General features: G+C 49.6%; 2 protein-coding genes across 2 annotated transcripts; both read left to right on the plus strand.

The window, feature by feature from the left end:
• Positions 1-3,611: 3,611 nt before the first annotated feature.
• On the plus strand, positions 3,612-40,633 carry EOGT (EGF domain specific O-linked N-acetylglucosamine transferase). The gene is made up of 15 exons (XM_081106374.1): positions 3,612-3,836; positions 5,247-5,347; positions 6,547-6,655; positions 10,077-10,171; positions 11,751-11,855; positions 15,490-15,596; positions 18,562-18,665; positions 24,592-24,684; positions 25,032-25,103; positions 25,235-25,321; positions 25,973-26,041; positions 32,283-32,344; positions 35,376-35,495; positions 39,490-39,592; positions 40,151-40,633. The coding sequence occupies exons 1-15, from the start codon at positions 3,621-3,623 to the stop codon at positions 40,295-40,297; spliced, it is 1,590 nt and encodes a 529-aa protein (XP_080962500.1). The 5' UTR covers positions 3,612-3,620; the 3' UTR covers positions 40,298-40,633.
• Positions 40,634-57,206: 16,573 nt separating this feature from the next.
• Positions 57,207-59,087, plus strand: LOC308530102 (PRAME family member 12-like; the record flags this gene model as incomplete). Its single annotated transcript, XM_081106577.1, has 2 exons — positions 57,207-57,897; positions 58,513-59,087. The coding sequence occupies 2 exons, from the start codon at positions 57,207-57,209 to the stop codon at positions 59,085-59,087; spliced, it is 1,266 nt and encodes a 421-aa protein (XP_080962703.1).
• Between the last annotated feature and the right edge of the window lie 11,950 nt (positions 59,088-71,037).

The raw sequence follows: 71,037 nt of genomic DNA on the forward strand, positions 1-71,037 counted from the left end.
CCCCTACTGGGGATCAAGCCTGCAACCTGGGCATATGCCCTGATGTAGAATCGAACCCACAACCTTTAGGTGCACAGGGCATGCCTAACTAACTGAGCCACACTGCACACTGGCCAGGGAGAATTTATACTTTTAAATTTTATAAAATTGTAATCAACTCCCTGTTTGATAAAAGTCCTAACCAAGAAGATTAATTCAGATCACCCTTAAAACAGATAACAATATACTCTAGCTCCACCCAAAAGAAAATTGGAGTTTACCACTCTTCTTGGTGTCCCCCCTGTCTCTCCTTGGTGTCCCCCCTGTCCAGAGGTGACCTGCTGGCCTTGGAAGTTGGGGCTAATGGGGCACAGCAGTCTGCTTCTGAAAGCCCCCGCTTTATCGCCCACAGTGAACGAACTGATTTTGAAAGTTGAGTTTTCCAGTGTGCCCTGGTGACAGCAGACCTAGCTGGGAGCAGCTAAGGTGTATACAGCTTGATCACCTTGTGGAAAGAGCACTTTTTTTTTAAATAGAGAAAAGATACCACTAAAGTGAACCAGAAAGATTATTGTCTATGATATGTTGTCTATGATACTGATTATTGTCTACTAGAGGTGCAGTGCATGAATTTGTGCATGGGTGGGGGCCGCAGGCGGTAGGGGGATCTGGGAACCGATTGGCCCTCTGGGCGGGCGGAGGGATGGTCTTACTGGCCTGGGATCCAATCCATCCCTCTGACATTTGCACTGGTTGTCAGGAGCCACCTGGCATCCGCTTTTATATTGTTTCTTCCTTGTGGAGCATCTAGGGAGGGGAAGTGGCGTGGTGCCTGAGGCAGACTTCCAGGAGGCTGGCAGCACTGTCAGGATCGTGCCGGCAGCGCTGGTTCATCAGTGCCTGGCCCGTTCTCCAGAGATTGGAACTGTAGGACTACTGAGGGAGTGAGTGGCTGCTGCCGGGCTGGTGGACCATGGGAGGGGTCTGTCAGCTGAGCGGTGCTCCCGCTGTGAGAGCACACTGAGCACCAGGGGGAAGCTCCTGTGTTGAACATCTGCCCCCCCGGTGGTCAGTGCATGTCATAGTGACCGGTCATTTTGGTTGTTCCGGTCGTTCCGTCGTTAGGTCACTTAGGCTTTTATATATACCAGTATACTAGAGGCCTGGTGCATGAAAATCATGCACTGGGGTGGGGGTTCCCTCAGCCCAGCCTGTGCCCTCTCACAGTCCAGGAGCCCCATGATCAATTGCCCCAAAGAGGTGGGCCCTGCCCACCCATCCAGGGCTCCACGATGGATTGCCCCCCAGCAGAGGGAGGCCCTGCCTACCCGCCACAGCCCACCATTCGGTGGCCTGGGCCTCCCTCTTTGGGGCGATCGTGGAGCCCCCCCGACTGATCGATTGCTCCGCTGGCCTGTGGCCTGGGCACTCATGGGGCAATGGCCGGGCCCCCAACCAATCACATCTCACCTGCCTTGGCTGGCCTGGTGCCAGTGGGTATCATAGTGTGGTCATCTGGAAGGTCGTCCAGAAGGTAGTTTGGCTGTCTGGTCTAATTAGCATATTATGCTTTTATTATTATAGATAGATGATAAATAGGGAAATCTGGTCCAAGAGATGTAGATGGGGAGAGTTAGAAAGGCACTGAGGTCTGTAGCCATTATCTCTTCGCAATTCTAAAGCAGGACAGGGAGAGCCTCAGGGTCTGTCTCGGAGGCAGACTGCCTGGATTTCACTCCTGCAGTTTTCCAAGTCTTAGCTCTTACTGCCACCATCGATTGTCATACACGCACGAGCATGTTAGCTTCACAAGGGCAGGGAGTCAGTTCCTGAGTGTGTGCTTGTTGCTGCACCTCAGTACCGAGACCCTGGCGCGTGGTACTTGCTCATGCTGGTTGTATTGTTATCTCACTCAGCAGACACGCTGGCTCTGAGCCATGGCACTTCTTTTCCTCTGTCTCTCTGGCATGTGTCCCTGCTCCTCATCATTCAGGTCTCAGCTCAGATGTCAGTGAGCACCCTGCACCCCATCCAACATGGTTTTAAACATTTGTTTTATTATTTTTAAAATATCTTTTTATTGATTTCAGAGAGAAAGAGAAACATCAATGATGAGAGAGAATCATTGATTGGCTGCCTCCTGCATGCCCCACACTGGGGATCAGGGATTGGGGATTGAGACCCCAACCCTAGGCATGTGCTCTGAGTGAGCATTGAATTATGACCTCCTGGTTCATAGGTCGAGACTCAACCACTGAGCCATGCCAGCTGGGCTAAACATTTATTTAATAAACATACAACATTTAACACACCAGGTACATCTAAACACTTTACCAATATTTAATGCACAGCCCTATGAGGAAGGCTTATTATAATTTCCATATTATAGATGGAAAAGCTGAGGTACAGAAAAGTTAAATAACTTGCTAAGGTCATACAGCTTAGGAATCTGCATCTGGATTCAAACCTAGTTGGTACAGTTTTAAAGTCCAAGTTCTTAACTACATTATACTATGTTGTCTGTCATATTACTTTTATTTCAGGCAGCAGCAAACTGGGTCATATTAAGGACTTCCTCCCATTTTGGTAAATATAATTAGAACAGCCATACCCCCTCCTTCAGCTGCTTTCCTGACAAAGGCACCGTGGAGTAGTTGTCACAGAGACTGTACAGCCTGCAAATGCGAAGTAGAATTGGCCCTTTGCAGAAAAGGTCATCGGCCCCTGGGTTACTTGAGTCACAGCCCTTGTCATCTTCTGAAGTTGTGTGTTTATTTTATGTCTCTTGCACTAGGTTACAAGCTCCAGGAGAGCGGGGGTTTTCTTGCTTTGTTCTCCCCTGTATTCTTAGCTCTGATAAGAAAAAAAATATTCTGAAATGTTCTCAAATTACAGCAGCTGGAGAGCGAGAGAAAGAGAGCTGTTAGTCTGAGAATGGCTATGGGCCTGCTAGCAAAAAACTAGTCACATTCTTGTTTTACCTGTTGGGATTTCGGATTAATTTCCAGGTGGATATTCTGCAGATTATTTTAGCCAGCCACCATCTAATCCCAGGAACCCGTGCTTCTCCCAGCAGCCCATGGGAGCTGGCGTTCTCCTGCAGACGCTGCTGGCTCTTGCAGGGGCGTGGCCGCCCCCACTGCTTTGCCTGTAGCTCCTGTAAATTCTTCCCGACCACTTCCTTCTCTCCCTGCCCCGACTGGATGTATAAAGATGCTTGCAAAACTCCAGGATGACAGACATGCTTTATCTTCTTGCCATGCTGCGGGGGGTTTAGACTCCGTGCCCCAAGACTCATCTTCATTTTGGCTAGCATCTTTGGCTCAATAAAACCTTACTTTTAAAAAGACTTGTAAAAAAAGAGGACATCTGTAATACTTTCAACAATAAAGATAAATTTTTTAAAAAGTAAAAAGATTTTCAGCCATGGAAATTAAAAAGTTTTAGTGTAACAGCTTCTAACACAGTGCCTGGCACATAACAGGTGCACAGTAAACGTTGTATTTATGGACTAAAGGCACGTTATGCCCTGATGTAGCAAAGTTCATTGTAATTATGCTTAGCGCTGGCTCCCTTAGATTGTTGAAGGATATGTCTTGAGGAACGTGTTTGCAATTTGATCTCTAGGTTTGGAGGCTGCGATGATAATGCTGCTTGTCTTTGGAGTGTTGCTTCATGACCTCCCACTGAGTTGCCCCCATGAGGCTTCGCCCCAGGTGGGGGCCGAGGGCACCCAGGGCGGGCCTGGGTTTGACTACGCCAGTATCCGCCTGCCCGAGGAGCACCTCCCCTTCTTTTTGCACAACAATGGGCATATTGCCAGCCTCTGTAAGAAAGACCCACACTGCCCTTATAAGGTAGGTTACTTCTCTTGTTTATTAAAAGCATGCAGTTTAGACTAGCTTACAAACTCTGCTTTATAACTTGAACTTGAAGGTAGCATTTTATCTTTTGGTTGTAAGGTGAGTTGATCATTGTATTTCATATAAGGCTTCTAACGACCAAACTTTGTTTAAAGCTCTGTCCCACTCATAGCAGTGAGATTTAAAATCTAAATCACTAGTACTACAGTAAATAGGAACCCAGTACTATTTGTATACTCCATAAGTGAATCAAATTAGATTTTATACACAAAAGAGTATCTATTTTAAAATCACTAAAGAATTTGACACCTCTTCCTCCTTCAGCTGCACTGAGGGTCTGTCCCTTAGCACTTCATTTCGATAATAACACCTCTGGCCCTGTCTCCACATAATTAAGGTTGATACTGAGGCTGTCCTTCTGGTGTAGAGCTGTTGGAAAGGCCTCAAATTGGAGCCCGTTAAGGCAGCTTGTGAGGCCCTGAGATCAAAGCTGGGCCTGTGGAACACTTCCTTTCCCACGGTGCTGGCACAGGAGCCCGCTGACGGAGGCCTGGGAACCGGTAAGAGCCTGCGGGGCTCTCTGGCACCAGCAGCTGCTGTGGCCCACGGGCTGCATAGCTTTCCATGTCTGTGGGATCTCTGCTGATCTGGATGCATGAGTAAAGTTGCTGATCCTTTTAATTTAGCTGATTGTTTTGGTGACAAATTCCATTTTAGGTGACTTTTAGGATCTGGTTTTAGAGTCAGTTTGCTCTCTGAGAAAGGAAGGCTGTTTCAGGAGGCTGCTTCCAGAAGTTTCAATGCAAGTCGTCTCTGGTTGTCCAGGCAAAGCCTAGGCTTTTGGTCAGGGGACAAACATGGGGAGGGGCTGGTAATTAAAGATAGATGTTGTTAAGAACCTGAAGACTCCTAGTCTTAGAATTTACTCTTGTAATTTTTACTGCATGAGTATGTATCGTAACATATAAAAGTGAAAGTCCTATAATGCTTTGTTTCTTCATGGAAAAATCTAAGAGTCCTCTCTAAATGTCAGAAGAAGGGAGCCTCATCTACATGCACATTGGTAGGGTCACCAAAGGAGGAACGCACGAGGCCAAAGAATTATGATTTATTAGGTCATCCTGAAAACCAGATGGGCTGAGCCCCCAAATGGTTCCAGCACCAGGGACTGGGAGCCTGAGGTTTTAAAGGAATCCAGGCTGGCTTTTTCTGGTCAGAGAACTCTCTGGGCAGATCTGGATCCTGGAAAGGTCCAGAGGGGAAGGAGAATGGTCTTAGCAAGTGGAAGGTGGTCTAAGCGAAAGGGAATGTCAGTAGTGAAGTGGCCTGAAGGTCAGTCTCCCAGAGAAGGGGGTATTGACTCAATCATTTGATCAGACCCAACACACATGACTTATGTTCTAGAAACACTTAGAAAACCTGGAGTACTGCTGGGGCTACGAGGAATCCTGCCGACCCGAGTTCCGGTTCAGCTACCCTGTCTGCACCTACGTGGACATGGGATGGTAAGTCATGCCTCCCCTTTAAGCTGTCCTTCACGGCCGGGGATGCTGACCCCCCGTTTGCAGCGAGGCGCTCTGGTTTTAGATAGTAACTCCTTTAGATATCAGTTTGCTCACATGGTCATGGATTCAACTTGACTGCCCCCAGGAATAGCTGTCATTTCCTCTGTCAGGGGGAGAAACGGTATAGATCACAGAAAATATTGCCCCCGGCAGACGCTAGGAAGATAAACTGATGTTTTCCTCATGATTCTGGAGGGAAAGTCAAGTGTAATTGAAACTGGAAAAGCCGGTGTTTGTGGGGCTGGTCACCACCAGAACCAGTAAGCAGAGGTGAGGATTGAGGCTTTACGGGTGCTTTATCCAGATGGCCTGCGATCTGAGAAGACTGCGGGTTGTGTACCCCAAAAAGACTGTCTTACCTGTCATCTCCAGCCAGCCCTTTAAAAGGAGAAGAAAGGTGTAGGTAAAGGGTTTGGAATTCAGGAGCAAGGAGGTCAGGGGTTCGGAATTCAGTGGGAAAGGTTAGCCAGGCCAAAGCTGCGTCCGTGATTTCCCAGCATCCTCTCACCTGCTGATGGGTGTCTGCGGGGCGGTGGGCGTTCCCTCCCGGGAGCACAGTGGCTCGGGCTCGGCCACTCGCAGTGCTCCTGGGCCACGGGGTCGGGTTGCTGGCTGGTCTCCTTCGGTCAACGCGGGTCATGCATTCCAGTCCCCGGAACAGTAGCCTTCCACATGCATCGATGACCAAGCCTAGTAACTGTGTCTAAAGCTAAACATGTTAACACCTGGAGTCCCCACCACAGTTACTACAATCAGTACATTCACGGTGCGGGAGGAGTGTGGGTGGATGTGGAAGAGGCAGAGAGGGGATAAATGGCAATGGAAAAATGAAATACATAAAAATCATGCCAGGTTAATGGAGTAAGTAAAATACAGTAATTAGCAGTCCATTCTCTTTAGTTCCGGATGACCCTAATCTAACACATTTATGTGTGCATTTGTATTATAAGTGAGTATGTCTGTAAATAATGTATTTTGGTAACTTATTCATGTAGCCAGGGATCGTTTTAAGAAAATTATGATAGTTTACTTAAAAAAATTAATGAAAAACTTACAGCAATGTAACCTTTCGAAAGAAGACTCAAGTCTCAGAAAAAAGAAAAAGAAAAAAAGTGACGAAAGTCTTTGTTTGCAAATAGGACGGATACCCTGGAATCAGCCCGGGACACGTTCTGGCAGCAAGCGGACTTTGGCTACGCGGGCGCACGGAGGCGGGAGCTGCGAGAGCTCTGCCGGCCCCAGCAGACGGTGGGCTGGCGGTCAGCGGTGGGCTGGCGGTGGGTTGGCGGTCAGCGGTGGGCTGGCGGTCAGCGGTGGGCTGGCGGTGGGCTGGCAGTCAGCGGTGGCTGGTGGTGGGCTGGCTGTGGGCTGGCAGTCAGCAGTGGGCTGGCGGTGGGCTGGCAGTCAGCGGTGGCTGGTGGTGGGCTGGCTGTGGGCTGGCAGTCAGCAGTGGGCTGGCGGTGGGCTGGCAGTCAGCGGTGGCTGGTGGTGGGCTGGCTGTGGGCTGGCAGTCAGCAGTGGGCTGGCGGTGGGCTGGCAGTCAGCGGTGGCTGGCTGTGGGCTGGCGGTCAGCGGTGGGCTGGCGGTCAGCGGTGGGCTGGCGGTCAGCGGTGGGCTGGCGGTCACCCGTGGGCCGGTGGTCAGCGGTGGGCTGGTGGTCAGCAGTGGGCTGGCGGTGGGCTGGCGGTCAGTGGTGGGCTGGCGGTCAGCGGTGGGCTGGTGGGGGCTGGCGGTGGGTTGGCGGTCAGCGGTGGGCTGGCAGTCAGCGGTGGGCTGGCGGTCAGCGGTGGACTGGCGGTGGGTTGGCGGTCAGCGGTGGGCTGGCGGTCAGCGGTGGGCTGGCGGTGGGTTGGCGGTCAGCGGTGGGCTGGCGGTCAGCGGTGGGCTGGCGGTGGGTTGGCGGTCAGCGGTGGACTGGCGGTCAGCGGTGGGCTGGTGGTGGGCTGGCGGTCAGGGGTGGACTGGCGGTGGGCTGGCGGTCAGGGGTGGACTGGCGGTGGGCTGGCGGTCAGCGGTGGGCTGGCGGTGGGTTGGCGGTCAGCGGTGGACTGGCGGTCAGCGGTGGGCTGGCGGTCAACGGTGGGCTGGCGGTCAGCAGTGGACTGGCGGTGGGCCGGCGGTCAGTGGTGGGCTGGCTGTGGGCCGGCGGTCAGTGGTGGGCTGGCGGTGGGCTGGCGTCAGCGGTGGGCCGCTGGTCAGCGGTGGGCTGGCGGTGGGCCGGCGGTCAGTGGTGGGCTGGCTGTGGGCCGCTGGTCAGCAGTGGACTGGCTGTGGGCCGGCGGTCAGCGGTGGGCTGGCGGTCAGCGGTGGGCTGGCGGTCAGCGGTGGGCTGGCTGTGGGCCGGCGGTCAGCGGTGGGCTGGCGGTTGGCGGGTGGTTTATTTAATATGCTCTTGTGTTTAGATCATGATGTGGAAACACGGTGGACGGCCTTGAGAAAGGACTCCTTGCTCCTGTGTGTTTATTGGCTTAGACTCTTTTTTAACTTCTGAAAACAAGTTGTTCCGTGTCCTTTGGAAACCGTGTCCTAGTTTCACACATACATCAGGTGGCCATATTGTGACGCAGTTAAAATGTCACTAGGATTAGCATTTTCCTTAAGCATGTGCTAAAGAAGATAAATTGATAAAATGCATCTTTGCCCGGCCGGCGTGGCTCAGTGGTTGAGGGTCGACCTATGAACCAGGAGGTCACGGTTCGATTCCCGGTCAAGGGCACATGCCCAGGTTGCGGGCTCCATCCCCAATGTGGGGTGCGCAGGAGGCAGCCGGTCCATGATTCTCTCTCATCATGGATGTTTCTCTCTCTCTCTCCCTCTCCCTTCCTCTCTGAAATCAATAAGAATAAATTTATTTAAAAAAATGCATCTTTACACATTTGCTTGCAAGTACTTTGGGACAGGATACACTCACCATGCTGCTCATGTTTGCTTAGGACCTCACAGTGTGCCAACAGCTGTTCTGAATATGTGAGCTGGCTGGGTTCTTGCAGGCACAGCAGAAGGAGGGCATAAAGGCCCTGGGTCCTCAGCGACAGTAAGCAGCTTCGTTGAGACCAACAGCTGCTACGGGTTCTGTGCACCTAGAATTAGAACGCAGGTCTGTGCGTTGTCACCCTCGCCGCATGCACTCAGCTGGTAAACGCACCTTTGCCAGAGGCAGCCACAGTCAGTCAGAAGAAGGACAGGGTTCAAATCCTGATTCCTGGACAGGCACCCAACGGTCTGTTTTTCAATTTCTTCTGCTTTTTAAACTTTTTAAAAAATATAGATTTTTATTGATTTCAGAAGGAAAGGAGAGGGAGAAATGTAGATGAGAATCACTGATTGGCTGCCTCCTGCCTGCCCCCTACTGGGGATCAAGCCCACCACCTGGGCATGTGCCCTGACTGGGAATTGAACCAAGACCTCCTGGTTCATAGGTTGATGCTCAACCACTGAACCACATTGGCCGGGCAATTTCTTCTGCTTTTAAGCCATGCCTATTTCAGAGCTTGTGGTAAGGATGAAGTGAGAGTCTGTATATAAAAATGCTCAGTGCAGGGCCCGAATCCAAGCAAAGGGCTCAGTGTTTGTTTTTACAGGTCCAGGGAGTTGTAGGGTCTGTTTTCTTCCCATGTGCTTGAACCCTGGCCGAGTCTCGGACATCTCAGGCTTCTCCATGGTCTTCAGGCAATCAGAAAATTAAAGAAAGATTTTATTAATGCACTTGCACGCACTCTGTAGCTTTTGGAGGCTGTCACATAATAGGACTTGAGGCACTTCTCGCAGGAGGCAGGGCAGGACCCGCACTGTGCTTGTGCCTGCAGCAGACGCCGTCTCACCTGCCGTCCTCTGGCCTGAGTCTGCTGTTTGTGCACAGGGCAGGCAGGAGCCATGCCCACCTGGCACACTCCTCCGGGGCGGTTTGTAGAATGCTCTCCTGGCCAAGATCTACCTCCATGTGCTTTGTGCTCTCAGAGCCTGATCCCTTACCAACTGTGGACTCCAGAACACCGTGCCGGTCAAGGCCTTGTGTTCATGGGAGTTACAGGAAAAACAAATGGCATTTAATCTATAAGTAAAATCCAGAGAAGATACTAGTAAAGTTCTTGACACTCCCTCTTCCCGCACAAACCAGACTGGTAGAGACAGGAGCCGGCTCTGGTGGCCGCCTCGCCAGCTCGCTTATGTCAGTGATTTAGAAAACATTGCCCTGTGTCCCCGTTGAGACAGGGACCTCCACCAGCTTTCTGTTTGCAGACAGTACCTCTTACGGAATTGGCACACTGCCCTTCAGCCTTGCATTTTAATGTCTTGTGTGTATTCATCTTGTTTCATTTGGCTCGTCTTTGAAAGATGCTTTTCACACACTGTGGTGGTGATGGTTCTGAGAGCTTTTCTACTTAGAGGACTGAACCACACATTCCGCTCTTGCGGAATGATATAAAGAGGTGATATAAATAGAACATTGGGAGTTCTTAGTCACTGAAAAATGTGAAAATGGGCAAAACTATGTGTGGTCCAAACCTGCGTGGGAGGGAAATGTCCTAAACAGAAGCAGCCTTTGGGAGCGTGCCTCGTCACACCGTGTGGCTCAATCTCAAGGTGCGCATGCTGTCACACATCTAGCATGTCTGGGGGTGTCCTTGGAATGTTAATACTCAGAGTTGTTTTCTCAACCTTATTTCAGAGTGACTCGAGTCTGGTATGTTCCCGCTACCTTCAGTATTGCAGAGCAACCAATCTCTACCTTGACTTAAGAAACATCAAGAGAAACCATGACAGGTACTTAAGTGATTGATGTTAAAAATCCAATAGAAATTCTGAAATATTTTCAGGCCCAGGGATATACCTTGGGTTTGCTTCATAAAGATGTGGCGATGAGGCTGGTGGAGGTTGGGGGACTTGATTGGCCACGAGTTGATTGTTGTGAAGCTGGGTTTTGGGTCCATCAGCTTCCTTCCTATACGATTCTGCTGCTTTTGTATACATTTGAAATATCTAATCTAATAAAAGACAAACATGCAAATTGACTATACCTTCGCTATGCCTTAAGCCATGCCCACCAGCCAATCAGAGCAACTATATGCAAATTAACCCAAGATGGCGGCTGGCAGCCACAGAGCTGAAGCGAGCAGGAGGCTTGGTTGCTCCAGTGATGGAGGAAGCCAAGCTTCCCGGCTGGCACTGAGCTCCACTGAAGGCAACAAAGTTTCAATTATAGAAGCTAATAAACTCCAGGTACGTGCTTTCAGCAGGCTGTGGCCAAGGAGCTGGAGTGAGTAGGAGCCGGTTCTGAGCTCCACTGAAGGCAACAAAGTTTTAATTATAGAAGGTAAATAAATCCCAGAATAAAAAAAGAAAAAAGAAAAAAAGGAGAGGCTGGGAGCTTCCGTCGCCGGGGGGCTTGGCCAGCCTGAAAATGGCCCTCAGCCCCTCACCCAGACTGGCCAGGCACACCAGTGGAGACCCCCCACCCTAAAGGGGGTGTGGCCAGCCTGCAAACAGCCATGAGCCCCTCACCCAGGCTGGCCTAACCTCCATGACGTGAGGGTCCCCACTGTGGGGGGAGGCTTGACCAGCCTACAAACAGCCATCAGCCGCTCACCCAGGCTGGCCAGGCACCCCAGTGGGGAGCCCCACCCTGAAGGGGGTGTGACCAGCCTGCAAACACCCATCAGCCCCTCACCCAGGCTGGCCAGGCACCCCAGTGGGACCCCCACCCTGATCCAGGACACTCTTCAGGGCAAACCAGCTGGCCCCCACCCATGCACCAGGCCTCTATCCTATATAATAAAAGGGTAATATGCAAACTGACCCTAACAGCAGAAAGACTGGAATGACTGGTCACTATGACACACACTGACCACCAGGGGCAGACGTTCAATGCAGGAACTGCCCCCTAGTGGTCAGTGCGTCCCACAGGGTGAGCTCTGCTCAGCTACAAGCCAGGCTGCCGGCTGCCAGTATAGTGGTGGTGGTAGGAGCCTCTCCCGCCTCCTTAGCAGCGGTAAGGATGTCTGACTGCAGCTTAGGCCTGCTCCCCTCTGGCAAGTGGACATCCCCCAAGGGCTCCCCGGCTGCCAGAGTGATGTCTGACTGCCAGCTTAGGCCCAATTCCCCAGGGAGTGGGCCTAAACCAGCAGGTGGACATCCACCAAGGGGTCCCAGACTGCGAGAGGGCACAGGCCAGGCTGAGGGACCGCCCTGAGTGCACAAATTTTTGTGCACTGGGCCTCTAGTTCTACTATAAAGAGTTCAGTTCTGATGAAAAACTGATTTTGGTAAACCACTTTGGTGACAGCTCATGGGCTTGAGTCCTGAAAAAATTTTCCAACGTAATTTAATTTTTGTTATCGACTAGGTTTCAGGAGAATGTTTTCCAGACTGGTGAAATTGGAGGACACTGTAAGCTTGATGTGCATACATTGATGTCTGAAGGTCAGCGCAAAAGCCCCCTGCAGTCTTGGTGAGATTTTTTTTTTTTTTTACTGTGTTTGTAAAATATTTGCCTTTATTTCTGGAACTTGCAGATTTTGGTAGGGAATCTCAAATGGAAAGTTTTACTTCATTTGTGAATAATTTGGCATGAGCTTTCAGGAATTGATGGCTTCAGAGCAAATCCACCAGTTATAACTGAATTAAATATGTTTATAAAATATTAGGAAGTATGATATAGTACATACTTTTTGCTAATGAAAGAAAAAAATGAGTTAAAAAATAATGAATTTTTATTAACTCGTAATTTCTGTGTTTTGGGGCATACATTTAAAAAAGAAACACAATTTATTGAAGTCTGTAACAAGCATAGAGAAAAGTATATAGTTTGGATTATGAACGAGTGAACCTACCTGTGTGACTCTGACCCAAGTCAGAAATAGACCATCATCAGGGGATATCTATAATACTCTCAACAATAAAGATAAATTAAAAAAAAATAGACCATCACCAGCACCCAACTCTCTCCCAGTCCCAACCCCCGTCCTCCTCTCCAAAGATAAACGCTATCCTGACTTTTAACACCATTGATCAGCTTTTTGAACTTTATATAAATTGGGGAATACATTTTGATTTAAAACATTTTTAAAATTAAACTAGTTCTGTGTTTACTAAGAAAGTTACCATCTCTAGAAATGAAGGAATTAGGGTAATTTAAATTTTTTTTTATTTTAAAATACTTTTAGACTCATAGAAGTTTAAAGATACAAGGAGTTCCCATTGTAGCCTTATCCTGGCTTCCTCAAATGGTGACATCTTACATAACCATAGCACAATGACCAAAACCAGGAAATGGACACTGGTTCAATATTAATAATGAACACATTTGGATTTAAGTATTTGCTTATATACTTTCATTTTTTGGGATGCATATTTCTGAAGTTTCAGGGGGCAGACCTGTCCAGCATCCCAGAGAGATGCTCTCGCCACCTCTTTACAGCTGGAGGTCCCGGGCACCTGGTTCCGGTGTGCATGGGTGGTTTCCCCACCACCACGCAATTCTCCAGAACCACCCGTGGGTCCTGCCTTTCAACTCAATTCTGATGCTATGTCCCAAGGTTAAGGGTTCAGTCCCTCAAGGCCAGGTTGTCACATGTCCTTTGACTATAGGTTGGGTTTAGTTTGGCAGAGCTTTGAAGAACATTTTAGTTATTAAGTGGTTTCTGTTGAAAGCATGTGGCTCAGGAACACCAGAGTGTACGAGATGCGCAGGGCACGTGTGGGGAAGGGGTGCCGGCCTTCTGTGTCCTCTCCAGGCTCACCAGTCTCCAAATCTCCAAGCGTTCCCCAACCCGGAAGCTCTCCGTTTCGTTTTCTGTGGAGGCTTCATTGGGTAGGCATTGCTGATGAAATCACTGGCCACTGATGAGTTCAGCCTCTAGCCTGTCTTCCTTTTCCAGAGGTCAGCAGGTGGGACTGAACATTCCAAACCTCTCATCACATGGCTGGTTCTTCTGGCAACCAGCTCCCAACTTTAAGGGTGAGCCAAAAGCTACCCCGCTAACACAACGGAAGACACCTTTATGATTCTCATGACCTCAGCAATCCTAAGGGTTTTAGGAGCTCTGTGCCAGAAAAGGGGGTGAAGACCTAATGTAATATTACTATAAATCACAATATCACAAGTCACATAGGATACTCTTATGCTAATTTTGAAGTCAAACACTCATTCTGAGAAAATCCTTCAGGATAGTAATCTACTGTGCATCTGTATGACATTTTATAGTTGGCAGTGCGGCATCTTCTTTGACTTAACAGACTTCTGCAGTAGGAGCTCCTGTGTTCCAATGGGCGTTCATAGTCCTGTATATTTTGTTATCTGATTTCACATGGTAGTTGCCTAGGGTATGTTTGTATTAGTTGTTTATTTCCATAGAACAAATTACTCCAAAATATACTCTGGAGTATATTTGCATTCATTATCTATTGCTATGTGACAAATTACTCCAAAATTGGGCAGTTTAAGACAGCAAACATTCATTATTTCATGAGGTTTCTGGTGGGCAGGATTTGGAGGCAGCCACGCTCGGGGGCCGGCTCAGGGTCTCTCACGGGGCCCCAGTTCAGTTGTTGACAAGGGCTGCAGTCATCTCTAGATTCAGCAGCCCGGAGGTTGCTTCTGAGCTCACGCATGTTGTTGTCAGTTGACCTTAAACAAGTAGGCAGCTTGATATTCCTCTAGCAAAATATGCTTATTTGGGTATATCAAAGAATTGCAATTACGGCCACGCACGCTCATGGTGAGCCATGCCCAAGTCTAGAGAACAAAGAGAAGAACATTATTTTCTAGAGAAACTAGGGACCCAGTGCACGAATTCATGCACCTTGAAAGGAACTGTGGACTGTGAGTGAGGCTGCTGTGGGCACAGGGGCGGGTCTTGGCCCATCCTCAGCACCCCTGTCCGGCCCCTCCCTCCATGGCCCCCAGTTCCCTGTCTGCCGGCAGCCCTGCTCCCACATGCTGATGGCGCTGGCCCTGCTCGCATCCACTGACAGAGTGGAGCAATTGGGGCCGGAGCTAGCAGTGGGTGTGCCACTGGCCATGAGGGGTGGGGTAGCAGAGCTCCCTCTGCAGGCCCTCTGAACTCCAGTTTACAGTACATGAGCCTTCTGTTGACTAATCTTCACATAAGTTTCAGTTTCTCTCTGGCTATTGTAGGGGGCGTCATTTCTTTGTCATGTGGGTCTCTTCCTAATCATAGCATGGCAGCCAGGTTCCCCTAGAGAGCAGAGAGAGAGGGGGAGGGAGGGAGAGAGGGAGAGAGGGAGAGAGGGAGAGAGGGAGAGAGGGAGAGGGGGAGAGAGAGAGAGAGAGAGAGAGAGAGAGAGAGAGAGAGAGAGAGAATGCCCAGCCTCAGAAGTGACACCGTCATGCTGCCTCACTTTGTACCTTAGGAGTGAATCACTAAGTCCAGCCCACACTCAGGGGAGGGAAAAGTTTCAAAGAATTGTGGACATATTTCTGAAACCACACTATTTCACCCTTGTGCATTTTAAAAGGACCTATTGGATATTTGTTTTACGTCAGACGTGGTTTCAAAGCTGACGTGCTGCAAAGGATCTCAGGTTAACGCTAAATGTCTCTGGTCCCCTGCGGGTGATTGCCTTCTTCTCAGTGGGAGAGACCTGTGCCCTGTGGCTTCCAGTGAGGTTTTCCAAGACAAAGGCTTTCCTTTCTGCTGGGAAGCTTAGCTGTGTGCTGGCTCTCCGAGACACCGATAATTCTTGGAATGCCGTCTTTCCAGGGATCCAGGAAGCCCATGCCCAGGAGCCTCAGGGTCAGGTGATGCCCAGCCTCCTCAGACTGCAGAAACCTGTGGCTCCTCCCGCCTGCTGGTAGATTAGCCCATTCACTGTGCAAATTTTCTTTTGTCTGGAAGGTTATCAGTGTATATCGCACTGAGATGTAAAATCATTTCTGTTCCTGGTCTCAGTGTTAAAATCGACCGCGAGTTACGTAAGGTTAGTAAGTGGGAAGGTCCACATGTCTTCCTAGGAGGCTGCTCTGGAATGAAGTCACCCTGATGAACAGAGCTCAAGTTACAGTGTTGCAGTAGAGATTCAGGAGAATCACTTTGAAAGCGTCTCCCAATTCATAATTCCAGGTTCGCTGAGCTCCAGAGCTACACTCAGCTCAACTTCAGACCAATAGAAGACGCTAAGTGTGACATTGTGGTTGAGAAACCAGCCTACTTCATGAAATTGGATGCAGGTGAGAAGTTAATTTGTAATTTATTAGTTAATGTGGCTTTGTTCCTTTTAAATAAGTTTTATTTATTGATTTTTAGAGAGAGAGAGAGAGAGAGAGAGAGAGAGAGAGAGAGAGAGAGAGGTTTGTTGTTCTACTTATCTGTGCATTGGTTGGTTGATTCTTGCATGTGCCCTGACCGGGGGTTGAACCTGAAACGTGTCTCACTGGGACGATACTCTAACCACTTGGGCACCCAGCCAGGGCAGTGTTCCTTTTCTGATACATTATGTGATTTCCGGTAACTTTTGGGAAGCAGTATGACATTGAACAGTGGGTTTGCTTTCTGCTTTCTTCTCTGAAGCAGTGAACTGGTTTGAATTTCCCTTCATTCAATACCTTTAGAGGAAACCTGCATATTTGTATCAAATGATTCAATCAGAATCAAAAGGCGAGAGAAGAGGTGTATGAATACCTTTGACACTAGATGTGCCCCATCACCTTTCCCAGAGCACTCGATGTAGGTTGAGCTTTCCTCTGAGTAGAAGCATGTATGCACTGCGGGCAGGAAAGGGTCCGTGACCTCTTCTGCAAGCTTTCTGACATCGTTCCCATGGTGGAGTAAATTTCGGATTCCTCTGGAAGTTGGGTTTGCAGTATATTCTTGGGGGAAAAGTTGAAATTACAGTGATTTTCCCATTTATGCATAAACCTTCTAACTCTCAACTTGTAAGCACGCTTCACTTCGTGAGCTGCTTGTCTTGCATGGCAACGTGGGTCGCGCTGCGCTCGCTCACTGGCTCGCCCGCTTCCTGTGGGAGGTGAGGGTCACGCTGCCACACATCACGCTCCTGAGCGCCGGCCTTCGGCGAAACGGAGCTCTCCTTCCTGGCTGTTTCAGCATTACGATGATTTATTGCTCATATTTTTAATGTGTTCTGCTTTCTGACGTCATAATTCTTACATTACAAAGTATTAAGTTCAGGAATCAGACAAGTTTACATTTTTAAAAATAAGAGCAAGTAAAAATGCTATGTTTGATGTCCTGACTCATTTAAAAAATATGCCAATTAAAAGGGGCCAAGAAAGCACTGATTTGCCTGTAAAAGGGTTGAATGTGTGCACTGAGATACCTGTGCAATAGCGTATGTTGAGGGGGAGTGATCGGCCAGTTCTTTCCTATTATACATTTTTCTTCTAACTTATGCTGTCTTCCCATTTTCCTTCTTTTGTAATATAGAGTTTCAGTGAAGTTATTTATTTTTTCATTTGCTGATCCATTTATTTTCTTTTTTTCCTTTTTATTGAAGTTATTGGGGTAACTGGTTAACAAAATCAGATGCACAATGCACACTGTACTGTGTTCCCACCCCACGTCCCGTCTCCGTCCTGTCTCCCTTTCATGGGCACAGTCTTCCCGGGGAGAATGAGATGCTGGGAGGAAGCAGGACTCACGTGTCTGAGGACGGAGCCTGTGATCATCCCTGGCTTAGAACCCTCCTGGCCCCGCGCGCTGTTCTGTGTGCTGTGCTGCAAGCACGTGCTGCGAACCTGCTGAGTGACGCACGTGCTCCGGGGGCTGGCCTGGGCAAAGGGCTGTGCTGGAATAGAATTCTCTTTTTCTTGTTTATTTGAAAATATACTCTGTCAACCTTTCTCTGGGTGAAAAAGGAGTCCCTCCAAACATCCATCTAAATTACTCGTCTAGAAAGAACTGAATGTTGCCAGGGCCAGTGTGTCTCAGTGGTTGGAGCACCGGCCTCTAGACTGAAGGGTCCCAGTTTCGATTCCCTGTCAAGGGCGCATACCTCGCTTGCAGGTTCCCCAGCCCTGGTTGGGGTGCGTGCAGCAGGCAGCCAGTCAATATTTCTCTCTCTCTGTCTCTGTCTCTCTCCCCCTCCCTTCCACTCTCTCTAGAAATCAATGGAAAAAATATCCTTGGGTGAGGATTAAAAAAAAAGAACTGATTTTTTTTTTTAACTCATTTTCTGGCACACAATGTTGTTATTCACTGTGGGAATGAAGTCAGAATAGTTCATGATTTCTGCTCTTAAGAGTCACTTTTTCTTTTAATAAATATTTTTCCTCCTTTAAAGTACATGTTTTAAATGCCAGTTCCTGGAATTGCATCCTGTTCAGAGTCGCACATTTCCAGGTTGAATCCTGGTTCCTGTGCGCTGAGCCTGGGTGGGGCGTACTTGGGCCTGGGACTCTCGTTCCTCTCCACCTATCTGATCCAGCCCGACCCAGCTAGTTGCCGTTGTTTCATGCTGCCAGGCCCTGGCTGGGCAGTTGTGGGTAATTTCTAACAAAGCTGGCACCTCAGTGTAGGGATTTCCTGTTTCTAGTTGAGGAGCTTAGGGACTCAGGAACTTGTCTGAGAACGTGGCTGGTGAATGGCTGAGCTGGGATTCAGCCCAGTTCTTCTGATTCCAAAGTTCAGGCTCCTTCAACTAGAACACGGGACATCCAGCCCTTTTAAACAATAGTCGGCTAGTATTTCCCCAAGGAGCAATGTTGTAAGTAGTAAGTGTGAAGAAAAGAGACAGGAATGAAAAAATACTCAAATGCTAATAGTTGCCGTCCTTTTCAATCCTATGATGAACAGGTGTAGCCTAATTTATTTTTAAAAATAAATGATCCTAAAAATAAATTCATGGTCCTATAGTTCTATCCAATTCTGAGCTAAATAGACTTGTATTATTCACTCCCCTCGCCCCCCGGGAACTTAATGATTATTTATTACTTAGTTTATATGGGAAAATGCATTCCTGATTTCTAAATAATCAATTTTAGAGTGAATTCTTGAACCCAGTCAGTCTGTAAATTGAGGATTGCCTGAGTATAGATCATGTCATGTTTGGAAAAACTCCTTTCTCATTTATTTCAGCTGAAAGTCCACCATGTGATAAACAGAAGGGGTGGAGTAAAATTGTCTGCTCACGTGCTCTCGGGGTTAGCTAACGCAGGCTTCTTTCTCCGACGCTAGGTGTTAACATGTATCACCACTTCTGCGACTTCCTGAACCTGTACCTCACTCAGCACGTGAACAACTCCTTCAGCACCGACGTGTACGTCGTGATGTGGGACACGGTGCGTAGGCTGCTTCGCTTCCGCTCTGGCCTTGCTCCTCACATCTGTGGCTCCGCGTGGTGAACGGGACTTTCTAAGACACCACATTCAAAAATACACGCACGCACACACGTCCACAGGCGTGCAGGTGAGCGGGGGCGTGTCTCTGTGTGTATGCACATGTTCAGATGGGCGGACACATAGGTAGGCTTACATTTCGTTCTGGGAACTTGAGAGGGAGGCAGTGGAAGAGTTCCCTCCCTGTGTGGGCAGGGGGGGCTCTGCAGACCAAAGCCTGGCTCCCCCTGACCTCGGCGCCCCGCACCCCGAAAAGAGCTGCCCCTGCGTGCAGCTGTGCTGAGTGGATGAGCTCACTGCAGGGTGGGCCGTAGGCCTGCACATCAGCACCACACCTGCTTTTTGCTGTTTTTTACTGCTGTCTTTTTTCTTTCTTCTCTCCTTTTCCTGCCTTTATCCTATCAATGCTGACCCCTCCACCTGCCAAGGTCACCCCCCAAGAGTTGCTCCCGTGCACCCGGCTGTGAAATAGGACAGTTGTCATCTCTACCCAAGTGTCATTTTGAGAATAAACCATGTGGTGTATGAACAGTCACAATGCCCGACACAGCACCTGGGCTCCGAATGTCCCTCTGACAAAGACAGTGGTGAGGACATGTGGTTTATGACACACAGGCGAGGCTGCCTAGCCTGGGAAGTTGGAATGCTCACCGGGAAGTGACCTCAGGTCCGACTGAGCATTCACTCACAGGACGCTCTGGCTCCCTCGTGGCACGAGTCCATTCAGACGATGGTACAGGCGAGCTCAGCTTGCTGGCAGGGCGCATCGCCACTGCTGGGAGGCGTCTTTCTAGCCGCCCGCACAGCACAGCTCGGGTGCGAGGAGGCGGACTCCCGGGGGCAGGCCTGGGCTCGGGTCCTACAGGATGTCCCCCGTATGTCCTGGGACAGCTGCATTGGCAATGCCTCCAGGTTCCCCAGAGAGAGACGGCCAGTTCCAGTAGTCATTACCTGGTTTCCCGGTCCAGGTACAGTTTACCGAGAAAGCGTCTTTTAAATCATAAGCAGTGTTAGCTCGAAGCACAGGTGACACGCCAGGGAGCAGAGCGAGACAGCGGACTGCAGGTCCAGTTCTTGTGCAGAAGGGGCAGTCTTTTTGCTAACATTTTTTTCACTTACAGGGAGCTCGTGGTCAGGCTACGTAGGCAGGTTTTCATTTTCCCCACTCCCGAGGCCCTTGGTTTCCCTGAAGTCTGATGGGACTCGGTTCCCTAAGTCTTGGCCGTGACTGCATCCCTGGTTCTCTGAGTCCGGCTGTGACTGTGTCCCTGGTTCTCTGAGTCCGGCTGTGACTGTGTCCCTGGTTCTCTGAGTCCGGCTGTGATTGTGTCCCTGGTTCTCTGAGTCCGGCTGTGACTGTGTCCCTGGTTCTCTTGAGTCCGGCTGTGGGTGCGTCCCTGGTTCTCTGAGTCCAGCTATGACTGTGTCCCTGGTTCTCTGAGTCCGGCTGTGGGTGCGTCCCTGGTTCTCTGAGTCCGGCTGTGGGTGCGTCCCTGGTTCTCTGAGTCCGGCTGTGACTGTGTCCCTGGTTCTCAGTCCAGCTCGGGGTGCGTCCCTGGTTCTCTGAGTCTGGCTGTGATTGTGTCCCTGGTTCTCTGAGTCCGGCTCGGGGTGCGTCCCTGGTTCTCTGAGTCCGGCTCGGGGTGCATCCCTGGTTCTCTGAGTCCGGCTTGGGGTGCGTCCCTGGTTTTCTGAGTCCGGCTCGGGGTGTGTCCCTGGTTCTCTGAGTCCGGCTTGGGGTGCATCCCTGGTTCTCTGAGTCTGGCTGTGGGTGCGTCATGGGTTTACATTTTCCTTGTCCTCCAGTTTTGCTGCCACCAGTTTCATTTCTTGGAAATGTTTCTGTGAGCAAAGGGCACACTGTCTCTTTCTTTCTCTCTTTCTGTGTGAGGGCTTCTAGGCCACGATCGCTGGTCATCGGCAGCCCTGAGGTTACTCAGTGTGGTGGTGGCTTTTTAAAAATGACACCTGGTGTCATCTTTCATACTCATAGCATCAGTGGACCAGGGCTGAGAAGCCTGTTTCACAGGAGGGGAAGCCGAGGTCCGAGCAGCGGGCTGCCCTCCGAGAACAGCCATGGAGGTGGAGTCAGGTTCCCGTGTGGCGCTGACCCAGATCTGTGCCTGAAGCCACAGTGCTGTATCCCTCCGAGCGGTCCCTGCAGAAGCTGGGACGTGGATGGAGGTTCTCCAGACACTTCCCTTCCTTCCCAGAGCTTCCTGGACTCTTGCTGCGTGTTTGTCCCTGTCTCCCTCTCAGGCACCGAGCCTTGCGGGGCTGACTTCACCCCTGGGCTGCTAGGGGAGCGTGCTGCTCAGCCACCGGCTGTTTCCTGGCATGTGTGTCAGGCAGAGGGGCTGGGGCTGTCGGGCAGGCAGGTGGGAGTCGTCCCGCAGGCAGACACCCTGATGTTACCTCCCTCCTGGCTGCTCTCTGCATCCATTTCAACTCTGCCAACTGGGGCAGAGAGGCCTTTGCCTGCTGCTCACGCCGATTCTCAGGCAGCCAGGTCTGCTGGGTCGCTCGGAATGGAGGCCCACCAAAGACTGAGGGCTGCACCGGGACAGCGGCAAGGCCGCGTGGGGCCACTGCCGCCTTCTCCTGCTGGTGAGGCCTTGAAGGAAGCAGCTCTGTGACGGGCCGGCTGTGACCTGGAGCCCTGCCAGTGGACGTGCTGCCTCAGCGCCGGTCCCGAGGGCCTCCACGCGCCGGTGCCCAGGGCAGGAGCAGGGAAGTGGCCAGGCCGCAGGTCAGAGCTTGCTGACCTTTACGATCTGCTCCCTGGTGGTCAGTGTGCATCATAGCAACCGGTCATTCAGCAGTTTGGTCAGTTTGCATATTAGCCTTTTATTATATAGGATTGAGCCAGAACTGGGACATTTCACTTTTGGTGGTGTCAAGAAGGGCCTTTCTTAGACTGGCATTGGAGAGACATTGAAGGAAGGAATTATTTTTTTATCACCACATTTAACAGTTCTCAGTGTTTTTGTTGTGGTTGTTAATCCTCACCTGATATTTTTCCATTGATTTTTTTTTTTTTTAGAGAGAGTGGAAGGGCGGGGGGAAAGAGAGAGAGAGAGAGAGAGAGAGAGAGCAACAGTGATATGAGAGAGATATTGAAATGTTGATTGGTTGCCTCCCTGCAACCCAGGTACGTGCCATTGATAAGGAATTGAATCCAAAACTCTTTGGTGTTCTGGTCAGTGCTCTAACCACTGTGAACACCAGCCAAGGCAACAGTTCTCGATAATTCTGAAATACCTCTAAAATGTGCAACATAGCCGAACCGGTTTGGCTCAGTGGATAGAGCGTCGGCCTGCGGACTGAAGGGTCCCAGGTTCGATTCTGGTCAAGGACATGTACCTTGGTTGCTGGCACATCCCCAGTAGGGGGTGAGCAAGAGGCAGCTGATCGATCTCTCTAATCGATATTTCTAACTCTCTATCCCTCTCCCTTCTTCTTTGTAAAAAATCAATAAAATATAACAAAAGAAAAAGAATAAAGTGTGCAACATAAAAATTTCATAATCTGAAAAAAGTGCTATAAAGATAAAACGATATGAACATAATATATAACCAACTGACACTTTGATATTTCTTATTTCTATTGACTGATTTTCAATCTAAGTTATACAATTTTAAAATAAAATAATCTGCCTCCTTTAGCTAATGGATCATGTAATTTTCCACTTTTCAAAAATCCAGTGCATTTGGTAAATGTACTGGAAAGTACTAGTTTCTGCATGTTCACAGGTTGCGAACATGGAGTCTGGAACCAAGCAGACTGGGCTCATCCCAGCCCTGCAAACACCAGCTCTACAATTTAGGGAAATTGTGTCTCAGTTTCCTCATCTGTAAAAAGGGGGTAATGATGTTACATAGCTCATTAAGTTTGTGGGCGGGTTTAATCCTATCTAATAAAAGAGTAATATGCAAATTAACCATCACTCCCTCACTCCGTCACAAATATGGCGGTGGCCACGGAGTGAGCAGGAGGCTTGGGTTGCCCCCGGTAATGGAGGAAGCCAAGCTTCCCGCCTGCCCTGGCTGGCCCTGAGCTCCACTCAAGGCTACAAAGTTTCAATTATAGAAGATAAATAAATCCCAGATACCTGCTTCCAGCCTGCGGCTGTGGCCAGCCTGAAAACGACCATCAGCTCCTCACCCAGGCTGGCCACACTCCCATGGGTGAGGGTCCCCGCTGGGGGGCTTGTCCAGCCCTGAGCTCCTCACCCAGGCTGGCCAGGCACCCCAGTGGGACCCCCCACCCCCACCCTGAAGGGGCTGTGGCCAGCCTGAAAACAGCCCTCAGCCCTTCACCCAGGCTGGCCACACCCCCATGGGGTGAGGGTCCCCACTGGGGGTCTTGACCAGCCTGCAAACAGCCATCAGCTGCTCACCCAGGCTGGCCAGGCACCCCAGTGGGGACCCTCACTCTGAAGGTGCTGTGGCGAGCCTAAAAATGGCCCTCAGCCCCTCACCCAGGCTGGCCAGACACCCCAGTGGGATTCCCACCCTGATCCGGGACATCCTTCAGGGCAAACCAGCCAGTCCCCACCCGTGCACCAGGCTTCTATCCTATATAATAAAAGGGTAATATGCAAACTGACCCTAACAGCAGAATGACTGGGAATGACTAGTCACTATGACACACACTGACCACCAGGGGGCAGATGCTCAATGCAGGAGCTGTCCCTGGTGGTCAGTGCGCTCCCATAGGGGGAGCTCTGCTTAGCCACAAGCCAGGCTGACGGCTGCCAGCACAGCAGTGGTGGCAGGAGCCTTTCCCGCCTCCTCAGCAGCGGTAAGGATGTCTGACTACAGCTTAGGCCTGCTCCCTGCTGGCAAATGGACATCCCCCGAGGGCTCCCGGGCTGCCAGAGGGATGTCTGTGTGATGGTCAATGAACATATGAACATAAGGGGAGCGGGCCTAAGCCAGCAGGTGGACACCCCCCAAGGGGTCCCAGACTGAGAGAGGGCACAGGCTGGACTGAGAGACTCCCCCGAGTGCACAAATTTTTGTGCACTGGGCCTCTAGTGTGTTAATAATATCAAATGCTTAGAACAGTGCCTGAGACATAGGAACGTGCAAGATGCTATTATTACTTCCCTTATTAATGTTAATGGGATGTTATGGTATTACTCATTAGTCAATGGGTAGATCATTTCAGAGTTACACACATTATGTTTTTAATGTTAAAACTTTTCAAAGCATTTTTCTTGCTCTGAAATTTATTTCCAAAGGTATTTACCCGAATGGTTTTGTTCACTGAGCATATCAGAGTGTGTGCAAACGGTGGTGTGTGTATGTGTTGTGTGTACTTGTACTGTGGATAGAAACCTCACAGGAAAAAAGCCCACAACAGCTGACGTTGCAGACATGCAAATACTAAGGGTTGGGGTGGAGAAACAAACCGCTCTGAGGAGACTAAGGCTGAAATTGTGGTGATTATTATTATTATTTTTAAAATATATTGTATTGAGTTTTTACAGAGAGGAAGGGAGAGGGATAGAGAGTTAGAAACATCGATGAGAGAGAAACGTCCATCAGCTGCCTCCTGCACACCCCCTTCTGGGGATGTGCCCGCAGCCAAGGTACATGCCCTTGACCAGAATCAAACCTGGGACTCTTCAGTCCACAGGCCGACGCTCTACCCACTGAGCCAAACTGGTCAGGGCTGTGGTGATTCTTTTTGATGACAGTACATCAATGAGGCCCACGGTGGAAGCTGGTTTTCTTACCTGGACTTCATAGCTTGCTTAGGATCGTTCCTTCTTCACACTCAGGCCAGTGCTGGTGTGTTTTACATTCTCGGAGAGCCACATTGAGCGATTTATTGCCCTGACTTATTTTGTTTCCTCTTTCAGAGCACCTATGGCTACGGGGACCTCTTCTCTGACACGTGGAAGGCATTTACGGATTATGACGTGATTCACCTGAAAACCTATGACTCCAAAAGGGTACTGGAAACCGCCGAAATGTCTATGTTACTTGTCATTGCAGTGACTCACTCATCACGTATATGCCGAATATGGGTTTCTAGTAGCTATTACCATTGATTTCTTACTTTTTAGTTTCCTTTTTGGTAACTGGAATCCTCATTGTTAAACTCTGTAGCTTTTAAAACATTTTTTCATAGCTTTTCCAAAAACACAGATTTCACTTGAATGAAATAGTTTGCTATTCAAAAATATTTTAATGTAAAATAGAGGTTAGTTAAAATTTATTTTCTGTAATTGTAAGTGCTGTTTTGGTCTGAAGGGTACACATTGTCTCTTCTGACCTTTTAAAATGTCTTTATCGTCAGGTGTGTTTTAAAGAAGCGATTTTTTCCCTGCTCCCCCGGATGAGATATGGGCTCTTCTATAACACCCCTCTGGTAAGAATGTTATCTGTTGTGAACATTCATATTTATACAACTTATTCTTGATCTATTTTAAGATAACATTTGTATATAACTTGAGGACCTCTGAAATATTCATTGTCATATGAACTATTCTTTTATTTTAGATTTCTGGCTGCCACAGCACCGGGCTGTTCCGGGCGTTTTCCCAGCATGTGCTACACAGACTGAACGTCACACAGGAGGGACCCAAGGTAATGGGTCCACAGCAGGTCCTAGAGGAATGCCGCTTCGCTCAAAGCCATTTCCTTATACCGTTGATAAGATGCCTAGGAACTTCATTAGCCTGTGGTAACATTGGTTTTGTTATGTGTCATGTAGCTTTAAGATGATAAGTGAGGACTTACTGCGTTTTGGGTTCTGGGTGGGCTTGACTTTTACCCTGAATAAAAAACCAATGCCACCTTTGCAGAAAAGAAATATACTCAGAAGACGTTTTGTGTGCTAGTTTCTGAACCTGAGTGTTAGAAATCAGATGTCTACAATTTATGAAAGATAAACTAGGGAGAGTGGACGAATGTACTTTCTCCTCTTTCTCTTCCTTTTTCCATATTTCCCCATAGAGCCCAAATCCCCAGCTGAGCCACACAGCTTCTGCTAAAAAATCTACCCACCCATCCACACAGAAGTGTAATGAACTGGTTTGTCTTCTGTGGCCGAAGGAGATGCATTTTTTATTCCCTGAGAGAACTGTGAAGGAATTAGGCTTAAATTTTTTTTAAAAAGTTCCATAAATGTGTCCTTATTGCGTTTCATCTCTTTGTGAAAATCACATTTTAGGTTTAGGTGTTCACTCACCTGTCCAGACACAGACAGCATTATTTGGCCTTGCCTTCTGATTACAGGATGGAAAAATCAGAGTCACCATTCTTGCGCGGAGCACAGAGTACCGGAAAATACTCAACCAAAATGAGGTGAGTGTGGGGCATGCATTTTGAACGTCACCACATTGAACTTAACTTCCTCTAACTAGTGTGTTTTATTTTTCACATTGCATTCACTGTTTTGATTGAACTTATTAGCCTTTAGAAAAGTTTGATGGCTACGCCCAGTTCATTTATTGGATTTTTACTGAACGGCGCCAAACCACTTGTTAGACTTCCACACTCATTTCAACTGTATCAACTCACAGACTGTATTTCACCTCGCCTGAGGCTATGCCTGCAGTAGCATGGCTGCAGATGTATGCACAGCAGTGAGATTTGCTCCCCAAACATGCACTGAGCACCTGCCATGTGCTGGATTCTGGTTCTGGTTCTGGGTCAGGTGAGAAACAGGGGAGGACTAGGTTACAGCCCCCGCTTTCTGTAGTTCATTCCTCAGTCTTGGGGAACGGGGGCGATGACTGCTCTAGCCGCTTCCTGCCAAGAGGGGACAGTGAGTCCGGAAGAGTGCAAGAAAGCACAAGAAATATGCTTAGAATACTTGAATACTAGGACAGGACAAGCGAATATCACAACCAGGAAAGGAAAACATTGTTTATGTTCACTCAGTAGCAAGTTAAGACAGGTAACTCAGGTTTCTACAGGCTGGTCCGTATCCTGGTCAGTATCCTAAGCAGTCCTCTTTCGAGATGCCTGTCTTCTCTTCTTGGCCAGGTGGGGTCCGTCGTCCTGTTTTATTGAAAGGGGACTCACTAGCGGGACGTCACAGGGTCCCTCCCGCCTAGGTTGTAGCTGACCTCACTGTGGCTTTTCCCAAGTCTAGAGGCCAGATAAAGCAGCACCGGGAGGCTGCACACATTTTATGGTGTCGAATGTTTTTGCAGAATGCTTAAGCGTCCAGACGGCTCCACTGGAGCTTGCTCTCGGGCAACTGATGAGACCTCATCCCGAGTTAAGTTGTTTCATGACACAGTCATCCTTTCAGTCTTGCCTTAGACTGAGTTCTCCGTGAAGCATGTAATTCCGAAGGCCTCGCACCTTTCCCGTCTTTCCTGGCTATGCCTGGTGGGAGCACCGTCCAGCAACACTGGTGTTTCCCGTTAGTCTCTGGGTCGTCCCATTCAAAGGCACAGTTCCTGGGACTCAGGACCCGGGGTATGTGGTAAAAGGCTTCTTCTAAGTCTAGCACTGTAAACAGCGACGGCCTCAGATGAGGTGGTAAACACAGAAAAAGGATCTGGCACCACCAGACGTCTGTCCTCTGCAGTGTGATGGCTCTCAAATCCCATACAAAGCGATCCTCTCCGTCCCGGGCTCCTGCCGTGGCCGCTAGTGTTCCACGGGGATCGACGGGGTCGCGTTCACTGGCCCTCAGGCTCGCAGGGCTCTCTGAAGGGTATCGTCCATCTCAAGTGTGGATGTGAGTGCCTGGACGAAGCTGTGCTCTTCAGCGCTGAGCTCTTGCTGGCCGCGGTCAGCCCAGCCTCCATGGTCACCTTTTGTAGACTTTGTTCAGGGGTTTCTGGTTCAAGGTTGTCTTAGGACTGTAACAGCACCTTGGAGGGCGCGGGCTTGATCTTTTTCTGGTGAGAAAGTCACTTGGGCATTTAATTTTGTCAGTGGATCTCATCCTGACAGGGAATGGGGCATTGGGGCGCACACGGAAGGCTGTGTCATAAAGGTTTCCCGATGTGATGTGAGTGCCCGGAGGAAGGGCCTGGGGGTGCTCCCCCAGCTGTGGTAGCCATGGTTTTAGGGGAGAGGGCCTTGTCTGGCATTTAGGACAGAATATCTAGCCACCGTGTCTATTGGAAAGTCTGCGCATCTCCTTCCCACAGCAGTTGTCACCCAGGGAAATGTCCAGGTCATAGGATCTCGGGGCCGCCCAGGGCCTGTCATGCCTGGTCGTTACCCTCTTGTTTCACATGCATGTTGTTGCTGCCCTAAAGGGGCAGCCCTCGCAGTTGGGGCTCCAGGCCTGGCCCTCGGGTGTTTGCCGGCTCCAGCCAGCGCCTTGCTGGGCCTGAGGGATGCTGGCGGGTGCCGAGCTGAGCAGCTTGCTGTCTCATGTCAGCCTGTGAGTGCAAACACCCTGTCTGGGAAGGGGACGGTGCTCCTGGTTTGGGCCCCTTTATAAAACCCTGGTGCCAGGTGTCTACTTTTTCAGGGCCCAGATAGCGCACCTCGGGGACCCTGCGCTATGGCCCTTCTCGTCCTCCCGCGTCTGTGTGGATCTCGGGTGCCTGCGTGGAGCTCGGGTGCCTGCGTGGAGCTTGGGTGTCTGTGTGGAGCTCGGGTGCCTGCGTGGAGCTTGGCAGCAGTGAGCCAGGCAGGGGCCAGGGCCAGGGGCCGAGGCGGTGCCCAGCCCGCGCTGGCCGAGCGCGCTGCCTGCTATGGTGTCCACCTGGTGGCTCCTCACAGCCCCTTCTTGTGGACACTCAATTGCCTGAATCGTGCCTCCACTGAGATTTGAACATATGTACAGTAATACTTAGTGTTTCAAGATAGCAACTAGAATTATTTCATTTGTCAAATCTTCCCATGTAATTTTAGTATGTTAAGTAGGCCAAATTAGTTTAAAACTTCTCTTTTATAGGGAGAGAGAACAAATGTTTGAGGCATTATAGGGAATAACCCAAAGCCATTTCCAGGTTAAAAAAAGTCTCCTTTAAAAACCTGGACCCCGGGAATACTGTCAAACATGACCAAAAAGATCATATATCACTGTGACACAATATTAAATTACCTGTTTACTCAAAGTGACAATAAAAGACCTCAGACTGTCGGTAGCTTAGGGTAAGGGCTAACATCTCACTCGCAAGGTGATTCATTTGGGGCTCCCGTTTCTGAAGGACTGCAGAGCTTCAGGCTGAGTGAGATGCTTCTCAGCGGGGGACGGGGACATGTGTGCACACACACAGACACAGAGACACACCTACAGTCACAGACACACACACACAGACACAGAGACACACCTACAGTCACAGACACACAGACACAGAGACACACCTACAGTCACAGACACAGAGACACACCTACAGTCACAGACACACACACACACAGACACAGAGACACACCTACAGTCACAGACACACACAGACACAGAGACACACCTACAGTCACAGACACACACACACACAGACACAGAGACACACCTACAGTCACAGACACACACAGACACAGAGACACACCTACAGTCACGGACACACAGACACACACACAGTCACATACAGATATGCATACAGTCACAGACACAGAGACAGTCACACACACAGTCACAAACACAGAGACACACAGACACAGTGACACAGATAGATACAAACACAGTCACACACAGGCACACATACAGTCACAGAGACAAACATACAGCCACATACATAGACACACATACAGTCACACACAGACACACACACAGACACACAGTGATGCAGCTAGACACACAGACACACACAGAAACACACATACACTCACACACACACTCACTGCTGCCCAGCAGGACCAGCACGCACAAAGTGGGAGGCCAACCTGGGTGGCCACGCACGTGCTCGCTCGGGGCGGTGGCGGGGGGCTGCTGCGGTGCTACCCTGCCCGCGTGGTCGGCTGGAGGTGGCTGCAGAGCCTCACCTTCACAGACGCTGGCGCAGACACCTGCCGGTGGAGGCTCTTGGGGAGGACAGCCCGCAGGGCTGGGGACGCAGCCCCCTCGGCTCCCTAGAGCCCCTCAGAGCCCCCCAAGGGCAGGGCTCTGAACCGCAGGCCTGACAGGCGTTAGACGACCAGGGGACGCCCACTGCTTCTTTTCCCGAAAGTGACACTAGAAAGTAGCACGGAGGAGGCAAGCGTCGGGGCAGACAGCCTCCAGCGCCACCTCCTGGGTCTAGGGCCTCAGGCAGGCGGCCACAGGCCACAGTCCCTTCCTGCCACCCAAGCCGTCACCGAGCGGGGCCGCCGCCTGAACGGTCACCAAGCGGGGCCGCCGCCTGGACGGTCACCGAGCGGGGCCGCCGCCTGGACGGTCACCGAGCGGGGCCTCCTGAATGGTCACCGAGCGGGGCCTCCTGAATGGTCACCGAGCGGGGCCGCCGCCTGGACGGTCACCGAGCGGGGCCGCCGCCTGAATGGTCACCGAGCGGGGCCGCCGCCTGCCGCCGCCTGGACGGTCACCGAGCGGGGCCGCCGCCTGGACGGTCACCGAGCGGGGCCGCCGCCTGGACGGTCACCGAGCGGGGCCGCCGCCTGAACGGTCACCGAGCGGGGCCGCCTGAATGGTCACCGAGAGGGGCCGCCGCCTGAATGGTCACCGAATGGAGCCGTCACCCACACAGAAGCCAATGCTATGATGTCGGCTGTGGAGAAAATGGAGGCTTTTTGGCAGATCTTTGGGCGAGGAGACGGGAGGCGAGGCTCAGGTCTGAGTTCTTGACCCAGGCCAGGTGGGTTTTTGGGGGTGTCAGCACCGATTCTTCCTGGAAAATGGACTTTTGCTTCTGAAAGGTCCCCGAGTTCAGGTTCCGGGCATGTGGACCCTTGGAACGGTGCCGTGGGGACAGTGAAGGGTTCACGCGTGTTCTGGAGAGCCGCCCACTCCAGGCTTAAACTTTGGATCTGGGACTTGTGAGACCTGGGAAAGGATGTGCAGGGCTGCGCAGTCCGTCCTGCGTTGAGCCTCCGGGGCATCACGTACAGGCGCACAGAGCAGTCAGGCTCTGGGGAGGAGTGAATGTGGTTGGAGACCTACACCTAAGCTGAGAAGGGCCAGCACAATGTAAGGGCATAGTCATCGAGGCTTTGTAACCGTCGGTGTGCATCTGTGTGCCACAGGCACGGGACACAGGACACAGGACAAAGGGCACAGGGCACAAGACACAGGACACAGGACACAGATACGGGGCACAGGACACAGGACATAGGGTACAGGACACAGTGCACAGGGTGCAGGCACAGGGCACAGGGCATAGGACACAGGCACAGGACACAGGGCACAGGACACAGGACACAGGCACAGGACACAGGGCACAGGACACAGACACAGATACAGGGCACAGGACACAGACACAGGACACAGATACAGGGCACAGGACACAGGACACAGGCACAGGGCACAGGACACAGATACAGGGCACAGGACATAGGACACAGGCACAGGGCATAGGACACAGGGCACAGGACACAGGACACAGGCACAGGACACAGGCACAGGACACAGATACAGGGCACAGGACACAGGACACAGGCACAGGGCACAGGACACAGACACAGGACACAGATACAGGGCACAGGACACAGGACACAGGGCACAGGACACAGGCACAGGACACAGGACACAGGCACAGGACACAGGGCACAGGACACAGACACAGATACAGGGCACAGGACACAGGCACAGGACACAGGGCACAGGACACAGGACACAGGACACAGGCACAGGACACAGATACAGGGCACAGGACACAGGACACAGGCACAGGGCACAGGACACAGACACAGGACACAGATACGGGGCACAGGACACAGGACATAGGGTACAGGACACAGTGCACAGGGTGCAGGCACAGGGCACAGGGCATAGGACACAGATACAGGCAGAGGACACAGGACACAGACACAGGACACAGATACGGGACACAGGGCACAGGACACAGGACACAGACACAGGGCTTAAGCCACAGGCGCGGGCATTTGTGAAGAGCTGGGAGTCACAGTGTTGGGTTAAGGTGGCCTAATTCTCAGGGACATAGAAACCCTGGCTTTGATTTTACTAGTAGGTTAATTTGCTTTCTTACCTTCTGTTTGCTAAAAGAACAATTGTTTTTCTGTGTAGAAATATTGAAAATGTTTTTCTGCCAAGAATTCAGTATTTCCAGAGGATGAGGTCCAATGCACTAATGGTTTGTCTGAAATGAGAAAATGGATAGAAAGAAATTTCTTAACATAATGTCTGGAACCAGTAAGGGCCCAGGAACTACGGGCTGAAACTGGGGGGAAAAACTAGCAAATGGTAGTAGTGAGAGCTGGCACGCAGCCAGCCTCCCTCCGAGCCCTCTGACCCGAACGGGTCCGAGCAGCCTCAGAACCAGCCACTGTGAACTCAGGGAGGTCACGTGTCCAGGGGCGCAGCCCGCACGGGAACTCAGTGAACGTTAGAGCAATAGACCTGAGGCTGTTTAGTACCGGAAAAATATTTTATACGGGAAAGAAGAAATTGAGGACTCAAATATAAGTAAAACTGGGGAAGGAAAACAAATTTCACATGTTTCCGTTGCTTTCGCAGCTTGTGAACGCACTGAAAACGGTCTCCACATTTGAAGTCCAGATTGTCGATTACAAATATAAGTAAGTGGCCAGCACCCTGGGCAGAGCTGGTGTCTGCTTGGATGCGTCGGGGGGAGAGGAGGGTTTCGGACTGGAGTGCTGGCCTCTAGGCTGGTAGGGGCAGCAGAGGCCAGCAGCGAGTGAGGTGGGCAGGTGAGACGGGCACAGGGCGAGTGCTCTGCGCTGTTCCGGGCCTCATGTTGCTACCTTACTATCTCATTTCTCTTTCTTTCTTTTTAAAAATCTTTATTGTTGAAAGTATTACATAGGCCTCCCTTTTCCCCCCATTAACCTCTTGCAGCCCACTCCCGTCCCCCCCGCCCAAGGCCCTCACCACCACATTGTCTGTGTCCATGGGTTATGAATATATGCAAACAAGTTCATTGGTTGAGCTCTTTCCACCCACTGACCCCACCTTCCCTCTGATGTTCAACAGCCTGTTCATGCTTCTGTGTCTCTGGGTCTATTTTTTTAAAATATATTTTTATTGATTTCAGAGAGGAAAGGAGAGGGAGAGAGAGAGAGAAACATCAATGATGAGAGAGAATCATTGATTGGCTGCCTCCTGTGTACCCCCTACTGGGGATCGAGCCAACAACCTAGGCACGTGCCCTTAGACCGGAATCAAACTTGGGACCCTTCAGGCCACAGGTCAATGCTCTATCCACTGAGCTAAACCAGCCAGGGCACTAGGTTTATTTTTATTCATCAGTTTATGTGGTTCATTAGATTCCCTATATGAGTGAGATCATGTGATATTTCTCTTTCTCTGCCTGGCTTATTTTGCTTAGCATAAGGCTCTCCATGTCCATCCATGCTGTGGTGAATGGTAAAAGTTCTTTTTTATAGCAGCGCAGTATTCCATTGTGTAGATGTACCACAGTTTCTTAATCCACTCATCTGCTGATGGGCACTTAGGCTGTTTCAAAATCTTAGCTATTGTAAATTGTGCTGCTATGAACATAGGGGTGCATATGTCCTTTCTGATTGGTGTTTCTGATTTATTGGGATATATTCCTAGAAGTGGGATTACTGGGTCAAATGGGAGTTCCATTTTTAATTTTTTGAGGAAACTCCATACTGTTTTCCACAGTGGCTGCACCAGCCTGTATTCCCACCAGCAGTGCACGAGGGTTCCTTTTTCTCCGCATCCTCGCCAGCACTTGTCATTTGTTGGTTTGTTGATGTTGGCCATTTGACAGGTTGCGATGGTATCTCATTCAGATTTGCATCTATCGGATGATTAGTGACTTTGAGCATGTTTTCTTATGTCTCTTGGCCTTCTGTGTGTCCACTTTCGAAAAGTGTCAATTTAGGTCCTTTGCCCATTTTTTTGATTGGATTGTTTAACTTCCTTTTGCTAAGTTGTATTAGTTCCCTATAAATTTTGGAGATTAGGCCCTTATCAGCTATAACATTGGCAAATATGTTCTCCCATGCAGTGGGCTTTCTTGTTGTTCTGTTGATGGTTTCTTTTGCTGTGCAGAAGCTTTTTATTTTGATGTAGTCCCATTTGTTTATTTTCTCCTTAGTTTCCATTGTCCTAGGCGCTATATCGGTAAAGATATTTTGCTGCCTGTGGATTCTTCTAAGATTTTTATGGTTTCCCGTCTTACGGTTAAGTCCTTTATCCATTTTGAGTTTATTCTTGTATATGGTATAAGTTGGTGGTCTAGTTTCATTTTTTTGTATGTATCTGTCCAATTTTCCCAACAACATTTATTGAAGAGACTGTTTTGACTGCATTGTATGCTCTTGCCTCCTTTGTCAAAGATTAATTGAGACTAGTAGCTTGGGTCGATTTCTGGGTTCTCTGTTCTTTTCCAGTGATCTATATGCCTGTTCTTATATGAGTACCAGGCTGTTTCGAGCACAGTGGCTTTATAATATAGCTTGATATCTGGTATTGTGATCTCTCCAACTTTGTTCTTCTTTCTGAAGATTGCTGCAGCTATTCCGTTGCTGCCTGTGGGAGCCTGGCCACCCTTTTTGTGCCTCCGCCTCTCCTACCCGTCTCTGTGTGGCCTCCGCTTTCCCTTCTCAGTTGTCAGGGTTCTCTCTAGCGAGTCTTCCATTGATTATTCAGGACGTTTTCTGTATTTTAGCTGTCATTCCAGCTTGGTCCTGGGGGCATGTCCGTGCAGCATCCACTTACTCCGCAGCCATTTTTAATCTCTTGGCATTGCTTTTAGTTCAGAGTTTTGTATCTTTCAGCGTCTTGAATTCAAAGGACACTTTTACAGCCCTAACGTGCGTAAAATTGTGGATTTGTCTGCTGCCAAGGCAAGAAAATGCTCAGTGGTATTGGGACCATTTTAGTTCTTTAGAATAAGTCAGCTCACTCAGGAGGAATCACTTTCCTGCTAAAACTCCTTTATCACCAGAGAATAGTCTTCAGTTTGTGCTGGTGTCCCAGACATCTCTTCAACCTTCCCTAATTTCTCTTTTTCATCGAGAGCAGGCAGATGGGCTAAGAGGGTTGCCTTGCAATGATAACTACCTTGATTTGAATAATGCTTTTTAGTTAGATTATATCTATTTTTTTAAAATATATTTTTATTTTAGAGAGGGAGAGAGATAGAAACATCAATGATGAGAGAGAATCATTGACCAGCTGCCTCCTGCACTCCCCCTACTGGGGATCGAGCCTGCAACCTGGACATGTGCCCTTGACTGGAATCAAACCCAGGACCCTTCAGTCCGCAGGCCAACACTCTATCCACTGAGCCAAACCAGCTAGGGCTGATTATATCTATTTTTACAATTTTGCTTATGGCCTCTGTTATTAGTTTTCCACTCAAGACAGCTATAAAAGTTTCCTTCTAGGATAAATGCATTTAAGTTTTTAAAGAGTGTTTACTTGGGAAAAATGTAAAATTATTGACTCATTAAGTTATTAAATACTGGAGTAAGGCTTGAAATTGGCAAAAAGATCACGGTGGAATGTGAATTAAATCGGGAAAGACACTTGTTTAAAAATTGTTACTATGGGTCATGAGCTCAGCTGGACTTAAGACTTTGTTCTTTCCATCTGTCTTCTGTATGTTCACAGGGAACTTGGGTTTTTAGATCAGCTGAGGATCACCCATAACACGGATATCTTTATTGGAATGCATGGAGCTGGTCTTACCCATTTGCTTTTCCTTCCGGACTGGGCTGCTGTATTTGAACTGTAAGTACTTGGTGCGGTTTTACATTGCCGCGGCTCACGATACTCTTTATGCGTGCCGAGACTTCTGCTCAGCGCACCCAAAGGCTAAGTACTTAATCCTTCCAGGGAAGTCACACCCTATCGGCATTTGGAAAGAAAAAAGACCTAATACTAAAAATGAGAAGGCTGCAGCCTGCCATTTCACTTAGCAAGCAAACCACCCGCTCCTCCCTGTCTCAGCGGAAGATGTGACTCTGGGATTTCTTTTCTTTTTACTATTGTTTTTGATGTTGACTCTGTTATAGATGTCCCCCATTTGCCCTCTTTGCTTCCCTCCACCCTGTTGCCCTGTCCCAGGCCTTCCCCACATTATTGTCTGTGTCCATGGCTATGCACATGTGCATATAAGTTCTTTGGTTAATCTCTTCCCGCCCTGCCCCTTCCCTCTGGGAATCGTCAGTCTGTCCCATGCTTCTGTCTCTGGATCTGTGTTGTTCTTCAGTTTATTGTGTTCATTAGACTCCACGTGCGAGTGAGATCATGTGATACTCGTTTTTCTCTGGTTGACTTATTTCACTTAGCATAACACTCTCCAGGTCCCTCCATGCTGTCTCAAAGGGTAAGGGATTTTTATGGTTTTGTGACTTATATTTAAGTCTTTTATCCACTTTGAGTTTATTCTTGTGTATGGTGTAAGTTGGTGCTCTAGTTGCATTTTTTTTGCATGTATCTGTCCAATTTTCCCAGCACCATTTACTCCATTGTATGCTGTTGCTTCTTTTGCCAAATATATATTTTTTAATTTAAATTCTTTATTGTTTAAAGTATTACATATGTCTCCTTTTCCCCCCCATTGACCTCTCCCCAGCTACTCCCAACCCCCAGCACATGCCCTTATCCCTCTACTATCTGTGTCCATTGGTATTGCTTATATGCATGCATACAAGTGCTTTGGTTGATCTCTTACACACTCCCCCTCCCCTGTCTTCCCTCTGAGATTCGACAGTCTGTTTGATGCTTCTGTGTCTTTGGATCTACTTTTGTTCATTGTATTCCACAAATGAGTGAGGTCATATGATACGTATCTTTCTCCGACTGGCTTATTTCACTTAGCATAATGCTCTCTGGTCCATCCATGCTGTTGCGAAAGGTAAGAGTTCTTTCTTTTTTACAGCAGTGTAGTATTCCATTGTATAGATGTACCACAATTTTTTAATCCACTCATCTGCTGATGGCACTTAGGCTGTTTCCAAATCCTAGCTATTGTAAATTGTGCTGCTATGAAAATATGCATATACCCTTTCTGATGGGGGTTTCTGACTTCTTGGGATATATTCCTAGAAATGGGGTTCCAGTGGTCTTTTGCCAAATATTAATTGACCATATTGCCATGAGTTGAATTCTGGACTCTATTCTGTTCCATTGACCTATATTCCTGTTCTTGTGCCAGTACCAGGCTGTTTTGATTGCAGTGACTGTGTAGTATAACTTGATATTCTGTATTGTGATCCCTCCTACTTTGTTCTTCTTTCTCAAGATTGCTAAAGCTATTCGGTGTCTTTTGGGGTTCTATATACAGTTTTGGAATATTTGTTTTTAATCTGTAAAAGATGCCATTGGTAGTTTAATAGGAACAGGTCTTTTACCTTTTTGGTTAAGAAAAACCTACAGCCAACATTATACTCAATGGGCAAAAACTAAAACCATTTCCCTTAAGATCAGGAACAAGACAGGGATGTCCGCTTTTACCACTCTGATTCAACGTAATATAGGAAGTCCTGTCACAGCAATCAGACAAGAAGACATAAAAGCCATCCAAATTGGAAAGGAGGAAGTAAAACGGTCATTATTCACAGATGACATGATATTATACATAGAAAATCCCAAAAATTCCACCAAAAAACTACTGCATGTAATAAATGAATATGGCAAAGTAGCAGGATACAAAATGAATATCCAGAAATGGGTGGCATTTTTATACACTAATAATGGACTCTTGGAAAGAGAAACTAAAAAAACAGTCCCATTTATTGTTGAATATGGTTTCTTTCTTGGGGTTCACTCCCCTGTGCCTCTCCAACTGGGCGTCGCTGACACTGGGCGTGGTCAGTGTGCTGCGAGAGTAGCTGTGTGTTGCACACCCATGTGCACAGCAGCCCAGATGTGGAAGCCACCCACACGTCCACCAGGGGATGGGTGGGTTACAGAATGTGGGCTGGACATGCAGTGTAATATGACTCATCCTGACAAGGAAGGAAATCTCGTCACATGCCCACATGGCTGGACCTGGAGGACATTATCTGAAGTGAAGTAAGCCAGTCACACGAGGACAGATACTGACTTCACTTACATGAGGTCCCTAGAGGGTCATATTCGCAGAGACAGAAAGTAGGTGGGTGCCAAGGGCTGGGGCCCAGGAGGAGTCAGTGTTAAATCGTGTGCGTTTGAAGCTGGAAGTTCTGGAAGTTGCTTACACAATAATGTGAATGTCCTTACTGCTACTGAACTGCACACCTGAATGGCTAAGGTGATACATTTTATGTATGTGTTTCCTACCACAATTTTTAAAGCATGAGAGTGTGAAAGCCTGTGCATCTCATGAAGAACCAGCTCTAGCACAAGCCCTGCTCCTGCGAGCTCCCATGTGCTCCCTGTTCCCATGTGTTCCCTGCTCCCATGTGCTCCCTGCATCTGCAGGTTCCCTGCTCCCTGTTCCCATGTGTTCCCTGCTCCCATGTGCTCCCTGCATCTGCAGGTTCCCTGCTCCCTGTTCCCATGTGCTCCCTGCTCCCTGCTCCCTGTTCCCATGTGCTCCCTGCTCCCTGCTCCCTGTTCCCATGTGCTCCCTGCTCCCATGTGCTCCCTGCATCTGCTCCCTGCTCCCTGTTCCCATGTGCTCCCTGCTCCCATGTGCTCCCTGCTCCCATTTGCTCCCTGCATCTGCTCCCTGCTCCCTGTTCCCATGTGCTCCCTGCTCCCTGCTCCCTGTTCCCATGTGCTCCCTGCTCCCATGTGCTCCCTGCTCCCATGTGCTCCCTGCTCCCATGTGCTCCCTGCTCCCTGCTCCCATGTGTTCCCTGCTCCTGTGTGCTCCCTGCTCCCTGCTCCCTGCTCCCATGTGTTCCCTGCTCCTGTGTGCTCCCTGCTCCCTGCTTCCTGTTCCCATGTGCTCCCTGCTCCTGCGGGTTCTCTGCTCCTGTGTGCTCCCTGCCTCCCACAGGCTCACTGCTCGCACAGACCTTGAGGGTCAGGGTGGACATTCTGGTCCCTGTGCTCTGCCCCTGCAGCTGGTGTGGAGACATGCCTTTTCTCCCGGGAGAGTTCCACACCCGCCTCATCTGATTGTGTGGTTTCACTATAAAAATGAGCTGACTCACTATTTAAACAGATGACTGTTTAGAAAGAGGTGCCAGGAACTTCCACACCACGCAAGACGTGAAAAATACACACATTAGAGAAACAGCCAGATGATTGTGGATTTGATCTGTCTTCATTTCTCTTAGAGACAGAGGGGGGAGGGGAGGGGAGGGGACGGGAGGAAAGAGAGGGTCACTGAGGCAGCCCAGGCCTTGGACTTGCCCTGGCTTCGCTGGCCCTGTGACCTTGGAAGTGTTACCTGCCCCAAGGCCACGGCCATGCCTGCAGAGACGGGTATTATGAGAATATGGAATTCTTGGTCAGCCCTGTTGATAAAGGTCTGTCTCCATTCCATTCTGTTTTTTAAAAGTTAAGGTAATCTAGTTAAGAGAATATTTTAAAAGTACAGGGTGGGGCAAAAGTAGGTTTACTGTTGTTCATATGGCAATGAATATAATAATTCATAAATGAGAATACAAGAATAAACTGTTTCACGTGCTGACCCCTGTACGCCTGGCTGCCCACTGTAGCCTCCCTCAGTCTTGTTCTCGGTGCACATGACCTTTGCGAGAACCTGTTTGGAGGTGCGTTTTTTCCCAGAGAACTGTGGGCCGGGCACACACTGCAGCCAAGCCTCACGTGTGGCTGCCCGGCCCAGGTACAACTGTGGAGACCAGCGCTGCTACCTGGACCTGGCCCGGCTCCGCGGCGTCCACTACGTCACCTGGCGCCGGCAGAACAAAGTCTTTCCTCAGGACAAGGCAAGTGCAACGGCGAAGCACCCTGCTTTGGCTTTCAGTTCGTGTGAAGTGTGTAGTTATGAATGTGAAAAACTGTCGCTGAGCTTCTAAGGAAAATTGTTCTCTGGAATACTGAGTTGTATCTCATATTTGCAAATCGGAGGAAGAGGGTATTCACTCGGTATCTTTAATGTTAATAAGAAAACTTCATGAAATTTGGGCCTAGAAAGGGCTATTCAATTGCATCTCAGAGGGATCAGTGGACCGGAGACCAGCAGGCCAAATCTGGCCCCCCACCTGTTTTTACAAATAAAGTTTTATTGGGACACAGCGTGCCCTCTGTGTATGTGTTGTCTGGCTGCTTGTGCCCTTCCATGGCAGAGTTGAGTCACCGTGACAGAGGCTGCGGTCCACAGAGCTGAAATATGTGTTCTATGGACTTTACCAAAAACTATTTGCTGACTTCCGAGGGAGAGCGCGAATTAACACAGTTGCTTTGGCCAAAGTAAAGTAATTTTTTCCTGTTCAGTAAACCACATCCTCTGACTTACAGACCTGTGTTTTGGTTTGGTTTTCCAGGGCCACCACCCCACTCTGGGAGAACATCCGAAGTTTACCAACTACTCCTTCGACGTCGAAGAGTTTATGGACCTTGTCCTGCAGGCTGCAGAGCACGTATCGCGACACCCGAAGTGGCCATGGAGGAGCAGACGAGACGAGCTGTGACTGCGGCTGTCTGCAGGGGGCGCCCTCCAGCCCCTCAGCAGGGCAGCCGCTCTGGACTGAAACTGGCCTCAGGGCTCTGCCTGTGGGCTTTACACTGTTTCGTGTGACACTTGTGTCACTGCTCTTTGTCAAGATCCTCTTTTTGTACTGAAATGACTTTTTGAGTTCAAAAACTGGCCATGGCTCGCCGAGGGATTGAGCTTTCTTCTTCGGGGATCCAAGCACTCAACTTTCTCAGCGTCAGAATCTGTAACTGGTTCTGTGGGACACCTCAGGGTGGTTCATTCTAGAGGCTCCACCTGGTTATGATGTCGGAGTAAATTCACCATGGCCTTTATTTGTCATAATTTATTCATAGCACTGCTTGTGGTAGGAAAGGGAAGCATGCAGCACCCACACACACCCACCCCTCACACCCTCACATACACCCACCTACCCACCCACACACTTACACACATGCACCCTCACACCCACACATCCACCCACACACCTACTCACACACACACACACATCCACACATATACCCACACACCTACACACACACACACATCCTCACACACACATACACACACACACCTACTCACACACACACTTACACCTACACTCACACCCACCACTCACACATAGTTACACTCATACACACACCCACACCCCCATGCACTCACATCCCCACTCACATCCACACATACACACACATGCACACCCACACACACCTACTCACACACATACACACACCCATACACCCACTCTCACACACACCTACACACACTCGCACACCCACACTTACACCCCCACATGCACACACACACCCCACACTCCACTCACATTCACACACACACATACACACACTCACACTCACTCACACTCCTTACAGCCCTCCCCACACAGGTGCGAATCTCAGTGCTGGGCCATAGGATGTACCTGCAGATGAATGTGCTGTAAGCAGATCAGCTTCACTCTGTCCGAGCCCAGAGCCCCCACTGATTCCCTGTGTATCTTCACTCTGTCCGAGCCCAGAGCCCCCACTGATTCCCTGTGTATCTTTTCGGTCGCCTGCAGGTCATAGGCGCCAAGAGCCTGGATGAATCCTGCTGCTGTGCTAATTTATAGTCACATATTTCATATGCAAATCAGGCTTCCCACGACGCACTACCTGTGATGAACGCACACCAGCAGGTTCTTTAGGACTGCCTGGGACCTCCAGCGGGCTTGCACGGCTCCTTGCTGGGGAGCATGTCTGTCCAGCCCTGGTCTCTGGCGTGGGCATTGCAGCCGCAGTGCCTGTGTGCGTGCCCCACCCTCTCCCAGGAGAAACTGTGTCCAGTATTAGTGCAAACTTCCGATGAGCCCCATGGAGAGTCTTTCCTATAAAAAGACACGTGTGCATCATCCATTTCAAATGCAAAGAAGCCGTAGGAAGTGCTGAAGTGCAGCCCATCGGAATGGGACTCATTTCTGACTGTTTATCGCTTGCTTTTGCAGTAAACAATCATGGGCTTCTCTTACTGCAAAATGTGGTGTTTACATTTTATTAGCAACTGACTTGCCTAATTTAGAGGCTGGTGACTTCCGTTTTTTAAAGTCTACTTTTAAAAATTAGCAGATTCCAGCAGAGCTAAGAACTTTTTTACATTTTAGAGTTATTAAAGAAAAGGAAAATGTGCCACAGGGCGTGACCGAGCAACCCAAACCAGCTAGGAACGAGTCTGCTGCCCCCGCTGTAAAGGCTTAGGAACAGTCTCCTAGAGGTTAGGAGTATTTATTAAAACATCTGCAAACAGTGCACTGCTGTAGCAGTGGCTTTGATTTGGGTCTTGAGATTGTGTGAAAAGAACGACAACGTGAGTTTTCAGTGAGGGAATTGCTGCTGTGGTTTCTGCAGGATCCCAAGTTGGCAGGGTCGCACTTAGTCAGAGACATAAACATCGGGCAAGTTATCTTCTTACCTCATTTTAAGAAGCGTGTGGAAATGTGATGCTATTTATTTGCTAGGAATAGACGTGAGAATTTCAGGAATTGAGAACAATTTTATAATAAAACTATAATATTTGAATATTCTATATTTAAAGAGTATGTTTTATATAAACAAAGTACATTTGACACTATGGAATTAACTTTTATCAGACTTTTACGGTAGCAAAAGAAGCTTTCAAATGTTATAAAATTTACAATGTCAAGACTGCTCTTTTTACTAAGTCTTTAAAAGAGATGCATTTCATAGTTTATACATTTGGGGATTTGGGGTATGGCTTTGGAGTAAATTTTCATATATTTTATTTCAGTAGCAGACCATTTTCAAGGTCTTCTGTGTCTGAATGTTACATGCTTGCTTTTTGGCAATCCACCAGGTCTAGATTATAAAAATTAAGTAGCTTGCTGATGGAGAATTCAGTTTAAATAAAAATTATACCTTACATTTGTTTAGCCGCTTATTATATGATGCTTTCACAAATGTTGTATTGCATAATCCTTGCAAGGATGACGTAAGAATTGTTGCCATTTTCCTGTGGAAGAAAAGCAGAAGCTGTTCAAGGGACTTCCCTGAAGACCCCGGGCTGAGTCCACGCCTTGCGTTCCGCCCCTCACGTGCTCACTCAGTGCAGACGAGCGGCTCCTGAGGGCCCTGCTGTGCTGGGCTCCGGGCACAGCGGAGAGAGGGGAAGGCCCTCACTGTCCCGCTTGCCCTCGAGGGGAATCTGACTGGACGGCACTCGAGCGCTACGGTGGAATAACCAGAGGGATGTCTTCGGTCCAGCTCTCTGGAAAGCCGCCTCTGGGACGGAGCTGTGTGTGCAGCTTTATTGGGGGCTCACGATCCACAGCTGTGAGATGGGAAGGGGCCGGGCGTGGGCCAAGGGAGGACTTGAACTGCAGGCAGTAGCAGGGGAGGCCTCCTCAGGGGAGGGTAGAGCCGGTGGTTCTTAAGAGGGGTCCCCAGATGAGGCAGGGATCCTCATATCAATGAATCAAATAGAGCCATCCCCATGGAGGGCGGTAACCTGAGGGTGATGCGATTCCTGCGAGGAGCTGGCCGTGAGCCTCCAACAGCCAGCAACCCGCACCCCAATGATGGGTCTGGAGGGCATCCTGGGGGCCCGCTGCAGCACCCTCCAGGGGAGGGTGGTGCCATCCAGCTGCTGCCTTTGCCACCCACAGCCTGCTACCCACAGCCTGCCACCCACAGCATGCCACCCATAGCCTGCCACCCACAGCCTGCCACCTACCCATAGCCTGCCACCTACAACCTGCCACCTACCCATAGCCTGCCACCCACAGCCTGCCACCTACCCATAGCCTGCCACCCACAGCCTGCCACCTACCCATAGCCTGCCACCCATAGCCTGCCACCCACAGCCTGCCACCCATAGCCTGCCACCCACAGCCTGCTACCCATAGCCTGCCACCTACCCACAGCCTGCCACCTACCCATAGCCTGCCACCCACAGCCTGCCACCCATAGCCTGCCACCTACCCACAGCCTGCCACCTACCCATAGCCTGCCACCCACAGCCTGCCACCTACCCATAGCCTGCCACCCATAGCCTGCCACCCACAGCCTGCCACCCATAGCCTGCCACCCACAGCCTGCTACCCATAGCCTGCCACCTACCCACAGCCTGCCACCTACCCATAGCCTGCCACCCACAGCCTGCCACCCATAGCCTGCCACCTACCCATAGCCTGCCACCCACAGCCTGCCACCCACAACCTGCCACCTACCCATAGCCTGCCATCCACAGCCTGCCACCCATAGCATGCCACCCATAGCCTGCCACCCACAGCCTGCCATCTACCCACAGCCTGCCACCCATAGCCTGCCACCTGGCAGTTAGATGGGTGGGCTTCACTAGACCCTCATGAGCCTCATTCATGCTGAAGGGGGTTAGAGCTGGCTTTGCGGGCCACGTGCTCTCTCTCATGTTATTTATTGCTCCCCTCTCTTTAAAAATATAAAGTCTGCCTGGCCAGCGTGGCTCAGTGGTTGAGTGTTGACTTATGAATTAGAAGGTCACGGTTCAATCCTGGTCAGGGCACATGCCCAGGTTTCGGGCTCAATCCTCAGTGGGGCCTGCATGAGGCAGCTGATCAATGATTCTCTCACATTATTGATGTCTCTATCTCTCCCTCTCCCTTCCTCTCTGAAGTCAATAAACAAACAAACAAACACATAAAATCTATTCTTCTACTAGATGTTTAAATAGAGAAGAGATCAAGGCACTTTCCCAAAGCCGTGCAGCTAGAAGGTAACAGATGGAGTGGAGAGAATTTCTTTGTAAAGTAATTTAAAGTTAAACGGAAGTTTACAGGCAACATAGGAAGGAGGAGAAGGAAAGAGAGGAGAGATGTTAGTTGGGAATAGGGAGCAGAGTAAATAGTCCTGGAGTTAGGCCCCTTCTTGGTGTTACAAACAGCTTTCTTCAAAACAGCCCATGAAGACTCGCTTTTCTGAAAGGAGGCGCATGTAAGAAATCAGCGCGGGTGCGATCGCCTCAGAGAAGCCGGTTGGTTAAATTAACCTATTCCCCACCAAGGCTACTGCCAGCACTTGGACATCTTTCTTCTGTTTGAGCTTATTGGGGCAAATCAAAAAACGCCCTACACCTTCCTGCCAGCAAGCAAGTGGCCAGGCAGTGCCCAGACTGTGTGGGCCCCTGCTCTGGACGGCAATGCACACGGTGACCACGAGGTGGCAGCCAAGCCCTTCCAAATGGCCTCTGTGGCCTGAACCTGGTGCAATAACCCCCATGGTAGATTCCAGGGACTGGAGCGAGGTCCCGCTTCTGTGTGAAGGATTCTTTCATGCCTGCTGTGAGGGAAAGTAGGAAGATTATCACGGAAAGTTTCCCATTGAAGTGTGACATTTCTTAGCTGCAGCCAACACCTGGGTCCTTGTAGGACATGCAGGCCTGGAGCAGAGGTGACCCCCCGCCCCCCCAGGCTGGTTTTCAGGGGCAGCAGCGGCTCAGTGGGTGCGTTTCACCGAAGTGCAGACATTTCCTTGGGACGGGAGCTGCATTTTAGGGTCAGACATAGCACATTAGCTCCTCAGTCACGGTTAGGGGCTCATTTCCCGCTTGTGTTGGCTTTATAGGTGATTGCAAACGCAGGGCTGCTATCCTTTAGTTGAGCAGAACCAAACTGTACGCAGAGGATCCCGGGAGGGGTAGACCCCGGTGGTGCAGCGTCAGCCAGGAGCGCTCTCCAGCATGAGGAGGTTCAGCGTCGAGTCTGCTGGGTAGGACCTGGTGCTGCCCTCAGAGCGCATGGTATCGCTCATCCCTCACAGCCTCAGTTGCAGAATTTTAGATGTTTTGCTTGGAGGTCCCTTGGGGCCGTTGTTCATCCTCAGGGCTTGCTGACTGCCCAGGAGAAGGGCACTTCCAGACCAAGGGAGGAGGCTCCTGGGAGAGCCTGGAGGAAGCAGTTCAGGCGCAGAGGCCAGAGGCCTGACAGCCTCCGGCAGCGGCGGGGTTCCTCCCGGTAAGCGGTGGGAGCATTATCTCCCCGGCAGAACAGGTTAAAGATAAAACAAAAGGAATGAAGTCCCACTTGCTCAGGGCCTGGCACACAGGGAATGTTCAGGAAATGCGTTATTACATATGCACGGGGAACACAGAATATTGCTATTTAAATTCTGGTCCCTCTGCCTCTCCCCAGACCAGTACATCGCAATCTCTGGGGAGTCAGCCACCCCGGGGGCTCCCGCCCGGCAGGGGAACCGGAACCGGTGTCGGTCTAAGTCGGCGCGTGTCCAGTCTCTCGCACTGGGTCCCGCTAAGATGCCGCGTGGAGGACATTTACTTGGGGACGCGCCTGGGGCGAGCGGGCGCTGTTTGTGGCGGCTTCTCGGCCCCTTTCCCGGCTGTGCCTGCGCGTCTGCGCGTCTCCGTGTGTGCGGGTCGCGTGCGCTCCGCGTCTCCGTGTGTGCGGGTCGCGTGCGCTCCTTCCTGACTCGCTTCCGCCGGAGCTTCTTCTCCAGGAGCCGCAGCTTCAGAGCTGCGAGGCGCTGGCAGCGTTGCTGGGGCCGCTGCCTGGGGGGTGGGGAGTGAGGGGTGGCGGGGAGGGGGGTAGAGCTTTCCCCGGAAGAGACTCAGCCAGATGCACCTGTTTGTGAGTTAGATCAACTGTGCTCCGCGGTCACCGTTGATTGGACCAGAGATCAATAGCTGAGCCAAAGTTATCCAATCAGGCGGCTGCGAGGTAAAAATAAAAGACCCAGCCAGACCCCTTCTGCGGGGACAGAGGGTGAGATGCGGAGCGTGCTGGGTCCCTGGCTCCCAGGCTGAGCTCCCGCTGGGACTGGACGGCTGGCAGCCACTTTCCAGTGTTCCATGCGAACACGTGTGCACGAACCGGCCTCCCTCTCCTGGCTGCACCGCCCCAGGCAGTCAGGCCCACTCCCGCCATATTTTCTCCAGTTAATGCCATCCAGCCAACCAGCAGGTAGGTTAAAAGTAATTGTCGTTTCCAGAAATATCTGGAAAATAAATGGCAAGGACACAATTCCGTTGAAGTGCCCGCAGCCGTGGGTGGAACCTGCACTGTGTAGGGGCTAAAGAAGGTGCCAGAGCAACAGGCCAGCGTGACCTGAGGCAGCTGGTGAGATGGGGGGGGGGGGGGGAGCGACGGTGGCAAGTCCCAGAAGAGGCCCCGCGAAGGTGGTGCGGGCAAACCAAGCCCAGGGCAGGGGTGAAGGGAGGGCAGCCCAGGAGGCACAGGCCTCAGGCAGGGAGAGGCCCGCGGGGACGGTGCAGAGGGCGCGATGGCGAATCTAAGGCAGCGATGCGCCCTGGAGCGGCCCTTCCCACTCAGGGCAGGGGTGCGGACGAGAGCGAGCGCACCCGGTTTTCAGCAAGAGGAAGGGAAGTCCTGAGCGAAATGCCTTCGCCCAGGAGTCATTAAAAAAAAAAAAGCTGGCGATATCCAGCAACTTCCCGGAGAGCACTTACACGGTGCTTTCCAAGTGTTTGTGGGGATGGGACGGACTTTCCCTCCGCCAGTCCAGCTGTCACGGGCCTGCTTTTCTGTACCATGAGCAGGAGGGTGCAGGGCAGAGCGCAGACGTGCGGCCCCACACGGAGCGCCGAGCTGGCGTTGGGCTCGCCTGCCGGGGGTGCCGCCTGCCAGGGGTCCCCGTGCAGACCCGCCTGCCAGATGCAGCTTCCCGAGCCTTCCTGTTCACCCACTGGGCCCTATGCTCTCCAGCATCCTGGCTTCTGCCCGGGAACAGCCTCCATGGAGGAGAGCTTCCGGCTGAGGCCGCTGGGGTCGCGGTGAGCCTGGAGGGTGGAACAGAGGTGCCGGCAGGAAAGGCACCTTTCTTTTGTGGCTTTGCTTTTAAATTGGTGGAAAGCAAAGCTGGGAAAGACGTTGTATTTTGCTTTTCTTTGTCCTTTTCCTCCTCCACCAACAACTCCCCGCTCATCCCCGCTTTCCAAGGTCAGCATTTAAGGCTGCTTTGTGGATGGAAGGAAGCAGCCCCGGGCAGAGCCTGCGGAGAGGGTGGTGGTGTCCCGGCTCCTGCAGCCGTTCCGGTCACCGTGGCCCAGGACTCTGCAGACAGTTTGGAGTTCCCGTTGGCTGCAGCTGCCCCGCCGAGGACCTGGCCGCCTGGGACAGTGGTCGGCAAGCTCATTAGTCAACAGAGCCAAATACCAACAGTACAGTGGTTGAAACTTCTTTTGCGAGCCAAATTTTTTAAACTTAAACTATATAGGTAGGTACATTGTTATTAACTTAATTAGGGAGCTCCTAAGGCTTAGGAAGAGCCACACTCAAGGGGCCAAAGAGCCGCGTGTGGCTCGCGAGCCGCAGTTTGCCAACCACTGCCCTGGGGCAATGCACTCCTTCCACCAGACTCGCCCCCCCCCCCGCGGTCCGCTGGAGGCGGTGCAGGTGCAGGGATGGGGAGGTGATGGAGGCCCCTGGTGGCTGGGCTCCCAGCCTCCGGCCTCACACAGGCCCCGCACTGCCCGCGTGGCCCCACGCCCGGAGCCTCAGTTTCCCGGTCTGTACATGGGCTGTGAGGGAATCCGCCTCAGTGCTGTGCGATGTACTTGGTCATCCCACGTGCTGGGAAGCAGCGGTGAGGGCCGGGAGATGGGCTGATCAGACAGCCACGCAGGTGGGCACGCGATACACGGCCTGGTGCCCTGGAGGGAAGGGCGTGCTGTGACCCAGGGGCTGGGAGGGGGCAGTTAGCCAGGGGACTGCAGATCACACCTAACACCGCACACAGAGGCCTCCACAGCTGGGGCGGGGGGCTGGAGGGGGGGGGCGGCCAGGAGGAAGGAGGTGCTGAGAAGCAGGAAGGAGACAGTAGGAAGCAGGGTCACTCTGAGCACTGGAGAAGCTTCTGTGTAGGCGCCACCTTTAACCCCACAGGCGCCCAGGCCTGTAACTCCAGGTGCTCGCTCAGTGACAGACTGGCCGGCCAAGAGGGGGACAGCCTCAGGGAGACTTGGGGAGACCAGAAGGCCCAGACAGACGAGGCGTGGCCTCCAGACAGTGGGACTTGAACTTGGCTCCCACTGAGCGTCTTCTCCAGCATCACCCCCTCCCCTCCCAGCTCAGCGCTCCCAGCTGGTGGAGGCCCAGGTGGCACCAGCATGTAAGCTGCCCCCTGGCTGAGTCTGAGTGCGGCCAGCTGTCCGTGGTGTGCGCAGACACGCACCAACTCACGTCCAGGGGGCGGGCAGCCGTGCTCATGGGCGGTGGGCTGGGCCCTTCTAGTCTCCTTGCAGTGTCTGCTCTGGGCCCAGGGCCGGGCTGCATGCCCTTGCTGAGTGGTTAGGCCTGGCGGAGACTTAAAGCCCTGCTGCAGCCCTGAGTTGTCCGTTGTAAGTAGGCAAGTGACCTCCGGGAGGGAAAACCCAGGCTGGCGTTTGTGAAAAAGAAATGAATAGACTGCTGCTTGGGGAGGGGGCTCCTGGGGCAGGCGTTACTACTCATGTGCCTTGCGGGGGTCGTGGTCCAGAGGCCCTGGCCGGAGCCAGAGGTGGTCTCCGAGGCAGCCAAGCCCCCTGCACACAGAAAAGAAGGGCCTCACGCCTGAAGGCCTCTGTGGACGGCGACCCTTGTCAGTTCTCAGCATTTCGTAGGTCCCACCCTTAACATTACCAAGCGCTCGGACGAGGTTGCTCTGTGGGTCTTCGGCCTCCAGAAGGCCCCCTCCTGGCCGGGATGGTTTGGGTTCCGCCTCCCAGAGAGACCCAAGGTTGGACGGTGGGCCGAGGGGCAGAGTGTAGCCTGGAAGTGTGTCAAAGACTGGGCTATGGACAGTGCCGGTGGCTTGGATCTTTGTTGGTCTCCGAGTCAGAGGACTTGGGTTTCTGGTGGAATAGGTAGTAGCAACTATCTTTCAAGTAAAAGAACAATCCCACAAAACACAACACCTTTCCCACGCCAGAAAGAAGAATCCATGGAAGGAGGGCTGCGTTGCAATCGTGTCAAAATGTGGACTCGGGATACTTCCTGTTGCGAATGTCTGATACACACCACGGGGGTGGCTGATCTTCATCAGCCCCGACCTTCACCCACCCACTCTCCCGCCACCCCCTTCCTCAGCCCGCCCGGCCCTGGCCTCACCCTGCCGGTTCACACGTCTGGAAAGAGCAGCGGCGTTATTTCTCACTCCGCACAACGCTGCGCAGAGCCCGCGGGTGATGTCAATGGGGGCGATTCATTATTCCATCAGGCACTTGGCATGTCAGTCAATGAAAAAAATATATGCTCAAGAAGTGACAGCTCAAAATAGTCCCCTCAGGATTGGCATGCCAAGATCTTGATAGTCTAATGAATTACTCTTTAAACCTACCATTTTATCGCATCAGTTTGGCCATATAGACTTTTCTTTTGGGGAGGGGGGAGGAGCAGGACTGAATTACAGGAGTTACCTAAAATAGCAAGCAAAAGAACTTTGCAGAAGCACTTATAGTCACAGAATCATAGAAGTTCCCCGGTTTATAGGACCCTTAGGCATGGAACATAGTCTATTCTCACGGCCACCTGCAGAATGGCACAGTTTCATCCTCCTTGTCCACACCCACGCGCAGGGCAGATGCGGGACTCTGTGTGCATGTCCGTGCAGCCTGCGGGGCAAGAGGTCCTGAGCACCCAGCACAGTGGGGGGGGGGGGCAGTCACACGGGGCCTGGAGTGTAATGGGAAGGTCAGTTTTCCCAGGCAACTCCCATATGCAGATTACTGTCCTACCCTTGACCTACAGTTTTTCTTGTATTCACGTGGCTGATTGAGTCCACTCCTTCTCCAGCCTGACCTCTTTACAGGTCTGCACCCGCCTTTTCTCCCCTGAGTGTTCAGAAAACAGGGTGAGGAATCGTGCAGCTCTCTGGCTGCGTGGGGAGTGGTGGCTGCAGGTGGTCGTGAGAATAAACTGTTTCCTGCCTGCATTCGGGGTGCCTTCTGAGCATGGCGCAAGCACGCCCAGGTTTCAGCTGCGTAGGTCTAAGTGTTTCACCCTAAAATGTTAGCTTTGTTCTAGGCCAGCACCTGCCACGTGTATTTTTTGTCTCTCGGATATCTCTGCTGACTGCGAGGCGTAAACGCTTGTTTTCTGTCCTGTTAAACAATGCCCCCTGGTTATGGCGGGGTCATTTTAAACGTCATCCCCACATGACCGCAGCACCGGTTTGTTCTCGGGACTGGATCTCAGTTGCTTGCCATAGTTTGAAGACGGGAACAGCCTCATGACCCCACTGCAGACGCTTACGTGTCTCATTGGAATGTTGCCGGGAAGGAGTAACTTCACACCCTTCACGTGCCCTTGGCAGCAGCAAAATGACCCATTCTGCATTTTCCACGACCAGCTGAGCAATGCTGGGCCCCCATGACCTTTCAGTTTGTGCTTCAAAGAAAACGTTTCTTTTAAAAAAAAAATTATTGATTTTTTACAGAGAGGAAGGGAGGGGGATAGAGAGTTAGAAACATCGATAAGAGAGAAGCATCGATCAGCTGCCTCCTGCACACTCCCTACTGGGGATGTGCCTGCAACCAAGGTACATGTCCTTGACCGGAATCGAACCTGGGACCCTTCGGTCCCCAGGCCGACGCTCTATCCAGTGAGCCAAACCAGCTAGGGTGAAAACATTTCTTAATGTTATGTCATAAATCAGTCATCACTTGCTTCATAATCTCAAAGCAAGTCTTTGAAGTTAGCGATCCACAGAGAGGCTGGGATTTTAAAAAATTGACTCGCTGGTCATTTGATGTAAACCATGTTTTACTGATCAGCCACGGAACAGTCCTTGACCTGATGCCTGTGAAGACATGTGATCATGGGAGTGATGTGAAATGAGGACTATTATATAGACACACAGATACACACACACGTAAATTTATAGTCTGAAGTGCATTGAAAATATGACTTCTTAGTACTTTAGTATTTGAAATTTGTCAGATAATACTAACTCCCCTTAAACCCATCTTATTTTTTGTACATGAACATACTGGCATATACAATATTTATATATGTTATGGTTTGCTTAACCTTGAAATGACAGTTTTTGTAATGGTATTTTCTATATATCCCATAGATTCCTTATCTAAAATGCACATTTACCCATGTTTGTGCAATCCTCTTTGCCTTGATATTTTTTGTTATCTGAAGAATTTTTCAATTTAGACATTTTCAGCTTAAAAACAATATCCTTATTACTTATTATTAGTGCTCTATTTATCACACTAAAAAGCAGACCCGGATGTTTGTTTTGTTCTGTGGCGGAGCCCGGGTGACGCAGCTGCAGACCCTGCTACTGTATGACTGACTGCGGAATTACAGATTCCTGACGTGCAGTGTATTTAGAAAAAGCAGCAAAATGCAATTACTCTGATAGTAACAGGGGTGGAAGTTACTATTGGCCTGGAGCTAAGCCGCTCACTGTAAGCATCTCGCCTGAATAACTGACAGCCACAGGGGCTCATTTCTGTTCCTGAAGAGCCCCACATTGCTGCCACCACCAGCTGTGAGACCCGTTCTTCAGGGAGTGCTACTGTGCCCCGCGAGGGGCCCTCTCATCAGCGTCATGTGACGGTGCCTCTCGGAGCTGAGCTGCCTGGCTCCCTCTTCTCTTAGTTATGAGAGCCTCACGCATAGGGGAGCGGGCACATCTGGTTCCAATCTCAGCTCGAGTCCACCAGCTAGAACCGTGGGCAAGGAGTGGGACCCCAGACCACCCTTTGCGAAGACCTATCTTGAGGGCTTGCTGTAAGGGTCGGCAGTTATAGAAGTTCCAGAAGCTCTGGTGTCTCACTGGTTTGGGGGCATGTGTCACTCAGAGCTTCCAGCCTGCACTTGGGATGTTGTTTCCAATCACAGGTGACTCCTCTCCCCCTCTCTGCTCCTCCCCTTGACCTTGCCCATCACTTCTGCTCCATAGTTAATACCCAGAGATTCTCTTTATGGAAACGGTGCCCCCAGGGTTTCCACATCTCCGCCAGGTTATGCCTTTGTCTTGTATCTGAGCACTTAAAACACATTTAGACACAGTAGGTTTTATCTGTTACTTTTTTATTTTTTGTTGGGGTCCAACCCCAGCAGGTCCAGGGGTCCCCAAAGGTGTGGATGGAGTCAGCGAAGAAGGAATGACACGGAGACAGTGTTCAGTTGATCAGCAGCCTAGCCAGGATCTCTAGCCAGGATCTCCAGCCAAGTTCTGTTTTTCATTGTCTTGTTACATCTGTATACCAGTTGATTTTAATCCTGTCAATTTCTATTCCAAAGGTTAGGGCGTTTCTTATCTCCATTCCAGGGAGTAAAGATTATGTAGCTTAAGGGTGATTGTTCGTAGTTAAAGTGATTAACTACCCGCCTGGCATTTAGTTAAGGGGTTTTATTCCCTCCCTAACTTCAGGGAAAAATCCCTGCCTGGGGAAACAACCTTTCTCGGAGAGGTGACCTTGGTTAAAACACATAGCGCCAAGAAGGTGAGCAAACATATTAGGAACATATGCCATATACGCCAGGTCCCTTGAAACATAAGCTGTGCAGATGTTTCTTCCCTGCAGCGACTGTGTCAAGCAGCAAGGATGGACCGGCTTCCAGCAATTTTTATTTCTTATGTTCATTGTAGAAATACATGAAAGTACAGAGAGGGGAAAAAAACACTTGAAGGAAACCTCAGCGTTTATCAGTCCAGAACTTTTTACCTGCTAGACTATGTACATATTTATACTAAGCACATTTCTGGGTAACCTGCTGATTGCTAACTGGATGTAATGGAACCTCTCGATTTATCATAAAAAGTATTACATCAACCTTCTTAGTGTCTGCCGATCATTTCATTGAGCTAAGCTCATGATCTTGGGCAGTTAGACTCTAATGAGTTAATATTATTTAAAAAATAACCCACTGCCTTGGGTATCCTTGTGCATACATCTTGGTGCATCTGCCCAATTACTTTTTGAGGATAATACCCTAGATCTGACTGCTGGACCCCAGGACAAGCACATTTTTAGAGATTTGATGATATACTGATGAACTTCCGCCCAGAAATGTGGCCCTTTCACCTAAGCCCTTTGCTGACATGCGAATGGCCAGCGCCCTGGTCACACCCGGCCGTGTGAGTGCGAAGGGTTTCAGGCAGAGCTGTGGGAGCTTGTGCAGGAGACACGGGGAAGAGGACACGCTGGCTGAGCTGCTCACACACGAGACAGCTCCGCACGGTGGTTGGGACACTCACACTTGTGACAAGGGTGGAGGCTGGACCATGCACCTGACTATTGTTCTGATTGAATAGACCCGCGGCTAAAGGGACACTGACAGACATTATTTAGAGGCCCCCGTGGCTGTCACTTCTCAAACAAGGTTAAGTAAGAGAGGCTGTGCGGGTTCATTAAAAGGTAGCAGCGTGTGGTTGAACACAGCGCCTGGGTAATTGTTCCTGCCACGGTGACAAGTGTGCAGTGCATATTGCAAAGGTCGGAACAGAACAAAACTTGTTTGACAAAGATGAGACATTTTGTCTAAAGCTCATGTGTGTTCTCGAATCCCCATATTGGGTGTTTTTAAGTCTGAACGAATAATGGAACATTTTGAAATTATCTGCAAGCTCTGAATGGCTCTCCTGATCAGTAGGCATAGGTAGGTTGTTTGTAATTGTATTCAAAATGACGTTAAAACCTCCACATTGTTATTTGGCAAGTTTCAAGTACAGTGGGGCCTTGACTTACGAGTTTAATTTGTTCTGAGACCGAGCTCGTTAAGGAGCTCGTTAACTCAAATTACTCTATCAACTCAATGCAAAAAATCAGTCGAGAGACAGCTGGTATCTCAAAAAACTCGTTAGTCGGGACACTCGTCAGTCAAGGCCCCACTGTATACACAAAAGCAGAGCAAGCAGTGCAATGAGCGCCCGCCTTCCCGTAAGCAAATCTTTGGCTTTGTATCGTTTTACTCATGAACTTTTTAGCATATAGAAGTGATTTTGAGTGATTGGTCCTAATCAATTTAATTTTCAGATTCAGCATTATTGGAATATCTTTGTAAAATATTGATTAATTGTACAAACTCGGCAAAATTATTTGACCTCTGTGAGCTTCGGTTTCCTGTTCTGTAAAAGGTTAATAATAGGTAGTAGACACTGCAGTGGATTGTGAGGATTCAAGGTAACAGCATGGAAGTGAAGAAAATGTTAACTCACCATCATTGCCATTGTCACCACTGGAATTCAGATCTTATGGGCCAATGACATGTGGGAGCTTTGGAGAGTTGAAGATAATGTGCAGGGGTTGAGAGGCTGCTGGGAAAGAAGATGGAAAATGCGGCAAGTGTGTCAGAAAAAGATGAGTGACGCAGAAGATTCATGAAGAAGGAACGCCAGCGGAAATGCCAGCAGTGGGCTGAGGGAGAGGGAGGGCCGGGGATTGGGAACGTGGTGGCCTCGAGTTGGTGCTCCATTTCTCCACGACAGGATCAGAACCTGGAGAAGTGGAACATCAGTGGAGATGGAACCAGCAACCCAGGTACATGCCCTTGACTGGGAATCAAACCTGAGACCCTTGGGTCCCAGGGCCAATGCTCTAACCACCGAGCACACTGTCCAGGACTAGAAGCAATTTTAAGCTTTGCCTGATGGGTTCCTAATTGCCAGAAATGATCAATAAAGCAAATCTATGTGATCAATGTGTGTAAATCATTCCTTGAAATGTAATTTTGGGGAACTTGATTGGGTCTCTAGCTATGTTCATTTTTAAAAAATTAATCTTTATTGTTGAGATTATTACAGATGTCCTTCATTTTTCTCCCCATAGCTCCCGTCCACCTGGTTCCCACCCCAACCCAGGCCCTCGCCACCCTATTGTCTGTGTCCATAAGTAATGCATACATGCATATAAGCTCTTTGTCTAATCTCTTCCCACATCTCCCACACCTCCTTCCCTCTGAGAATCTTCAGTCTGTTCCATTTCCATGCCCCTGATTCTATTCCATTCACCAGTTTATTCTGTTCATCAGCTTTTTATTCATTTTTTTAGATTCACTTGTTGATAGATATGTATTTGTTGTCACTTTGTTGTTCATATATGTTTTTTATCTTTACCTTTTTCTTCTTCTTCCTCTTCTTAAAGAATACCCTTCAGCATTTCATATAATACTGGTTTGGTGGTGATGTACTCCTTTAGCTTTTTCTTATTTGTGAAGCTCTTTATCTGATCTTCAATTCTAAATGATAGCTTTGCTGGGTAGAGTAATCTTGGTTGTAGGTTCTTGCTATTCATCACTTTGAATATTTTTTGCCATTCCCTTCCGGCCTGCATAGTTTCTGTGGAGAAATCAGCTGACAGTCGTATGGGCACTCCCTTGTAGGTAACTAACTTTTTCTCTTGCTGCTTTTAAGATTCTCTCTTTCAAAGAGCCCATGCATCTGCCTTCAGTGCTTTTCAGGCTTGAAAATGTCTGACTCCCAGGTCTGGCTTCTTTCCATCTAATCACATTCTTAGATTTAATCTTCTCCACCCAGTTGCTGAGCTAATCCCATCTTTCCCAGTGGAGAACCACCCTTTCCTCCTGGGAGGGACCGAGAATGCAATCTCCTCTCCCTTTGCCCTCTAGGATGGCACTCTCTCCCCTCCAGCTTGTCTCATTTTAAATCTTAAATTAACCCAGAGAAGAGTCTTTCCCTCTTCTTTCCAAGAAAAAGAACACCCATGGTTTACGTGGCCCTGGGTCATTCACAGGGTTCCATTAGGAGGGCCCACCCCGACCCTGCCCAGCCCTGACCCTGCTTCTCATGGTGATTCTTACCTGGGGTCCCGCAGAGAAGCCTTGGGGTCTACCGGGCCACGCACATGCTCAATTTCCCACCCCTTGACCCCTGTGGAGCTCATGTCTGCTATGTCAACTGACATAAAACCTCACTTGAAGCATGGACACATTTCAATTATTTTCTTTGTTGATGACACCAAATGGTGTCAGCTGTGGGCCTTGGCTGTTTTAACTGTGGATACATTTGGATTAATCTACTGTGGCCAAAGACCCCCAGCCACCATGCTCTCAGGTTTTGTTTCTTTCCTATTTAACAACAGGAAACCATTACACCTTCACTGTCTCAAACTGAGGATGACAGCTGGGAACCATCAGTCAACCTCAGTCAGTGTCTGTGGAAGGAATCCATGAGGCAGGCCTCAACCTTGCCCCTCCCTAACTTTCTCTCAATCCATTAATCTGGAGAGAGGAAATAATCCCAATAAGATTAAGGGATGGAGACTGGGGTTTCTGATTGGATGGTAGCATTTGAGAAGGTGTATAAAAACCTCAGGCACCAGAGGAGAGACTCAGAGTCCTCCAGCTCTGCAGTCAGTGTGGTGGTTCTCCACCAGGCCTGAGATCTGAGCCCCAGCCAACCGGGTCACAGCAGACGTTTCTGAAGGATTCCTTTCCGAGCACCTTGAAGATGAGTATCCGGACCCCACCCACACTCCTGCGGCTGGCAGGAAGGAGCCTGCTGAGGGACCAGGTCTCAGTCATCACAGCTCTGGAGCACCTGCCCGCTGAGCTCTTCCCGCTGCTGTTCATCCAGGCCTACCGCAGGAGAATTCGGGAGCCCCTGACGGCGATGGTGCGCGCCTGGCCCTTCACTCTCCTCCCTCTGGGCTGCCTGTCTCAGCTGTCACTGGACCAGGTCTTAAAAGCCGTGTTGGATGGGCTGGATGTTCTGCTTGCCCAGGAGGTTCGCCCCAGGAGGTGGAAACTGCGGGTGCTGGATTTAAGGAACACGGGTGCCAACTTCTGGAGAATGTGGTGTGGAGACAGCACCCGGAATTGCTCACCTGCGGGACCAGTGGCTGTGCACAGCTCCAGCCCCAACACTGAGCACCCCTTGGCTCCCTTGGAGGTGTTCCTAGACCTTAACTTCAATGAAAGGGATGGGGATGAGTTTCTCAAGTTCATCATCCAGTGGGCCCAGCAGAGGGAAGGGTTGCTACACCTGTGCTGCAAGATGCTAAGGATTTCTGAGGTGCCCTTCCAGAGGGCCAGGAAGGTCCTGGATGGGGTGCAGCTGGACTGCCTCCAGGAGGTGGAAGTGAACTGCCCCTGGGACCTGCCCACCCTGGGGACGTTCGCTCTTTACCTGGGTCAGATGCGTAACCTGCAGAGACTGTCTCTCTCCCACATCCACGTGTTGACAGAGGAGGAGGATGAGGAAGAGGAGGAAATGGAGGAAGAGGAGGAGGAGGATGTGGAAGAAGAGGAGGGGGAGGAGGAGGTGGAAGAGGATGTGGAAGAAGAGAAGGTGGAGGAGGAGGAGATGGAGGATGAGGACGGGGAGGAGGAGGAGATGAAGCAGGAGGCAGAGGAGAAGGAGGGGGAGGAGGTAGAGGAGGAGGAGGTGGAAGAGCAGGAGATGGAGGAGGAGGACAGGGAGGAGGAGGAGATGAAGCAGGAGGCAGAGGAGGAGGAGGATGTGGAGGAGGAGGAGGACGACAGGGAGGAGGAGGAGGACAGGGAGGAAGAGGAGGAGATGAAGCAGGAGGCAGAGGAGGAGGAGGAGATGGAGGATGAGGACAGGGAGGAGGAGGAGATGAAGCAGGAGGCAGAGGAGAAGGAGGGGGAGGAGGTAGAGGAGGAGGAGTGGGAGGAGGAAGAGGATTGGGACAGAAAGCAGGAGGAGCAGCGATTCTTTTCCCAATTCCTCTCTCAGATGCTCAGGCTGCAGCACCTCCGGGACCTCAAAATGGATTCTCCTTCCTTCCTCCAAGGCCGTATGGACCAGATACTCAGGTGCCTGCAGAATCCCTTGGACAAACTCTCCATAACAAATTGCCAGCAGCTGACCCATTCAGACCTGACACACCTGTTCCAGTGCCCGAACCTCAGGCAGCTGAAGTCCCTGCATCTATTTGGTCTCAGCCTCATGGATTTTAGTCCCGAGCCCCTCCGAGCTCTGCTGGAGGCAGTGGCACCCACCCTCCAGGACCTGGGCCTGGATAACTGTGCGATGGTGGACTCCCAAATCGAGGCCATCCTGCCTGTCCTGAGCCGCTGTCACCAGCTCAGGGACTTCACCATCCCTGAGAACAACTTCTCCGTGGCCACCGTGGGGAAGCTGCTGCGCCACACAGCCGGGCTGCACAGTTTAGAGCTGGAGCTGTACCCCGTCCCCCTGGAGTGTTACAGGATCCAAGGGACTGTCAACAAGGAGAGACTCGCCCTGATCCGGGCTGAGCTCGTGGGGGTACTGAGGGAGTTAGGACAGCCCAGGACCATCTTTCTTGGCACCAAGTGCTGTCACAAATGTGGCAAAAGTAAAGTATATGAGGTGGAGTTTTCATGACGTGTAGCCATGCTGTGCCCCTGTAATGACCCTGCTCCGTGGGAACGCTCAGCAGAAGCTTTGTTCTGGGCCCCTGGAAGCTGTAATATAGATAGAACCTGGCTGCATTATGCAGGATGCACCCACGTTCCAGATTCATGCTCCTGTGAATGCGGAAAGGAAGGGACCAAGCCCAGGTCCACGATTACAGGGGCAAATGTTGGGGAGTTCATGGGACCGCAGGGGGCAAGTGTCCTAGAATCAGAAATATGAATCTGATTTGCATGGGGAGGTGGGTGGGGTATTTGGGCTCCAGCTGCATGTGTGGGAGTTAATCCTGAGGTGGGTGATTGTAAAGGAATGAGCAGAAATAAAGACAATTTTAAAGGCAAAAAAAAAAAAAGAGATTCTCTCTTTGTCATTTTAATTATGATGTGTCTGGTGTGGTCCTCTTCGGATTCCTCTTGTTTGGGGTTCTCTGCGCTTCCTGGACTTGTAAGTCTATTTCTTTCACCAGGTAGGGGAAGTTTTCTGTCATTATTTCTTCAAATAGGTTTTTAATATCTTGCTCTCTCTCTTCTACTGGCACCCCCATAATTTGGATGTTGGTACGCTTGAAGTTGTCCCAGAGGCTCCTTACACTATCTTCATATTTTTGAATTATTTTTTCTTTTTGCTCTTCTGGTTGGGTGTTTTTTGCTTCCTTGTATTTCAAATAATTGATTTGATTCTCAGGATCCTCTGGTCTACTGTTGAATCTCTGTATATTATTTATTTCAATCAGTGTATGCTTAATTTCTGACTGGTCCTTTTCCATTTTTTTTTTTTTTTTTTGGCATTCTCACTAAGATCCTTGAAAGTCTCACTAAGTTCCTCAGAGGTTTCTAGAAGATTCTTAAGTAACCTTATAAATGTGGTTTTGAAATCTATATCCAGTAGTTTGCTTTCTTCCACTTCTTTCATTTGTGACATGTTTCTTTGTCTCTGCATTTTGGCTGCTCCCCTGTGTTTGTTTATATGTATTGGGTAGTTGCTAAGTCTCCTTGAGTTGATAGAGTTGGCCTTGTGTAGTAGGTGTCATATAGGGCCCAGTGGCTCAGCCTCCCCAGTCACCTGAGGTGGCCACCCTTGGTGTACCCCTTTGTGGGCTGTGTGCACAGTTTTATTGTAGTTGAGCCTTGATTGCTGTTGGTGTCACTGGGAAGAATTGACCTCCAGGCAAATTGGCTGTAGGGACCAGCTGTGACTACAGTGGGAGGGCTACTGTGCAGGAGACACCCCTTATGGAGCAGGACTGGCTTCAGTGGGGCTTTGGTGCTCACTCAGTCTGCCCCTTGAGTGTGTCACTTATGGGTGTGTAGAGTTGTAATCTGGTATGGTCTCACACTGACCACTGGGTACACTGGCTCTTGGGTCTCCAGGGAGGTGCAAAGTCAGCCACTGCCTGAGTCCATCCAGCAGGAGCTACAGAGACATCTGCAGATTCCTCCTCTTTGTATGGGGTTTGGAAGTGCCCAGATGAGACCCAGTTGTGAAGCAAGGCAGGCTAGTGCTGGTGACAGTTCTTGGGCCTTTTATTGATAGGTTTGGGGCTCCCTGACCCAGCTGCAGCTTGTTTAGCCTGAGAAAGGACAGAGCATTCATATGCAAAAGCTGATGCACACAGCTTGGGTGGGGTTGTAAATTGGATGAGATGGGGTCTCAGGGAATCACCAGGGAGGAGCAAACAGAAATGGCTGCCAGTTAGCCCTGCAACTGGGAGGTCCCAGCACAGGAACAATGACCACTGCGAGCACCTCCGTCTGAAAGAAAGCTGCCCCCAAGTTCCTGCCCTGATGCCAGACAGTCCAGTTTCTTCCTGTATGTATCTAGGTCCCCCAGAGCCTCACCTGGACTGGGGGTCCAGTGTGGGGCTGGCACTCCTTACTCCTCCAGGTGGCCTCCAAAAAGGCGATCTCCCTCCTGATTAAAAAAGTGGCACATCCAGGTGCTGGACCAGCCTGTTCTGCGCCTCCACACCTCCCACCAGTCTCAATGAGCTTTCTTCTTTACCTCTCTAGTTGTAGTACTTCCACTCTGCCAGATTTCCCGTGGTTCTGGATAATAGTTGTTCTGTATTTTAGTTGTAATTTTGATGTGGTTGTGGGAGGCAGCAAGTATAGGCGTTTACCTATGCTGCCATCTTCTCAGCTATGTACATCTTATCAAACGAAGATGGTTAGATGATTCCCAGGTGATTTTGAAATTTTGGATCTAAAGTGGCTGTACCCATCATTCCATTCATTGGGTACCTTCTTTTTTTTTTTTTTTTAAATTAAATCTTTATTGTTCAGATTATTACATTTGTTCCTCTTTTTTCCCCCCCATAACTCCCCTCCTCCCAGTTCCCGCCCCACCCTCCGCCCTCACTCCCCACCCACTGTCCTCATCCATAGGTGCACGATTTTTGACCAGTCTCTTCCCGCATCTCCCACACCCCTTTCCCCCCCAAGAATAGTCAGTCCATTCCCTTTCTATGTCCCTGATTCTATTATAATCAACAGTTCATTCTGTTCATCGGATTATTTATTCACTTGATTCTTAGATTCACTTGTTGATAGATGCATATTTGTTGTTCATAATTTGTATCTTTACCTTTTTCTTCCTCTTCCTCTTCTTAAAGGATACCTTTCAGCATTTCATATAATACTGGTTTGGTGGTGATGAACTCCTTCAGCTTTTCCTTATCTGTGAAGCTCTTTATCTGACCTTCAATTCTGAATGATAGCTTTGCTGGATAAAGTAATCTTGGTTGTAGGTTCTTGGTGTTCATCACTTTGAATATTTCTTGCCACTCCCTTCTGGCCTGCAAAGTTTCTGTTGAGAAATCAGCTGACAGTCGTATGGGTATTCCCTTGTAGGTAACTGAGTTTCTTTCTCTTGCTGTTTTTAAGATTCTCTCTTTATCTTTTGCTCTTGGCATTTTAATTATGATGTGTCTTGGTGTGGTCCTCTTTGGATTCCTTTTGTTTGGGGTTCTCCGCGCTTCTTGGACCTGTAAGTCCATTTCTTTCACCAGGTGAGGGAAGTTTTCTGTCATTATTTCTTCAAATAGGTTTTCAATATCTTGCTCTCTCTCATCTTCTGGCACCCCTATAATTCTGATGTTGGTACGCTTGAAGCTGTCCCAGAGGCTCCTTACACTATCCTCGCATTTTTGGATTCTTTTTTCATTTTGCTTTTCCGGTTGGGTGTTTTTTGCTTCCTCGCATTTCAAGTCATTGACTTGATTCTTGCGCTCCTCTGGTCTGCTGTCGGGAGTCTGTATAATATTCTTTATTTCAGTCAGTGTATGCTTAATTTCTAGTTGGTTCCCCAATATAACATCGAGGGTCTCATTAGTTTTCTTGTAGATCTCATTAAGTTTATCGGCGGCTTCTAAACAGTTCTTGAGAGACCTTAAAAGTGTGGTTCTGAACTCTATATCTTCCATTGACAATTTTGTCCTGTTTCTTTGTCTCCGCATTTTGTTATGCTTCCTTGATGCACCCCCTAGTGGTCTTTGTTCGTGGTCCTATAGTTAAATTTTGATTGTTGTAGCTAATTCCAGGGAGGGTTTGACCTCCAGGCCAAGTGGCTATGAGAATCAGCTGTGTCAGCAGTGAGAGAACTTCTGTCCTCTAGGGAGGTGCTAATCTGGCGTTTGCCTGAGGCTATCGGCAAATGCCTCTGTGCAGGGCTTGGGCGGGGCGGGTCGCACAGGATCAACAGGGTGGGCCGGAGAGAGCAGTTATGGCGGCTCTCAGTCCTGTCCCCAGGGGCTCTGCCTCTCTGAGTCCCAGCACCCGCTGCAAAGCTCGGAGAGAAAGCTGCACTCGCTCTGACCGAAGCCAGGCAGACCCGCTTCTCCCGTTTGAGTCTGGGTCCCTAAAGACTCGCCCGGATCTGGAGCTCAGAGTCTGCGACTCCCTCCCGATTGAAAACGCCAACCGCGCCCTCCGCCGCCAGCCCGCTCCGCGCACTCCGCACCTCAGAATTTGACTTCAGCACTGCGCCTCCTCTGAGTGTCCGTATGCGTTTCTCTTTCCTCCTAGTTGTAGGACTTCCACTCAGCCAGCGTTCCTGTGGTTCTGGGTGATGTCCCTTCCGTCTTTTAGTTTCACTTTTGAAGTAGTTGTTCAAAGCAGCAAACTCCGGCGTTAACCTATGCCGCCATCTTGGTTCTCCGGGTACCTTCTTTATTTCCTTTCTAATGCAGGTATCCAATCCATCCAAAAAATGACATACAGGATAATTTCACTATACAGAATCTCTCTAGATCCTTGAATATTCTATATACATCAGTCAATTATTTTAATTTTTATGCATCAGAAATGGCTCTCAGTACTGACTTAGATATCCTGGCCTCCCCCCCCACCACCCTGTAACTTATCTATACTGTGACCCATCCCAAAGGATTAAATAGCTACAGAGATACTTCTTCTCTCTCTAAAAATCAATTTAAAAATCTTAACACACACACAAGAAACACCAACAGAAACTATAGATGCCTTGACTGGAAGGAGTGGATGCCATGGACGTTTTCTTGGTAATGCCAGTGAGAGCAATATGTTGAGGCCAGGAGGGCATTTGGTGTCTTCAAATCAAATCACACAAGAACAAAATTACATTAAAGAGTTTGGATTTTATCCTCAATGGTGTGCCTCCCAACTGAAATGTGAAGTGACATAATCATATTTGAATTTTAGAAAGGTCACTCTGGATTGTATGGAAGCAGGACAGGAGGCAGGGGAAGTAGGAGGGGTGCAGAAGTCCAAGAGCTAGGACAGCGGCAATGAGGACAGAGGGAGGAGGCGGGTTTAGGAGTTAGAATCCATAGGCCACAATAGCAACTTTATGCAGTGGGTGAGGGGGAAGGAGAAGTCGAGGATGACACTCAGGATGCAGATCTGGAAAGCAGGGTGGCTGATTGTATCCCTCACAATAGCAAAGGCAGGGAAAGAGGCAGGTTTTGGAGGAAAGATGACGAGCTCCATTTTGGATGTACGGGATTCGAGGTGCTTTGAGGTACCCATCTGGAGGGTGCAGGAGTCTTGGAGCGTGAGAGAAGAGATGTCACTTCTCTTAGAGACGTCCCCACCATAGAAGTGGTGGTTGAAGCCAACGGAATCAATAGGATCAGCGACAGCAGGCAGGCAGCAGAGGATGCAGGTGGACATACTGGCTGAGCCCTGCTGACGTCAGTTCTCTGGTTTGCAGCTTCCCTGATCTAATTAGTTTCTTAGGAGAACCACTCCTAATGCCGGGAAAGTGGTCAGTCATCGGGCCACATGCCCACATGTTAGCTGGATCTCATGCGGATTAAAGATGCCAAACTGTCCTCTCATCTAGAGGTGGGGTCCCCCCTTCCCCTCACTTCTTACATCTCGGTGGGCTCCGTGACTGCCCGACCAACCCAGTATGTGGAAGGGATCACGTCCAGGCATTGGAAGAGCGGAAGCTTCTGATCTCTGTCTCTCCAAGGATGCACTCTTGGTTTCCATGGAAGGTCTGACTACCCTGCTGGACAGACCTGGGAGAGGCCCCCAGGCAGCAGGCAGCAGGACAGAGACCCGGCTGGCCCGGCCTCCCCGCGGTCCCACCAGGGCCACGTGAGTGCAGCTGCCGCACACCCTCCAAAGCAGCCACCAACCTAGGACCCCAGTATGACCCCTATGGCCCCAGGGTAACACCTATGGCCCCAGCGTGACCCCTGTGGCCCCAGCGTGACCCCTATGGCCCCAGCCAGCACCACATGGAGCAGGAGAACCACTCAGCTGAGCTCCACTATTTTGTGAGAGACAATGAAATGTTTGTTGTCTGAAGTCACTGAGTCATAGGGTTGTTTATTCAGGAGAGAATTGGAACAGTTGTTTGTGCCACCTCCCGCCCCAACCCAACTTTGTAAAACACGATGTTTTCGCTTGAGTGTTCTGTTAAGCCCAAGGGACTTATACTCGGGACTGAAGCCTGTGTCTTCATCGTTAAGTCGGCGATGATATCCTGCCATGCCTTCTTCTCAGAATTATTTTAGGGCTCAAGTGAGATAGTATATGTGAGTGTACTTCATAAATTATAAAGCACTCTACAAATCTCTATAGAGATAGATGCATTTAAACAGAATTGCAAAGCACTCTACAAATACAGTTTAAATAGAATTTTATTGTAAAAAAGTTTTAAACCGATATTACAATTTTAAAAACAGTGTTAAATATACAATGTTAATTAGTATACCTACAATTTTAAATTACATTAAGATCAATTAGAATTACTCTGACTCTCCATAAATTAATTTGGAAGCTTTTTATCAGTTCTCCTGCTTCGTTAGTGTTTTGATTCTTTGTAAAAGGATGGAATTTAATTTTCTCCTCTTCTTTCACCTTGTGTTGGTCTAAAAAGAGCCTCATGTTCTTGAGCAGATTTATTTTGGTTGAGAACAAAGAGTACAATTGGATCCAAATTAACACAGTAGGTACAGATGTCCTTAGCCGACTAGCTTCCAAACATTGGTCAGGTTACCTCTGTGGTAAACTGAATCACTGGTTAGCATGAGCTGCTCAGCCATCTTCTGGTGATCTGGTACCAGTGTTCTTCAGGGCAATTGAATTAAATTGTGTAGTTTAAACGAATACAAATCTTGTAATTTTTCTATCACAAGGCATTTGAAAAAGTGATGGCTGGAGAGATCAAATTGAATTGTGATCCTTAATAGAATCATGGGGAGGGCCACTTTCCAGCGTTTTGTTTGCCATGTGCTTGTAATGGCCAATTCAAAGTGAAAGCAAGACCAGTCAGATGTGAAGTGGGTTCCCAAAGAGTAGGGTTTCTCAATCTCTGCAATATTGACTGTTTTGGGTTAATGATCCTTGTTGTGGGGGGCTGTGCTGTGCATTGTAGGAAATTTAGCATCATCTCTGGTCTCTACCTACTAGATGCCAGTAGCAGCTCCCACCCCGCAACTCAGTTGTGACAACCAGAAATGTCTACAGGCACTGCCACCTGCCTGGCGGGGGCCCAGGTTGCCTCCTGCTGAGAACCATTGTCTTAGACGATAGACTGTGCACTAGGGAAACAAACACATTTTGCCCCAGATTCCTCCCCACTTGTCATCCCCACCTCCCTCTCCCACAGCTTTGCTCATCACATACATTTATGTTTAATCAATCCATGTCTGGTGGTCTTTCCCGGAGCAATGGTATCTTCTTTATTTCCTTTGATATCTGACAATGGATCACTCATTATTTGGCCCACGTGGAGACTGACATCCCCATTTGAAAGTGATCTTTTTGAAAGAAGCCATCCTTTAAGAGGTCATAAAACACTTGGTGTTAGGTTCTTAGAGTGTGTGATGAATATTTTAATAGTTAAAAATAGAGCCATGCAGCAAGGAAATGATTTAATGTTGTAAATAAATCTCGTTGTGGGATTTAATGTACAAAATGGACAGCACTGGCTTTAAAAAATCGTTCCTGAAGTGATGGGATCTCGCCAGTGCCGCACTTTGTATGTTGGACCCACATCTGGAGGCAGTGTTTGCCACCTTTCCTAGACATCAGAGGAAGACACAAAGATCACTTTCTCTTGGAAAGCCCCTATATTTTTCTGAAAACTAGAAGCCCATAAGGTTAACTTTCTGGAAATATTACTGGTACCAGAACCTTGAAGAGCGTAGCATTCATCACGTTCCACTAGACAATGACAGTAAATCCGAGCAGGAAAGGGGTGCTGATGCTGTGCCAGGCCCTGGTCTGAGGGCTTTGCATGAGTTAATACGCAACCCTGTGCGCTGACTGAGGAGTTGGCAAACTCTGGCTTGTGGGCCAAATCTGGCCACCGCCTGTTTTTATGCAACCTGTGAGCTAAGAATGTTGCTTATTGTTTTCAAGTGGTTGAAAAATATCAAAAGAAGAACATTTTTTGACACCTGGAAATTATATGAGATTCAGCAAAAGATATCTGATATAGGACTGTCAACCAACATATCCGAAGAACTTAAAGGTCAGCAATAAGGGAAACAAGCAGCCCAATTAGAAACTGGGTCAAAGGCCTTAATGGACACCTCACTGAAGATCATCTGCAGAAGGCAAACAAGCATGTCACGAGGGAAATGCAGATTAAAACAACCCTGAGATACTGCTGCATACCTGCCAAAGCAGAGCACTGACAACACCTCATGCTGGGCCAATGAGGAGCAACAGGACTCACGTGCTGGGAAACGCAACACGGCGCAGCCACGTTGAAAGGTAGTTTGGGTGCTTCTTACAAACTAACATAGTCTTACCTTGTGATCCAGCAATTGTGCTTTTTTATATTTACCCAAAGGAGTTGAAAACTTAGGTGTACCCCCCAAATCTGCACAAAGATGTTTACAGCTGCTTTATTTTTAATTGCCACAACTTGGAACCAAGATATCCTTCAGTAGGTGAATGGTTAAATGAACTGTAGTACCTCCAGACAATGGAATATTACTCAGCACCGAAAAGAAGTGAGCTGTCGAGCCGCGAGGAGACAGCTAGGAGCCTTGAATGCATATGACTGAGTGACAGAAGCCAATCTGAAAAGGCTGCATGCTGTATGCTTTCACCTAGGTGACACTCTGGAAAAGGCAAAACTGTGAAGACAGTGGAAGGATCAGTGGTTCCCGGGGGATGGGGAGGCGGGATAAACAGACAGAGCACAGAGGAGTCCTGTTCAGGGGAGTGAAATACGCTGTGTGACCCCATAATGGTGGCTACTTATCATTACACATTTCTCCAAACCCATAGAAGTGCAGCCCCACGAGTGAAACGGGAGGTAAACTATGGATTCGGCTGATACGATGCGTCCATGTAGGTTCAACCTTCGTAACAAATGTACCATCTGGTGAGTGATGTTGGTAATGGGGGAGGCTGTGCATGTCTGGGGGCAGGGCGTACATGGAACATCTCTCTATCTTCTTTGCGATTTTGTTATAAACCTAAAACTGCTCTAAAAAATAGTCTTAAAAATTATATGAGATTCAAAGTTCAGTGTCCACAAATAAATAACAGCTATGCCCATTCATTGCATACTTTCTGTGGCTGCTTTCACACCTCAGGGACCTGGCCGTCGAAGCCTGAAGTATGTGGTGTCTGGCTCTTACACAGAGCGCTTGCTGCCCCTACGCTGCTAAATGTAACTGATAGGCAAGTACCTTTCCTATGCCACCCCAATGTCACGGGACATGCATCTATCCCTGCTTTGTTGAACCCTTCCCCCCAGGGATCTGCAGGGAATGGGCCAGTGTTCCCTGGGGAGTGTGAAAATGCAGCTTCCTGGTGAAGCTGCCCAAATGACATGCCTATAATGTCTGGCCTTCCCTTTGCTCTTTTCCTATTATTAATAACTAGCTAATTACAATGGTATCAGAAGTACAGAGAAGCAAGTCTTATTCAAAGTCACCCTCAACATGTGGCAGAACTGGGCTTTGGACTCCGCTAGGTTTGGTGCCTTGACTCCGCTGTGGTGCCGCACAATAGAGGGATGATAAAACTTGCGAGTATAGAACTCGTAGTTACACAAACAAACCAGGAGAAACAACCTCCATAATTCAGCTCTTTTTTTCAGTCCTCACCTGAGGATATATTTTCATTGATTTGAGAGACAGAAGAAGGGAGAGAGGGGGAGAGAGAAGGAGAGAGAGAGGGAGAGAGAGAAAGAGAGGAACATCTATGTGAGAGGAAAACAGCTATGTGAGAGAAACAGCAATTGGTGCCTCCTGCACACATCCCAACCCAGAGATCAAACCCGCAACCTAGGTATTTGCCCTGACGGGGAATTGAACCCACGACCCTTTGGTGCACAGGGTGATACTCCAACCAACTGAGCCTCTGGCCAGGGCTCAACTCTTTCCATTATACTTTACAGTCAGCACATACGCCTCTCACTTAGTTCTGTACTGTCCCCGAGCAGCAGTTACTGAATGAAGAGAAATTTCCACTTCTTTGGCTTTCTCTATATGCCCTTCATAATTTCTAAGGATGAGTATTTATAATTCTCCTTTTATGCAATAAGACTTTTGCCACATGGGAAGCCATCTGAGGCTCTGTGTCCTGTGGGCTGGGAATAAAGGCTGGTACCTGCCTTCCTGCTGCACAGGACCTGGTGTCCAGCACAGCGGCAAGTTCTGGGGCTGCTGACACTGAAATTTTAATGGCTGTGTAGAAGTTGGGGCCTCTAACAACCCCCAAGCAATCTCATCCAACAGGCTGGCCCAGATCGGCCTTGCCTCATTCAATTTCCCTTTCAGAGGACGAGCGGCACCAGCTGCCAGGCTCCAGCGTCGGTCCCAGGGAATCATCGTGTTTCTGATCGGAGTTTGGGCCATGATACCATCCCTCTGTCTGCCCATCAGGATCAGTTCCTTCCTGTGCTGTGTTGTTAAAAGGCCCTGGACAGTAACTGGTTTCCAATGAGTTTTGGCTCCCAGGGAACTGGCCCACAGGCTTTAGTTTATTCCTTTTGGAATTTAGAGGGGAGTTCATTCCTGTAGCAGAAGGCTACATAATAATTCTCTTACTTTTTAAAAAATATATATTTTTATTCATTTCAGAGAGGAAGGGAGAGGGAGAGAGAGATAGGAACATCAATGATGAGAGAGAATCATTGATTGGATGCCTCTTGCACACCCCCTAATGGGGATCAAGCCTGAAACTCTGCCCTGGCTGGGAATCGAACCGTGACCTCCTGATTTATGGGTTGATGCTCACCACTGAGCCACACTGGTTGGTCTCGCTTTCTTTTTTTAAGCAGCCACATGAAAAACTTAAGCATATGGAATGCTCTAGACCAGGGGTGGGCAAACTTTTTGACTCGAGGGCCACAATGGGTTCTTAAACTGGACCGGAGGGCCGGAACAAAAGCATGGATGGAGTGTTTGTGTGAACTAATATAAATTCAAAGTAAACATCATTACATAAAAGGGTATGGTCTTGTTTTTTTTAGTTTTATTCATTTCAAACGGGCCGGATCCGGCCCGCGGGCCGTAGTTTGCCCACGGCTGCTCTAGACCTTGATTGGAGTAATGGTCTATGAGTGTATACATTTGTCAAAGCTCATCCAACTGTATGCTTGAGATCTGAGCATTAGGGGAAAATGCATAAAAACTAGGTTTAAAAAAAGTCAGAATAGTTACTTATGGCACCTGTCTGAGGCTGGTTAAATCCAGAATTACTCTTTAGTAATCACTTCTGATCCTTTAGATTTCTTGAATCCCAGATCAAGGTACCACCTTGTGGGAGGCTTAGACTTATTTCCTCTACTTTGTATTCTGCATTTATTTGAAAGCAGGCATTCTAAGGCCACATAAGGATAACAGATACTTATCCCTGTGAATAGTCAGTGTCAGAAAGGGAAGCTTCATCTTTGGGTCTCTGTATTATGCCACACTGAATTTATAATTAAACTAGAGGCCTGGTGCATGAAATTCGTGCACTGACAGGGAGGTGACCCTCAGCCTGGCCTGTGCCTCTCACAGTCTGGTAGCCCCGCGATTGATTGCCCCAAAGAGGTAGGCCTCACCCACCCAGCCAGGGCTCTGCGATGCATTGCGCCAGCAGAGGGAGGCCCAGGCTACCTGCCACAGCACCACTGGTTGGTGGCCTGAGCCTCCCTCTTTGGGGCAATCTTGGAGCCCCCCAATTGATTGCCCCGCTTGCTGGTGGCCTGGGCCTTCCTCTGCAGGGCGATCATGGGGCGATGACTGGGCCCGTGACCAATTGCATCGCACCCTTCTTGACTGGCCTGGCGCCAAGGAGTGTCATAGCGTGATCATCTGGACAGTTGTTCTGCTGTTCGGTCATTCAGTTGATTTGCACATTATGCTTTTATTATTATAGATAAAGATAGAAAAATCTACCTGGGATAAGGGCAGTGAATTTATTTAGGGTCTATTTCCTCCAGCTTGTGGGGAGAGTAAGTGTAAAGATAAGAACTA

This window comes from Myotis nattereri (genome assembly GCF_964212035.1).
Source record: "Myotis nattereri genome assembly, chromosome: 14".
NCBI lineage: Eukaryota > Metazoa > Chordata > Mammalia > Chiroptera > Vespertilionidae > Myotis > Myotis nattereri.

Excerpts from the sequence above, each read along its gene's own strand:
- EOGT (XM_081106374.1), top strand. The coding sequence starts at position 3,621 with ATGATAATGCTGCTTGTCTTTGGAGTGTTGCTTCATGACCTCCCACTG. Across the intron at positions 11,856-15,489 it reads AAAAGCCCCCTGCAGTCTTG|GTTCGCTGAGCTCCAGAGCT; the intron begins GTGAGATTTTTT and ends TCATAATTCCAG. Across the intron at positions 32,345-35,375 it reads ATTGTCGATTACAAATATAA|GGAACTTGGGTTTTTAGATC; the intron begins GTAAGTGGCCAG and ends GTATGTTCACAG.